Source organism: Bidens hawaiensis, unplaced genomic scaffold (genome assembly GCF_021521415.1).
Source record: "Bidens hawaiensis isolate Kalapana, Puna unplaced genomic scaffold, B.hawaiensis_p1.1 tig00031748_1, whole genome shotgun sequence".
NCBI classification, from domain to species: Eukaryota; Viridiplantae; Streptophyta; class Magnoliopsida; order Asterales; family Asteraceae; genus Bidens; species Bidens hawaiensis.
The window spans coordinates 47,424-119,512 of NW_027495357.1; the positions used below are offsets into that span (position 1 = coordinate 47,424).

Sequence of the window (72,089 nt, forward strand, 5' to 3'; positions counted from 1 at the left end):
AATCCGATACACGATCGGGACGTAATCTGAATATACTCAAATTTAACCAAACGCGTATACACATATCAAAACGGACCAGAAATATAGCGAAACAAAATATAATTACTAAAATACACGACGATGATGTTAAAATAAATAGTCGTGTAATACGGAAGCACCCAGAGCCTAAACAGAGGGGTACACAGCTAGCTAGTCCATGCACCAAGGAGACGGTGTGGGTGGCGTGCACACATTGTTCCATCTCAAACAGAAGTCAGGAGTCAGGAGTCGGAGCTAAGATCGATCTATTCGCCTCTAAGTGGCCAAGGTACTACATGAGTACTTTCAGAGACGCCGTGAACTTTGATTACGCACTGTCACGATAAGTGCCATGTCGTTGACGCCCCAACGACAAGTCAGAAATGCTCGGGTAACAGAGTACTGAACTAAAGTCGTATAACTAAAAGATATTTAAACAGGAACATGCAATAATGAATTCAAAATATATATAACCTATTGCATGCTATAAAATTAATATAACCATATCATACGAATAAACCGAACTAGATAACAAAAATCCGCACTACGAAGTGACGGACATCGAATATAAAATGGACTAGAACCAATACTATGAGTGAAGAAAAACAGAATCCGTACTACGAAGTAACAAGAAACAGAATCCGTACTACGAAGTAACAAGAAACAGAATCCGTACCTTAACTGATGAACAAAAATAGAACAATAAAAGTTGTCCTTAACGAGTCCGAGAACCTACACTTTAATTATATTAAGAGTTACGAATTAGGTTCATGGGACTTAAATTACATAACTGGATTTTTGGTTTTGTTAACTTTTCCGGCGACATAGATCTTAAAAATAATTAACTAATTTGTTAAACACATCAAACCATTTACTTGTTATTTCCTCAATCCTATTACTGATAGTAAATAATTGACATATTAACAAGTACTCATATTATGATTAGCTATATTTAAGATTTCTACTAATGCATGACACATTCAAAATTCTCTTTTTGACTATTATATGATAACCTCTTAATTCTTTCTTTTTTTTTAACATATAAAAACAAACATAATCCACCCAACAACCATTAACTGGTTATTTAGCATGGAGCACAAACAAACAAATAAAAGAGTTTTAGAACTTTTATTAATATTATTCAATTAAAATAATTTCTCATGTTGGAATGATACAGTCGTCGGAAACCAAATAGAACCCATGCACCAAATTAAACCATATTGGTTAAACAACAAACGATTAACAAAAACGACCATTACCTTTGTAACCGAACAGCACCGAATGTATCGAGGAGTGAGGGTGGGCGCCGCGCGTGTCGATAGCCGTCTCCACTAGGACAGAAAGGTCGATGGCGGTGCCGGTAACTTATGTGACGGTGAAGGCTAGCTCCGAAAACAAGCGATAGCGGCGGCGGTGTATTCCCGGAAGTTTGCAGAACGATGGTGGTCTCCCGACAAGGCGCAACAGATCCGGTGAAGGGTCGAGAGCAGCGTAGGTGGATGATTTGGCAAAACGGAACCGAAGAAGAAAAGCTATTGATGAAGCTGAATTGGTTGCAGATTTTTCAAGAATAATCTGAGGTTTATAGAGTATATATGGACGAAAGGAAATCGTGATTGACAACCTACGAATACGGTTTGTAGATGTACTTGAAGGTGGTGATAAGGTAAGTTCAAATTTTAAAGAATTATATCTTGAAATTATAGGATTAGGTGTGCTTATTATCTATCTATTTATTTAAATTGTTTATTTATATGAGTTTGCAACGATATACTACAATAATAATATTCAAATTATACTTAATGGTATATTTACTCAAATCATAAGTGATAATATATATATATGTATATATATATATATATATATATATATATATCGTTAACAAGTTAACCCACGTATATATATTATCTTGTCTCTAATACCATTTGATTACATATCAAATTTGAGTTCCCAACGAAATTCTAAATTCAATACAATTTCCATTAAACCATAATCATTTAAATAATCATCTTATTTTATTATCATAAAATTTAGCTATTATAATTATTATCTGAAAAATTCGGATATTACATTATGAATATTGGATATTAATTAAACTCTCATATGAAAATCATATTAAGTTATTTACCCAAACATTACATTCCTTTTTCTTCAAAACCAATTCCAAACTAAAAAATAATAATAACTTAACAAGATCATGTAGATGGTGACCAAGGAGTCATATCCATGGGATAACTACCCAACACCCTCAAGAAAGAAGTAAACTCTTGCACCTCGGCCAATGCATTTTGCGCCCTAACATCACCCATTGAAGCTTCAAAATCAACATAAAACAAATACTCAAAATGCTTAGCCGTCCCCAAATTCTCATCCCCAACGACTCGAATCGGCCTGTTTCGATGCGGCCGGCTCTCAATTTTCGTCAAACTAATGTTCCGAAACGCAAACGCGGACAACACTTTAAACAAAACCGAAGTCCCTTTATCATGCGCGAACACAATACTCGTCTTAAACGGAATATCAGTCCTTGGTATAATCGGTTCACGCGCAAGCATTACAAACCGCGTCACATTATTCGAATCATCCTGAATCCCATCCGCCAAAATATTAAGTCCGTACAACTCAGCAGCACGTGCAGACGCTATTGCTGCAGTGTCGCGGAGATTATTCGCTGCAACAAACTCCGCAGCGCCCGCGGTATCGTCAACTGCTTCACGTGTGACATTTAAACCTAATTTCGTAAGCGTTAGCTCGCACTGAGCTAACGCTTGCGGATGACTAATCACTCGATTAATGTATTCTTTACGAACACCTGGTAGCGATAATAAGCAGTGATGAACTGGAAGTTGTACTTCACCGACTATATGAAGCCGGTGACGTAATAACAAATCGTAGTTACGGTGAATGCTTCCACCTAACGAGTTTTCCACCGGTAGAACCGCACGGTCAGCAATCCAAAGCTCAACGGCTTGAAACGCGACTTCGAATTGGTCACACGGAATAGCATCACAGTTCGGATAAGCTTTCCCGGCGGCGGCTTCACTGTACGCGCCGGGAACGCCTTGGTACGCGACTCGTAAAGTCGAGCCGTGAGCCGGTGCTGGTGACAGGTCAGCAATCGTTAACGGTTTTGGCAATTTGTCAATTGGAACTAGATCTAGAGTGCTGTGTCCGTTAACGCCGTTAACGACGGTTAACTTATCGGCTTCGCTTGGCTTATCTGTGTTCTGTTGTTGTGACTCGACTTTGCTGGCTAATATAGCGCATGAGCTTTGCCAGTCGGCTCGGCTCTTACCTATCCCGTTAACGAAGTTGTTGGATGAGAGGTTGGTGGCGTTAGCGGCGTCGAATGGGCTTGCGACACATTTAATGTGATTGAGCCGGTGGGAGTTAACGGTGTGTGACGGCATTAACGGTATGGATTTGAAGGTGAGGTTTGATGAAGGAGTGATACAGTGCATTTTGGAAATGGGAGGGAAGATGGAGGACTAAAAGTTAAAAAAGGAAAGAAAAAGAAAGATAATAGTAATAATAAGGTATGAAGGCTTGTTGTTTGCAAGCTGAGAAGAAGTGGTGAAACATGTGGGGTTTTATATATGTGGGTGTGGGTGTGGGTGTGGGTGTGGGTGTGGGTGTGGGTCAAATCTCACACGTAACCCCTCTTTCCACCTTATTTCTTAATTTTCTTTTTATATTATATTTCTTAATTTTCTTTTTTTATTATATTTCTAAATCATATATAAAATTATTATTTGTGAAATTATTATTGTAATAATTTAGTTCATGAACACGAGTTTGTGGTTTATGTATGGGTTGGATAGTGATTCGTTATATTTACTAACTTATTGTTTATCTATAACTCTTTTTGTGAGTGGAAATAAAAAAAAATAACTGTAAAAACTAATTAAAAGTGTATTATTTAATTAATGAAGATAAATATAAGAATGAGATGTTAGAGGTTTTTTAAGAGATAAATAACGTTAAAAGGTTAAAGCTATTTTCGATTAAAACATATGGATAGAGATAAGATATGGATAAAGATAAAGAATAAATTGTTTTTTAACGAAACTAGGTGGATAAAGATAAAGAATACAATGCATATTTAACATTTAATGCTACCTAGGAATTAGGGACATGTTAATGTAATTTTAGAAATAATAATATGTTAAAAAGCTATGACAATTGGATAATGATTTTATTTTATATATCATGGATAAAAGAGAATCAAAATATAAAAACATAAAGCCGTTAGACTAAATCTTTCTTCAAAGTTATTTAACAATCCTGAAAATGCTACTTGGATGCGAAATATATATAAATACAATTGTCTGGCAAGAAATAGTCAAGCCAATTTGTTACGAGCAGTGTAGAGAGAGAGAGAGAGAGAGTGAGAGAGAGAAACAAACAGAATTAGGTATCAATTTCATAGATGATCCCCAATTACAACAGAGTTAGGTATATAACGAACGTAACAGACTCGTCAACTATTTACAACACAGACCCTCACTGTTACTACATTGACACAACGACCCTTCCTACTTTCAACAATTACAAAAGAACCCTCTTATATTTTCTATTTCGTATCATTACACCCCGCCCAATTAAAGTCTTGACCTCAAGACTTAAATTCGGAAAAACGTAACTTGAATTCTGCAACATCTTCCCAAGTAGCCTCTGAAACTGGAAGCGAATGCCAATGAACCAAAACTTGCATTGAAGCCCGATGACCTTTTTTGTACACTAGTTGTTCTAGAATTGCAGCAGATTGAAACTTAAATCTTGGTTCAACAGGAATGGGAATAACCTGTTGAGGTGGCCCGTTTGCTCTTTTTAACAGTGAGACATGAAATGTGTGATGAACTTGAACATCATTTGGAAGATCCAATTTGTAAGCCACTGGACCCATTCTTTCAAGCACCAAAAATGGGCCATAGTACTTAGGAGACAATTTTGAAAATTTATTATATCTCATAGTAGATTGACAATAGGGATGGATCTTAACAAATACCCAATCACCAATGTAAAACACTCGTTCAGAACGATGTCGATCTGCCAATTGTTTCATTCTATTCTTAGCCCGAAGTAAAGACTGTTTAAGAATAGAAATCATTTCTTCCCTATCACAGCATAACTCATCGACTGCTGCCACTCTAGCATCTTTAGGAATATAAGGTATGAATAAGGGTGGTGCATACCCATATAAAGCCTGAAAAGGTGTCATATTGATGCTTGAATGATGGCTAGTGTTGTACCACCATTCCGCAAGGGATAACCATTTACACCAATCCTTCTCTTTACCCATAACCATACACCTCAAGTACGATTCTAAACATCTGTTTACAATTTCAGTTTGTCTGTCTGTCTGTGGATGGTAGGCAGTGGATAAAGCTAAGGTGACTCCATGTAACAGTGTGAATTCCTTCCAGAAGTTGCTCAGAAAAATTGGATCTCTATCCGAGACTATAGTGTCGGGCCACCCATGCAACTTAAACACATAGTCTAAAAAAACTTGAGCTACAATTGTGGTTGAATATGGATGGCTTAATGGAATGAAGTGAGCATACTTGGTAAGTCTATCCACCACTACAAAAATAGTGTCTTTACCTTGAGATTTTGGCAATCCACCAATGAAATCCATTGATATGTCTGAAAAGATGAATTTTGGAGTGTCAAGAGGTTGCAACAAACCGGGACTAGCCACATGTTCAGATTTAGATCTTTGGCAGACTTCACATTCTTTGATAAATTGTCTGACATGTTTAGAGACCCCTTTCCATGTAACAAAGTCTTTAATTCTCTGCAAGGTTGAATGGACACCTGAGTGACCAGCCATTGGAGTTGAATGACAAAGGGTAATTATGTCATTTTGCAGCTGATCATCTTTGCCCACCATTAAACTGTTACCTTTGATTAAGGTATGACCGGTCCATTTAAAATTTCTAACTAACTGCCCTTCTTTTAACCTTGCAATAATATTCTTGAGCTTCTCATCATTGGACCATGTAGCTTTAATTCTATCAAATAGGGATTCATCCAATGTAGACAAGGAGATAGCTAGAAGAGTGGACCCCTGTACTCTTGACAAGGCATCAGCAGCCAAATTTTCACAACCTTTTTTGTATGAAATTTCGTAATCATACCCCAACATTTTAGACAGCCAAACATGTTGCAGAGGTGTAGTGACCCTCTGATTAAGTAAAAACTTCAAACTTTTTTGATCAATTTTTATGATAAAATGACCCATGGATAAGTAATGATGCCACTGCTTGACTGCAAATAGGATGGCCATCAATTCTTTTTCGTAAACTGACCAAGTTAGTTGTTTTGGTGAGAGCGCTTTACTGATAAAGGCTATAGGATGCTGATGCTGCATAAGAACTGCACCTATACCTTTCGCTGAGGCATCTGTTTCTAACACAAAGGGTAGGGTGAAATCTGGTAAAGGCAACACAGGTGGAGATATGAGAGCTTGTTTAAGTTGGTTAAACGACATAGTGGTTTCATTCGACCATTTAAAAGAATCTTTCTTAAGCAGATCAGTTAAGGGTTTTGCCAATATGCCAAAAGATTTGATAAATCTTCTGTAATACCCTGTAATTCCCAAAAAAAACCCCTCAATTGTTTAATGGATGAAGGTATAGGCTGTAACACCCCGACCAAAGGCGGATTATACATCGGGGCGCCACATATTGTTTCATTACTCGTGACACTATTGGGTGTCAATATTTAATAAATATATTCATTCACGCATGCTGACGTATACATAAGATATAAATAAACCAACATAAATCAATATATTATAAATCATAATATTCGAACAGCAAAAACTTGTCTTGATACATTTTAATCTAGGTCCAAAATAAAGAACTTCCTACGTGTCCTTAAGCTCCCAAAACAGCTACTGCAAACCTGAACATGTGTTAAAATAAACGTCAAACACTTGCGTGTTGGTGAGAAATCAAGTTTAATAGATAATCATAGATAATCACAGTAAATCTGCGCGCAACACGTGTATGTCTAGAGTTTAACAAGGGTGTAATCAGATTGTGATCAAGCCTAAGATAGTTCATAGATCATAGTTCAATCCATGCTCCCAATTGAGCATAAAAACGAGAAAACATCTGTGCAAGTGTAAAACAAGAAAACCGTAAACGATAGGTCTCCCGTGTTCAACTAATGGTACCAACGGAACTGCGGAATAGGCCGAACAAAGCGGTTAATGATACACACATACAAATAAACAGCCAAGTAAACGTCCTCAACACATGGGATACTGCGCGACTAAAGTTCATAAACAAGTTTTAAGACTCTAAGTTTGTATGAACACATGAACATCCCAAAACATTAAAAAATAAAAAGGGATTTGGTACGAGATTACTCACTTGATAAACGATGCGGTGTAAGATAAAGCAAGAACCAACTTTAAACAAGCACAAGTTAACCTATAATTAAAGATTATTGTTTTAACGATCTGTTTTAAGTCTTGATTATAAGTTAGCATAAGTAAATTATTATATATAATATATTACCGGAAAAGCAGGAAGAACAAGGAGGAAGACGGAGGCAAGAGAGGAGGCGGCAGGAGGACAACGGCAGAGAGCAAGAGGAAAACAGGAGAGATTAAGTGTTTGTGTGTGTAGTGTTAAGAAAATAATACTATTATTTATAGGAAAACCCTAGGAGACATAAATCCAGAAAAGGTTCCAAGACAAACAGAACAAGACAAAACAAAAGATATCAAAAGATATGGCAGCTGCAGGGGGCAAGATAAAGCTGTCAGCGAACAGTAAAAAGGCATGGGCAGGTCAGATAAAGGTACTGGTCAAGCATGGCAAAAGCAGATCTCAAAAGATAATGTCAGTCACTTTTTCTACCAACCAATGGGGTTGGTACGCATGCTGCGCCGAAAGTAACTTTTCAGACATTAGATAGGTTAGGTCAACAGCTCCAAAAGATAAGACAACACAAAAGCAAACGGCTAGATTTAAACAGAAGAAAACTCAAAGGGTACAGCGCGAGAAGGCTAAGGCGCGAAGGCAGACACAGAAGGTCAAGAGAGCGCGAGCGCGAAGGTAGACAAAAACAACCTTAACGCGTCGCGGAAAGAACTTCATTTCCATGCGCACTGCGGGAAGAACCACATTTCTTAGCGCGCCGCGGGAGGAACTAAGATTCCTAGCGCGCCGCGGGAAGAACTATAATTCTTCGCGCGTCGAGGGAACTACAAATCCTTAACGCGTCGCGGGAAGCATTCGTCTCGCGTATCGCAGGAACAGATGGTCTTCACGCAGGATTTCTTGTAAGGGGTCTGCGCAGACAACCTTAGGCGGGAAGGAACAAGAGGGAAACAAGGCTTAAGGGCGGGATGGCGACAAGAGGGAAAAGAAGGCGGAAAGAGAGGAGAAGAGGAACGGGACGGCGGAAAGAAAGAGAGAGAAAGAGGCGGGAAGGAAAATACATTAAAAGTAAAATATAAGTATAAATAAATACTAGATCATAAAAGAAAGAGATCGGGTCAAAGAAACGGGTACCTGGGTCGGGTCGGATCGGGCAGATGTCACAGTCTCCCCTACTTTAAGAAATTTCGTCCCGAAATTTACCTCGAAGTAGGTTGCGCAGAGAACAGGTGCGGGTACTTGATCTTCATTTGATCTTCCCTTTCCCATGTAAACTCGGCTCCGCGCTTGGACTCCCAACGAACTTTAACAATAGGGATACGACTGCGCTTGGTTTGCTTAACCTCGCGATCCATAACCTCAACAGGCTTCTCAACAAAATGCATAGTTTCATCAACTTGAACTTCATCAAGTGGAATGTGAAGGTTCTCGTCAGCTAAACACTTCTTGAGATTGGATACATGGAACGTTGGATGCACATTACTGAGCGCGGGCGGCAGGTCAAGTCTGTAGGCAACTTTTCCCACACGCGCGAGGATCTTGAATGGACCAACATAACGAGGAGCAAGCTTACCCTTCTTCCCAAAGCGGACAACACCTTTCCAAGGCGACACTTTGAGGAGAACAAGATCACCAACTTGAAATTCGAGAGGCTTTCGCCTGCGATCAGCGTAACTCTTCTGTCGGCTTCGGGCAGTCAGCAGATGATCACGGATCTTGGCGATTTTATCGGTTGTCTCTTGAACAAGTTCGGGTCCTGTGATTTGAGTTTCACCCACTTCGCTCCAACAAATCGGGGAGCGGCACTTACGACCGTAAAGTGCTTCAAATGGGGCCATACCGATACTGGAATGATAGCTGTTATTATAAGAGAACTCGATCAAAGGCAGGTGTGAATCCCAATTACCTCCAAAATCAAGAACACAAGATCGGAGCATATCCTCAAGAGTTTGAATAGTTCGCTCAGACTGTCCGTCAGTCTGGGGATGATATGCCGTACTCATGTCCAAGCGAGTTCCTAGTGCAGATTGGAGAGATTTCCAAAAGCGAGATATAAAACGGCCATCACGATCGGATATGATGCTCAAAGGAGTACCATGGCGGCAGACAATTTCCTTGACATACAGCTGCGCGAGATGCTCAACACGGTAGTTTTCACGAATGGGCAGAAAGTGAGCAGACTTAGTCAAACGATCCACTATTACCCAAATGCTATCATGTTTGCTTGCTGTCAAAGGTAACTTGGTAATAAAGTCCATTGCTATACATTCCCATTTCCACGTAGGAATTTCTGGTTGTTCGAGCAAACCAGACGGGCGTTGGTGTTCAGCTTTCACTTTAGAACAAGTCAGGCATCTAGCTACGAACACAGCAATATCCTTCTTCATACCGGGCCACCAATAAGTAATGCGCAAATCCTTGTACATCTTATCAGCGCCAGGATGAATAGAATACCGAGATTTGTGCGCTTCACAAAGGATATCAGCGCGAAGATTCTCATCAAAAGGAATCCAGATGCGATTGAGGTAACAGAGAATTCCACTCAGATTAGGCACAAAGAGTGCTTCCGCGCCACACGCTAACTCGGCGCGAAGGTTACCATTACTGATGGATGCGCGCTGCGCGTCACGAATACGCGATTCAAGGTTGCTTTGAATCGGCGCGAAGTGAAGCTGGGTGCGCGGCAAGATACAGTTAAGCTGGCAGGGTTTTCGGCTGAGCGCATCGGCTACCACATTAGCCTTACCAGGATGATACCGGATCTCACAATCGTAATCGCTGATGAGTTCGTTCCATCGGCGTTGCCTCATGTTGAGTTCCTTTTGATCAAATATATGCTGAAGGCTTTTATGGTCAGTGTAGAGGATACACTTAGTACCATAAAGGTAGTGTCTCCAGATCTTCAAGGCAAAAACAACTGCACCAAGTTCGAGATCGTGAGTTGTATAATTCTTTTCGTGAACCTTAAGTTGCCTTGATGCGTAAGCGATAACCTTGCCTCGTTGCATAAGAACACAACCGAGACCTTGGTTGGATGCATCGCAATACACGACAAAATCATCATTACCCTCAGGTAGCGCAAGAACAGGAGCTTCACACAACAATCGCTTGAGCGATAGGAAGGCTTCTTCTTGCTTCGAGCCCCAAATATAAGGTTTACCTTTGTGCGTAAGAGCTGTTAAAGGTAAAGCGATCTTCGAGAAGTTCGAAATGAAGCGCCGGTAATAACCAGCTAAGCCCAGAAAGGAACGGATCTCAGAAGGAGAGGATGGCGTAATCCAGTTCTTGATTGCTTCAATCTTGGATGGGTCGACATGAATACCCATCTTGTTTACAACATGACCAAGAAACTGTACTTCATCAGACCAAAATTCACACTTGGAAAGCTTAGCATAGAGTTGCTCAGCTTTAAGCTTTTGCAACACCAACCGAAGATGTTGCTCATGCTCGGCCTTGGTCTTAGAATACACCAGAACATCATCAATAAACACAATCACAAAACGGTCCAAGAAAGGCCTACACACCCGATTCATTAGATCCATGAAAACGGCGGGTGCGTTGGTTAAACCGAAGGACATGACCAAGAATTCAAAATGGCCATAACGAGTACGAAAAGCAGTCTTCGGAACATCTTCATCGCGGATGCGCAACTGGTGATAGCCAGAGCGGAGATCGATCTTCGAGAAACAAGAGGCACCTTGGAGTTGATCAAAGAGGTCGTCAATACGTGGTAAGGGATACCGGTTTTTAATGGTGAGTTTGTTCAACTCGCGGTAATCAATACACATGCGAAACGATCCATCTTTCTTTTTAACGAACAACACCGGAGCACCCCAGGGCGAAGAGCTAGGGCGAATGAATCCTTTAGCAGTCAACTCTTGAAGTTGGCTGGCCAATTCTTGCATCTCAGCGGGTGCAAGACGATAAGGAGATTTAGCTACGGGGGAAGCACCAGGGACAAGATCAATACGGAACTCGACTTCACGAGCGGGAGGGATACCGGGAAGATCATCAGGAAAAACTTCAGGGAAATCACGCACAACAGGGATATCGCGAAGCTTCTTCTCTTCAGCAGGTTTAACCACGTGGGCTAAGAATGCAATACACTTCTTCCGCATGAGTCTTTGGGCTTCGGCGCAAGACATAAGTTTAAGACCACTGGAGAGTTTCTCGCCGTAAATATGAAGATCACCATTTTCTCGAGGAATGCGAATCAACTTCTTGGCGCAAATAACTTCGGCGCGATTCTTCGAGAGCCAGTCCATACCAATGATAACATCAAAGCTTCCAAGAGGCATAGGGATGAGGTCGATTAGAAAATCGTTTTCGTTAAGGTTAAGCGTGCAATCTTTAATCACCGAGTTAATTAAAACAGTTTCACCGTTAGCCAATTCAACTGAAAAATCTTCTTTTAAGTCGCTGCGCGGTCGCGCAAGCTTCTGCTCGAAGGCGCGAGAGATAAAACTTCTATCGGCGCCAGTATCAAAAAGCATAGATGCATAAAATCCGTTAAGCAAAAATGTACCATTAACTACGTCATTATTCGCTTGCGCTTGGTGCGCGGTTATGTTAAAAGCTCGTCCACGCGTCACTTGGTTCGAAATCTGGTTCACCGGATTCGCTTGTGTAATCTGAACTTGTAGCCTTGGGCACGCGTTCCGGAAATGACTTGGATCACCGCAGTTAAAGCACGATCTGGGTCGTGGGTTTTGGTAAGTTGGCTGTGGGTTCTGCGGGTAGGCTGGTGGTGTTGGCGCAATCGGATTGGAGGGAGGGGTTCTACAGTACTCAACGGAGTGACCTACGCGGCCACATCGGTTACATTGTCGACACGGGACTTGAGGTGGGTGATGAAGTCTACAGGTTGGGCAAAAGGGTTGGTTTCCTGTGTAAGGTTTCTTAGTTGGCGGGGCAGGAAGTGCTGGATTGGTTAAGGCATAGTTGTGGACTACAGGAGGTGCTGGGTAGGTTGACAGAGGGTTAGGCGCGTAAACTGGAGGTTGGTATGCGGGTTGCTGGACAATGGGCGGGTTGGTAAGCGCATAGGCCTTGCGCCTGCGCTTGAGGTTGTTACGGGTTGAGGGTTCTGGTTTGGTTTCTGTTGGTTCAGGGACAGTCTTGGTGGGTTTGGTCTTCTCAGTTCCCCGCAGGAACAGGGTTCCTGCTCTGACATGGTTGTCGCTGAGCACAGCGGCCAACTCGATGGCGTCAGAGAGGGTTACTGGGTTTCTGGCCCATACAGAATCTTGAATTTCCATGGGGAGACCCCCAAGGAATTTCTCGATTGCTCGGCGTGAAGGGGTAACAAGGTGAGGAACCAGTAAGCTTAGCTCGTGGAAGCGCGTCGCGTACTCGCGCGCTTCACCGCTGTATTGCTTAAGATTCCAAAATTCTTCCTCCAGGCGCTTAACTTCGTTGGGAGGGCAGAATTCTCGCGTCAGAATTTCCTTGAATTCCTCCCATGTCATGCTAGAAGCAGCCTCTGCGCCACGCGCATGAGCTACTCCATTCCACCATGTAAGCGCTCTGGATTCCAGGACACTGGAAGCATACAGGGTTCGTCTGTCTGAGGGGCATTGGGTATGGAGGAAAGTGTTTTCAATCTTTTCGAGCCATTGGAGCATCACGGTGGCTCCTTCAAGACCTGTGAACTTTGGAGGGTTACCCGCGTTAAAGGACTTGATGTTATAACTCGAGGTATTGTTTTGGCTCAAGGCTTGGGCTATCGCGGCGGCCATTTCCTGGGAACGTTGCTGTCTACGCATGCGCGAGGCTTCTCTTCTCTGAAATCGGCGAGATAGCGGAGGCATTCTATAAAAATTTTAATTTTAGTTAATATCTTGGTTTTAACGCAAAGTATAACCTCAAAAAGCTTGGTTTCACGGAGTCAGTTACTGTCAAAAGTTAAAGTAAAATAAATGACCCTAAATGCAGACTTAATAAAGGTAACAAATTCGAATCAAGAATCGACAATTCATGTATCACCATGACTTTCCGAATTCCCAATTTAAAATATACGAGCAAACGAGTATTGGAGATTGACGATTCATGTATCACCATGACTTTTTAATCTTCAATATAAAACATACAAGAAAATGAGTATTGGAGGTTGACAATTCATGTATCACCATGACTTTTCAAGTCTCCAACCTCAGAACATAATCGTAAATGGAAATTGAAAATCAACTATTCATGTATCACCATGACTTTTCGGATTTTCAAATCCAACAAACGAACATGTAAGTAAAATCAATAAAAAATCGAAATTCAACAAAAATCGAAATATCGCGAAATAAAACATAAAATCATATACTGCGCAAGCGCGAGCATATTCATAAATAACGAGTAATTAACAATAAGCGCGCAAACATGAGATTTCTCTCATGCGTGAGAGGGGACTCTTAGGTTTTCTAGGTCGTTACGTCTAACCACCTATCCTAAAGTCAACGAGCTCTGATACCAATCTGTAACACCCCGACCAAAGGCGGATTATACATCGGGGCGCCACATATTGTTTCATTACTCGTGACACTATTGGGTGTCAATATTTAATAAATATATTCATTCACGCATGCTGACGTATACATAAGATATAAATAAACCAACATAAATCAATATATTATAAATCATAATATTCGAACAGCAAAAACTTGTCTTGATACATTTTAATCTAGGTCCAAAATAAAGAACTTCCTACGTGTCCTTAAGCTCCCAAAACAGCTACTGCAAACCTGAACATGTGTTAAAATAAACGTCAAACACTTGCGTGTTGGTGAGAAATCAAGTTTAATAGATAATCATAGATAATCAAAGTAAATCTGCGCGCAACACGTGTATGTCTAGAGTTTAACAAGGGTGTAATCAGATTGTGATCAAGCCTAAGATAGTTCATAGATCATAGTTCAATCCATGCTCCCAATTGAGCATAAAAACGAGAAAACATCTGTGCAAGTGTAAAACAAGAAAACCGTAAACGATAGGTCTCCCGTGTTCAACTAATGGTACCAACGGAACTGCGGAATAGGCCGAACAAAGCGGTTAATGATACACACATACAAATAAACAGCCAAGTAAACGTCCTCAACACATGGGATACTGCGCGACTAAAGTTCATAAACAAGTTTTAAGACTCTAAGTTTGTATGAACACATGAACATCCCAAAACATTAAAAAATAAAAAGGGATTAGGTACGAGATTACTCACTTGATAAACGATGCGGTGTAAGATAAAGCAAGAACCAACTTTAAACAAGCACAAGTTAACCTATAATTAAAGATTATTGTTTTAACGATCTGTTTTAAGTCTTGATTATAAGTTAGCATAAGTAAATTATTATATATAATATATTACCGGAAAAGCAGGAAGAACAAGGAGGAAGACGGAGGCAAGAGAGGAGGCGGCAGGAGGACAACGGCAGAGAGCAAGAGGAAAACAGGAGAGATTAAGTGTTTGTGTGTGTAGTGTTAAGAAAATAATACTATTATTTATAGGAAAACCCTAGGAGACATAAATCCAGAAAAGGTTCCAAGACAAACAGAACAAGACAAAACAAAAGATATCAAAAGATATGGCAGCTGCAGGGGGCAAGATAAAGCTGTCAGCGAACAGTAAAAAGGCATGGGCAGGTCAGATAAAGGTACTGGTCAAGCATGGCAAAAGCAGATCTCAAAAGATAATGTCAGTCACTTTTTCTACCAACCAATGGGGTTGGTACGCATGCTGCGCCGAAAGTAACTTTTCAGACATTAGATAGGTTAGGTCAACAGCTCCAAAAGATAAGACAACACAAAAGCAAACGGCTAGATTTAAACAGAAGAAAACTCAAAGGGTACAGCGCGAGAAGGCTAAGGCGCGAAGGCAGACACAGAAGGTCAAGAGAGCGCGAGCGCGAAGGTAGACAAAAACAACCTTAACGCGTCGCGGAAAGAACTTCATTTCCATGCGCACTGCGGGAAGAACCACATTTCTTAGCGCGCCGCGGGAGGAACTAAGATTCCTAGCGCGCCGCGGGAAGAACTATAATTCTTCGCGCGTCGAGGGAACTACAAATCCTTAACGCGTCGCGGGAAGCATTCGTCTCGCGTATCGCAGGAACAGATGGTCTTCACGCAGGATTTCTTGTAAGGGGTCTGCGCAGACAACCTTAGGCGGGAAGGAACAAGAGGGAAACAAGGCTTAAGGGCGGGATGGCGACAAGAGGGAAAAGAAGGCGGAAAGAGAGGAGAAGAGGAACGGGACGGCGGAAAGAAAGAGAGAGAAAGAGGCGGGAAGGAAAATACATTAAAAGTAAAATATAAGTATAAATAAATACTAGATCATAAAAGAAAGAGATCGGGTCAAAGAAACGGGTACCTGGGTCGGGTCGGATCGGGCAGATGTCACATAGGCCAAGCTTGAATTGCTTCTATCTTTTTAGGATCAGTTGAAACACCACAATTGGAAATTATGTGGCCTAAATACTCAACATTAGTGCCACCAAAACTGCACTTAGATTGTTTAGCATACAACTTATGCAACCGAAACAGTTGGAACACCTCCTCTAAATGTACCAAATGCTGATCCAAAGAGCTGCTATAGACCAAAATATCATCAAAAAACACTAGTACACTCTTCCTCAATAATTGATGAAATGTTGTGTTCATCAATCACTGAAATGTAGCAGGAGCGTTTGTGAGGCCAAATGGCATCACCAGAAACTCATAGTGTCCCTGACGAGTTCTGAAAGCGGTTTTATGGATATCAGCCTCATTCATTCTTATTTGATGGTACCCGGATCTAAGATCCAACTTAGAAAACACTTTCGCTCCCCCTAATTCATCAAATAGTTCCTCTATCAAAGGAACAGGGAATCTATTTTTTATAGTTGCATTGTTAAGCTTTCGATAATCAATGCATAGTCTCCAAGTATTGTCTTTTTTCTTAACCAAGACCACTGGAGCAGCAAAAGGACTAGAGCTATTTCTGATCACCCCTGTATCAAGCATTTCTTGAACAGATTGTTCAATGATATCTTTTTGCATTGCCTGATACCTATGACCTTTTTGATTAATAACCGTACCTTCATCTTGCAATGGTATTTTATGGTCACAATCCATATGGGGTGGTAAACCAGATGGAGTTTTGAAGATATCTTCATATTCTTGTAAGAGTGAATCCAACTTAGGTTCTACTATAGCATTTGTTATAGCAGCAGAGTGCTGGAACTGACTGTTTTGCCCTTCAGAAGTGTGCAGTTTAATACTCAGTAATTGAGCCTTAGAAACATCTCCTTTATGTAGCAATTCATGCATCTTTATGTTGGAACATAAAGAGACATTATTATCACAACCCTTAAGCTGATGATCTATACCATCAATCTTGAATTGCATGGTGAGATTTTTGAAATTCCACACAATATTGTCAAGATTGAGTAACCATTGCACACCCAAAACCATGTCATAGTTTTCAAGTGGAATAACAAATACATCAGCTCTGAACCACATACCTTGCATAGCCCATTGAAAATCCGGACAAATCTTAACACAGTCTAACTGATTTCCATTGGCTACCCCTACCGTCATACTCTTAATCTCTTTTAGAGGACAGTTCAGTTTTTTGGCTAAATTTTCATTGATAAAATTGTGTGTTGATCCAGAGTCGATTAATACATGGATTTGTCGTGTTCCTACAATAGCCATTGTAACATCTGCCCGAATCCGACCCGACCCAGATACCCGTTTTCTGATCCGATTCTTTTTATGATTTAAAAATTAATTATAATCTTTATAAATCTAACCTTTAATAAATCTTTATGTATATATATATTTTTAAAATGTTTCTTCCGCCTCTCCTTCCTCTTCTTCTCTTTTCTTTCCGCCGTCCCGCCTTCTTTTCTCTTGTCGCCATCCCCCCCCCCCCCTTTGTTTAAACCTTGAGCCTTGAACCCCTTTTTCTCTTAACTCCTTGCTTGTCCTTTGGCTCTTCCCGCCTAAGGATGTCTGCGCAGCTCCACGCGCTAAACTCCTTACAAGGAAGCCTGCGTGAAGATTGACTGTTCCTGCGCTACGCGCTAGGAACTATAGTTCTTCCCGCGGCGCGCTAAGAATGATACTTCTCCGCGCGACGCGCTAAGAATTGTAGATCCTCCCGCGACACGCTGTAAATTTGTAGTTCTTCTCGCAGCGCGCTAAGAATTGTAATTCTTCCCGCGACGCGCTAAGGATTTATGTTCTTCCCGCGACGCGCTAAGGATTTCAGTTCGTTCCGCGACGCGCTAAGGATTTGTGGTTCTTCCCGCAGCGCGCTAAGGTTTGTCTGTGTCAGCCTTCTGTGTGTGCCTTCGCGCTCGCGCACTCAGCTTTCTCGCGCTAAGTCTTGTGTCTTTTATCTTGATTTATCCAGCCGTTTACCTTTGGTGATATCTTATCTTTTGGGCTGTTGACCTAACTTGCTTTGTGTCTGAAAAGTTACTTTCGGCGCAGCATGCGCGTCAATCCTATTGGTTGACAGAAAAAGGTGACTGACAATATCTTTTGAGATCTTCTTTTCCTTATCTTGAACAGTGTTTGCCTGACATATCCCATATGCTGTGAACAGTAACCTGACAGCTTTTTCCCCTTTTCCTGCTGCCATATCTTTTGCTTAGATTTGGTGAGATATTTTCCCCTTTTTCCGGGATTGTGTTCCCTAGGGTTTGCCTATTTATACCCAGCCATTTTCTTTAACATTTCACACACAGACACTTAATCTCTTCTCCTTCTCCCTGCTGAAGATCCTCGCAGCGCAGCCGTCAACATAACTCCAGCTCTCCTTGCCTCTGTTTTTCTTTCTCTTCTTTTCTGCCCAGATCTCGGTTAGTAAATGTTTATAATTTGTTTAAGTAAATCGATGCATATTACCTATGGTTAGTTATAATCAAGACACTAAAACCAATCGTTAAACCGATAATCTTATTTATAGGTTAACTTTGCTTGTTTGGTTCTTGCTTTATTTATCTTCATCGCACCGTTTATCATGTGAGTTATCTCGTACCTAATCCCTTTTTATTTTTAATGTTTTGGGATGTTCATGTGTTCATACAAACTTAGAGTCTTAAACTGTTTATGAACTTTAGTCGCGCAGTATCCCATGTGTTGAGGATGTTTACTTGGCTGTTATTTGTATGTGTGTATCATTAACCGCTTTGTTCGGCCTATTCCGAAGTTTTCATGGATCCATTAGATGAACACGGGAGACCTATCGTTTACGGTTTTTCTTTGTTTACACTTGCACTGATGTTTTCTCGTTTTTGTGCTCAATTGGGAGCACGGATTGAACTATGAGCTATGATCTATCTTAGGCTTGATCACAATCTGATTACACCCTTGCTAAACTCTAGACATACACGTGTTGCGCGCAGATTTACTGTATTGCATTAAACTTGATTTCTCACCAACACGCAAGTGTTTGACGTTTATTTTAACACATGTTCAGGTTTGCAGTAGCTGTTTTGGAGCTTGAGGACACGTAGGAAGTTTTCTTTTATTTTGGACCTAGATTAAAATGTATCAAGACAAGTATATGTTGATCGAATACTTTGCTTTATTATATAATGATTTTTGTTGATTTATGTTATCTTGTGTTGCGCTGCGCGCGCGATAAATGTGTATTAATAAATATTGACACCCAATAGTGTCACGGGTAATGAAACAATATGTGGCGCCCCGATGTATAATCCGCCTTTGGTCGGGGTGTGACAGATTGGTATCAGAGCTCGTTGACTTTAGGATAGGTGGTTAGACGTAACGACCTAGAAAACTTAAGTCCCCTCTCGCGCATGAGAGAAATCTCGTGTTTGCGCGCTTATTGTTAATTACTCGTTATTTATAAATATGCTCGCGCCTGCGCAGTATATGATTTTATGTTTTATTCCGCGATCTTTCGATTTTTATTTATGTTCGTTTGTTGGAATTGAAAATCCGAGAAGTCATGGTGATACATGAATAGTTGACTTTCAATTCCCATTTACTTTATATTTTTAAGTTGAAGATTGAAAAGTCATGGTGATACATGAATTGTCAATCTCCAATGCTTATTTACTTGTATATTTTATATTGAGGATTGAAAAGTCATGGTGATACATGAATCGTCAATCTCCAATACCCGTTTGCTCGTATATTTTTTTTAAATTGAGAATTCGGAAGGTCATGGTGATACATGAATTGTCGATTCTCGATTCGAATTTGTTACCTTTATTAAGTCTGCATATAAAGTCATTTACTTTACCTTAACTTTTGTTAGCAACTAACTTCGCGAAACAAGCTTTAACAAGGTTATACTTTGCGCTAAAACGGTTTCTCATAACATGATATTAACTAAAACTAGAACTTTTATAGAATGCCTCCACTATCAGCTCGTTATCAGAGGAGAGAAGCCGCGCGCAGACGTAGGCAGCAACGTTCCCAGGAAATGGCCGCCGCGATAGCCCAAGCCTTAAACCAAAACAATATCAACCACTCTGGTTACAATATTAAATCCTTTAATGCGGGTAACCCTCCGAAATTCAAAGGACTTGAAGGAGCCACCATAATGCTCCAGTGGCTCGAGAAAATTGAAACCACTTTTCTCCATACCCATTGCCCTCCAAACCAACGAACCTTATACGCCTCAAGTGTCCTGGAATCTAGAGCGCTTACTTGGTGGAACGGAGTAGCTCATGCGCGTGGCGCAGAGGTTGCTTCTAGCATGCTCTGGGAGGAATTCAAGGAACTTCTGACGCGAGAATTCTGCCCTCCCAACGAAGTCAAGCGCCTTGAGGAGGAATTCTGGAACTTGAAGCAGTACAGTGGCGAAGCGCGCGAGTACGCGACGCGCTTCCACGAACTAAGTTTGCTTGTCCCTCACCTTGTTACCCCTTCCCGCCGAGCCATCGAAAAATTTCTTGGGGGTCTTCCCATGGAAATTCAAGATTCTGTATGGGCGAGAAACCCAGTAACCCTCTCTGACGCCATCGAGTTGGCCGCTGTGCTCAACGACAACCATGTCAGAGCAGGAACCCTGTTCCTGCGGGGAACTGAAAGGACCAAACCCACCCAGACTGACCCAGAACCAACAGAAACCAAGCCAGAACCCTCAAACCATAAACGAAGGCGCAAAACCAATCATCAAGCTTACGCGCTTACTAACCCACTCGTTGTCCAGCAACCCCTTTACCAACCTCCAGTATACGCGCCTAACCCACTGTCTACCTACCCAACTCCCCCTGTAGTCCATAACTATGCCTTAACTAATCCTGCACTCCCTACCCCGCCAACTAAGAAACCCTACACAGGAAATCAGCCCTTCTGCCCAACCTGTAAATTTCATCACCCAACTCAAGCCTCGTGTAGGCAATGTAACCAATGTGGCCGCGCTGGTCACTCTGCTGAGTACTGTAGAGTCCCTCCCGCCAACCCAATTGTGCAAACACCACCAACCTACCCGCAGAACCCACAACCAACATACCAGAATCCCCAACCAAGATCGTGCTTTAACTGCGGTGATCCCAGTCATTTCCGGAACGCGTGCCCGAGGCTACAAGTACAGATTACGCAAGCGAATCCGGTGAACCAAATTTCGAACCAAGTGACGCGCTGACAAACTTTTAATATAACCGCGCACCAAGCGCAAGCGATTAATGACGTAGTTAATGGTACATTTTTTTTTAACGGGCATTATGCATCTATACTTTTTGTTACTGGTGCCGATAGAAGTTTTATTTCTCGCGCGTTTGAGCAGAAGCTCGCGCGACCGCGCATTAACTTAAGGAAAACTTCTGTTGAATTGGCTAATGGCGAAACTATTTTAATAAACTTTATAATCATGGATTGCACGCTTAACCTTAATGAAAACGATTTTTTTTTGATCGACCTTATCCCCGTACCTTTTCTTTGCGCATCCTACTTCGAGATAAATTTCGGGACGAAATTTCTTAAAGTAGGGGAGACTGTAACATCTGCCCGAATCCGACCCGACCCAGATACCCGTTTTCTGATCCGATTCTTTTTATGATTTAAAAATTAATTATAATCTTTATAAATCTAACCTTTAATAAATCTTTATGTATATATATATTTTTAAAATGTTTCTTCCGCCTCTCCTTCCTCTTCTTCTCTTTTCTTTCCGCCGTCCCGCCTTCTTTTCTCTTGTCGCCATCCCCCCCCCTTTGTTTAAACCTTGAGCCTTGAACCCCTTTTTCTCTTAACTCCTTGCTTGTCCTTTGGCTCTTCCCGCCTAAGGATGTCTGCGCAGCTCCACGCGCTAAACTCCTTACAAGGAAGCCTGCGTGAAGATTGACTGTTCCTGCGCTACGCGCTAGGAACTATAGTTCTTCCCGCGGCGCGCTAAGAATGATACTTCTCCGCGCGACGCGCTAAGAATTGTAGATCCTCCCGCGACACGCTGTAAATTTGTAGTTCTTCTCGCAGCGCGCTAAGAATTGTAATTCTTCCCGCGACGCGCTAAGGATTTATGTTCTTCCCGCGACGCGCTAAGGATTTCAGTTCGTTCCGCGACGCGCTAAGGATTTGTGGTTCTTCCCGCAGCGCGCTAAGGTTTGTCTGTGTCAGCCTTCTGTGTGTGCCTTCGCGCTCGCGCACTCAGCTTTCTCGCGCTAAGTCTTGTGTCTTTTATCTTGATTTATCCAGCCGTTTACCTTTGGTGATATCTTATCTTTTGGGCTGTTGACCTAACTTGCTTTGTGTCTGAAAAGTTACTTTCGGCGCAGCATGCGCGTCAATCCTATTGGTTGACAGAAAAAGGTGACTGACAATATCTTTTGAGATCTTCTTTTCCTTATCTTGAACAGTGTTTGCCTGACATATCCCATATGCTGTGAACAGTAACCTGACAGCTTTTTCCCCTTTTCCTGCTGCCATATCTTTTGCTTAGATTTGGTGAGATATTTTCCCCTTTTTCCGGGATTGTGTTCCCTAGGGTTTGCCTATTTATACCCAGCCATTTTCTTTAACATTTCACACACAGACACTTAATCTCTTCTCCTTCTCCCTGCTGAAGATCCTCGCAGCGCAGCCGTCAACATAACTCCAGCTCTCCTTGCCTCTGTTTTTCTTTCTCTTCTTTTCTGCCCAGATCTCGGTTAGTAAATGTTTATAATTTGTTTAAGTAAATCGATGCATATTACCTATGGTTAGTTATAATCAAGACACTAAAACCAATCGTTAAACCGATAATCTTATTTATAGGTTAACTTTGCTTGTTTGGTTCTTGCTTTATTTATCTTCATCGCACCGTTTATCATGTGAGTTATCTCGTACCTAATCCCTTTTTATTTTTAATGTTTTGGGATGTTCATGTGTTCATACAAACTTAGAGTCTTAAACTGTTTATGAACTTTAGTCGCGCAGTATCCCATGTGTTGAGGATGTTTACTTGGCTGTTATTTGTATGTGTGTATCATTAACCGCTTTGTTCGGCCTATTCCGAAGTTTTCATGGATCCATTAGATGAACACGGGAGACCTATCGTTTACGGTTTTTCTTTGTTTACACTTGCACTGATGTTTTCTCGTTTTTGTGCTCAATTGGGAGCACGGATTGAACTATGAGCTATGATCTATCTTAGGCTTGATCACAATCTGATTACACCCTTGCTAAACTCTAGACATACACGTGTTGCGCGCAGATTTACTGTATTGCATTAAACTTGATTTCTCACCAACACGCAAGTGTTTGACGTTTATTTTAACACATGTTCAGGTTTGCAGTAGCTGTTTTGGAGCTTGAGGACACGTAGGAAGTTTTCTTTTATTTTGGACCTAGATTAAAATGTATCAAGACAAGTATATGTTGATCGAATACTTTGCTTTATTATATAATGATTTTTGTTGATTTATGTTATCTTGTGTTGCGCTGCCGCAGCGCGATAAATGTGTATTAATAAATATTGACACCCAATAGTGTCACGGGTAATGAAACAATATGTGGCGCCCCGATGTATAATCCGCCTTTGGTCGGGGTGTGACAGCCATAACCCTCATGGTGGAATAGGAATGAATTCCTGATAGAGCATGAATAGAGATTTGAGGCTCTATATTGATGAGTTCACAAGGTGTAACAGGTTCATGTGTTTGAATGATCTCTTCGTCATTTCCTATTACTTCTAATACAAACAATTGTTTATTCCTACAATTGTGTGTTGGAGTGTATTTTTCATTACACCAAAAACACTCCCCTTTGGATCTCTTATTTTCCATTTCTTTACTAGATAATCTTCTGGTTGTTAATTTTTGGCTAGTAGGTGGAGTAGGAAGCAAGGGTAAATGGGAGGTGTGAATTGGTGGTTTGACAGTAGACAATGGTGTAGGGTTAAGGGTAGAACTGGAATTAATAAAAGGTTTGGCATAGGTTTTAGGCTGATATGAGACTTTTAAATTGGTTGCATTCTGCTTCTTGGCAAGCAAGTATGCTTCTTTCATGGTTTTTGGATCAAACATGCCTATAGGACCTCCTATTTCAGGTTTTAATCCTTCAAGAAAAATACTAACAGCATATTCTTCAGCTATTGTAACCCTAAGCAAGTTTTCATCAAATTGGTCACAAAAATCTTCTAATAATCCGGTTTGGACGGTGGAAATGAGAATACCCATAGCATCATTGAAAAGAGTAGATGAAAAATGATGAGTAATGGTTCTTAAGTACTCAGACCAAGACACGGTAGCAATTTGTCTGTTTTTGATGAAATTATTATGCCACTTCATTGCTTTACCCTCCAAATTGATAACAGCATAACGTACCTTGTAATTTTCAGGAGTCTCATCGACATCAAAGAAATGTTCGCATTTACAGATCCAGTCCTCCACTTCCTCTGTACCGTTGAATTTGGGGAATTCGATTTTGCCTAATCGAAACAGTCTTTCTGTTCTTGAGTTATTGAAATTTTGATTCGCCGTCTGATCTGCATCTGGATTGCTTGTTGAATTGTTGTTGTTATTTACCAATTTGTCAAGAATTTGACGAATGTCGATGAATGACTGCTCAGCCTTCTCAACGAACGCGTCAAACTTCAACAACGATGTGTGATGATCTCTAAGGGTTTTATCGACTTCTGCTTGACTTCTTGTTGTCGTCATCGTGAATTGAATGAATACTGGTACGAATTGGAATTCCGGTGGAAAGAATTGAACTCCGGTGATCAGAATTCAGAGATAGAATCGAAAATCGGAATCGCGAGCCGAGGAATCAACTGCTTTGATACCAATGTTACGAGCAGTGTAGAAAGAGAGAGAGTGAGAGAGAGAAACAAACAGAATTAGGTATCAATTTCATAGATGATCCCCAATTACAACAGAGTTAAGTATACAACGAACGTAACAGACTCGTCAACTATTTACAACACATACCCTCACTGTTACCACATTGACACAACGACCCTTCCTACTTTCAACAATTACAAAAGAACCCTCTTATATTTTCTATTTCGTATCACAATTTGGTGCATATTAAGAACATTAATGTAAGTCATGAACCATGGTGAAAGCTTGGTAACACATTTTGTTTATTTGTTGTACAAGTATAAAGAAATAATGTCATCATACATAATCACTTGGTCTACATATATAGTTTATTGGACTTTGTTTTAAATCTAAAAATTAGAAAGGTTAACGCGTTACAATATTTGATCTTTTCAATATCATATTAATATACTCTTGACCATTTGTTAAAGAACTAATAGTACTTATTTTATAATTTAGGGTTGCATAGTTTATCTTAAACAATGTACCCATTGGTTGAAATGGCCGCCATTAAACATCGCTTGAAGTGATCAATGAATCAAAGTTCTTTTGAAAAATATAACTCCACTAATTCCACTTTAGATGGAAATTTACTATTTGTATTTAACTATTTTATCTTTTACCCTCCCAAAAATATGTAAAAAGGTAAATTACAAAGGTTTATCATCTATATAGTATATGTTCATATTTCACTTCTGGTCTCTAGGTTTAGAATTCTAAACCACCACTCCAGACTTTTACTTGTGGGTAGCAAGTTTAGTCCAAGGTTGGATGACCGTCTATTTATTATACCTCCCATGCGAAGGTATATTCTCATTTCATTTCCTTCGTATTTGTTGTGTAGACCTATTGCACTTATAGGTTATAAACTTATAACCCCTATATGTCACTTTAGACGCTTGAGTTTTTTCCTTCACAATCCTTGTGTTCTTCATTAGAGCTCCATCGATTGTCGTTCTTTATGGTCATATGTGCAACTTGTTCTGCAATTGTTTGGCAAATATATGAATGTAGTATTGATTTTAATATATGGATGTATGTATATGAAATAGTATTAAACTAAACTTTATGCACCCATAAAAACTTGGGAAGGAATCAAATCAAATACGTATATTTATAATATTAGTTTAGTGATATCACGTTGTATATCCTCTGCCTCCCTTGTTCTTTATACATCAAAACAAAATAAAAAAGGCTTTCTGAAAGATCTATATGCTTGGTTTAATATTATAATATTTTCATTTCAAATATTTAAGTTTATTATTTTAACTAAAGATCCCTTAACGACATTATTAATATTCCGTTAAAATGGGCACATGTTAAATAACTTATTGTCATTGCTATTGCAGAGTTTGATACGGCTTATAATATACAAGTTGATTGTAAATGGGCTTTTTATAAGCTATCAAGAGTCAAGACAAGGAGCATGTTTTGGACAAAATTTTAAATCTTGGGCTACTGATTTGAACAACCCTACTTACTAGTTACCAACCCTCATTTGTATGTGTAAACTAATAGAGTTTGTTATTTGATTAAGATAACAAAATCATTATAACTTAAAAAAAAAATCCAAAGTAGACATTAAAAATATTGCAAATGCTAATAAAAGGTTTTCCATATTTGGATAAATATAATAAATAGTAGGTGTTTGGACGGACCATGTGGTGCGGTTCGATGTGGTTTTGGGCTAAAACCGAACCGAAATTCACATTTGCGTTTTTTTTTTAATTTTTAAAACCGGTCAGTTTCGATTTTTTTGATTTTTGAGTTTGATTCGGTTTTTGATATGGTCTTTTTCCGATTTGCTAATCAGACATAATCGATTGAACCAAGATATTTATATTGTGCCTAATATATTTTTTTCTTTAAAACAAATTAATGATTGATAGAATATTAAAAATTTAGGTCTAGAATATTAAGGTCCTGTTCGTTTCGCGGAATTGGCCGGAATTCGACGAAATGGGATTTTAAATCCCATGAAATGGTATGTTCGTTTCAATCAAGAAATGAATTGGAATGGAAACTAAATCCTATCTCTTCTGGGAGGATTGTTACAAAAGACACAGGATTGTTTCAAAACCCCTTACCTAGCATCTTTTCTTCACGTTTTTCTTTCACTATGACTCCTCGGCCGTCGACTCCATTGGCGTCATCTTCCGCCGCCGTGTTCCACAATCGTGCTCCTGCTCCACCATCGTGGTTCCGTCCACCTGCGTTCATCCACAGCTAGACAGAATTGAGGTTTGATTAACCTCCATGGCGACATTAATAATGTGTTTGTAAATAGGGTTATTGGTGATGTTGAGATGTTGGATTTGGGTGGGTGGGTGTGGGTGATTATTATTATTATTATTATTATTATTATTATTATTATCATTTACTTTTTATTTTTTTTTTATCAATGATTGATTAGTGTGTTTAGTTATTTTATATATTTATTTTTGATTATTTATTTATTTTTTTAATTTTTTTAGAAATTTTTTATTATTATATGTTTATAGATTGAAGGAAGATGAACAAATTTTAGAAATACCAATTCCATCAAGTTTATCAACCAAACACATGAAAGGGATTTTCAAACATTCCATTCCATTCCTATTTCAATTCCAATTCCAATTCCAATTCCATTTCCAATTCCAATTCCAATTCCTTTAAAAAAATTCCGCGAAACGAACGCACCCTAAGAGTTAATAAAAGATACTTACATTCAGATTAAATATAAAGGCCATCACTTCAATAACAATTAGGTTCGGTTTTAATGGTTAAGGCTAGGATATTATGGTTTTTTTGTTATTTTGGTTTGGTTCGGGTTTTTCGGTTCTTCACAAAACACAAAACCAAACCAAAATCAATACTTCGGATTTTACTAAAGTTTAAAACTGAATTATCGGTTTCTGGTTCAGTTTTTTTGATTTCGGTTCGTTTTTTTTTCTTTTTGGTGCACACCCCTAATAAATAGTTTGATAGAAAAATAAACACCACAAGATTCAACTGAACATTTCATTTTCAAACACATTACCTGCGTTCAAAACTATGGAAATAAACTGATTGTGTTGGATAGAAAACTTAAGAAAAAACACCCTTCTTTGTACTGCTTGATCGATGAAGGTTTCAATTAAGTTTATGCTTTATTGAAATTTTGATGGATTCAAAACTTACTTAAATTTGCATCATTATATGTTGGGGAATTTCTGCAATCGATTATCTTTGGATATGTGAGAGTCGTGTAAACACTATCAGATCAAAATTATTTGTGGTTCCCAAATATTTTGACCGGATGAAAATCAGAATTATGAGCAAGAATCAAGTATGGATTAATTGTGTATGTTATGATGAACTAGAGAAGTTACGTATGATCAAGATCAATAATATATTAGGGTAGGGTCAATTATAACTGCTTATAACATAATCATGTTTTAAATTCAAAAAACATCAGATGACGCTCCTGCTGTTTCATTAATATTAATAATAATAGTAGTTACGAAATTTAATATAATTAAATTTCTGATACGTTTTTAATGAAACAACAAATGTCCGAAATAAAAAATTTCCAAGCTGACCTGGCAGCTCGACTCCAGCCAGGGACTCTGCCCCTTGGAAGGGCTAGTGGCTGCCGCCCATCGCACCCCGCTACCAGGGGCGCTGCCCCCGGACCCCCGCCAAGGGGGCGTTGCCCCCCTTGGAACCCCCATGACTTAGGGGCTTCGCCCCTAAGTATCAACAGGATTATAAATTATAATAAGATCTAATAAGTGTGCACCCCGCACCCGACTTATTTAGATTCGTATTACAATTAACTTGATCAACAAGTTAATCCTTAATTACACTAACATCATATCATACATCAAGCAAGATTGGCCTCATGAGTTTTAACAAGCTTATTAGTCATTAGATATGTGAATATATTATACTTACATAAATGTAAACAAGCAACTCAAGGCTCAAACATCATGCTTGGTGAGACGAGTAGGATCCGTGACAACGTTTTCTTTCCTTTTTAACGGTTATTTACGCTCGAGTTAACATTAAATGGCATCGTGTATATCCATCTCCTTTAATATCATGATTTGGCCTAGTGAAAAGTTAACATATGTTTACATGTGTATGTCATGCACACAAGACCAAACCTTTGTTGTTGACTTTGCTTTATGTCAAAGTCTTAGGTGAGTACAAGTTTCATTTTGGTTCTTGTAATTGGAACTTCGATTCGACTCATTGCGTTAGTTTTGTCTTCAACTTCAGCTAATAAGTGGTCCTTAAGATGAAACAGATGCCAAAATAAAACAAATAAAAAACGCGAACCCAATAAAACCCAAGAAATTTCCAATTACAAACTACATACAAAAGCATCGAAACGGTTTAACATTACAACACCGATCTCTCTTCAATGTACAAACAAATCTTGAATCTCCCCACTTGCAAACAACCATTTCGTGGCAAAACTTTCTTGGCCCGTCTCTAGAGCCCGACCCATCTAACCCATCTGAACAACTTTCCAACTCTAAATGGTAATCCATAGTCCTTAACAACTGCAGGTTCCCTTCGCGCCGCATCTGGTTCAGACCACACATAAACCCCTCGTTCTTGCTTACTCCCAGGCACCGTGTTGTCCAAAACCACAGCCACTAGGAATGCTATCACCATGTGCAATGACAACAATGTGTTCATCACATAATTTAACTGCAATCATAAAACAAGGTTAAAGACACTATTTACTTCAGTAATTTATATGAAAATAGTAGCTAACATATTTACATACCCCTCCATATTGTGAGCGGAAAGGACCGTGAGAAGCAACAATGTAAGGCTGAAAGTAGGTAGGGACGGGTGAGTTAGAATTTGGCGAGACGCCGTATTGCTGGAAATAGGCGGGAACCGACAGTGAGAAAAAGAAAGAAAGCCCGATAATAATAATATTCCGTGAGCTTCCAGCCTCACTGTAACGCAGATTCGATAAGCCCAATGCTGTAAGCATGGCCCACATTATGCACAGCAAGCCCGCAACCATTACTTGAGGTATTGATGATATAAACCCGCCAACTTTACCTACAAAGGATAATACTATCAGAAAGCAAGCACCCAACTCAACTGTAGTGCGACTCCCCATTTTAGTGACAGCAATCGTGTGCACATTTTCAGTTAGAGAAGTTGAACCGGTCCCCGTGCCCCATAAGCCAGCCAAGATGCTACAAAAACCTTCAAGACCAATCCCACGGCTCACGACACCCGGCGTTGGAGGCCTAGACGCCACCAATAAGGATGACGCGTGGTATGACCCGACTTATAAAATTAAAAACCACACTTTCATAAGTTCAATCGCACCAACGATTGCTTATTAGGTTTAAGTAAAACTTTAAAAGAATGAAGAATCTTTAACTCACTGAGTCAACCGAAGAGATGACAGATACCATGCACATTACAACAGCCATTTTCCAGTTGAAAACGGGTATGCCCCATTGTAATGGGTACGGGATTCTAAACCATGGTGAGGATTTTAACGCGTGAGACGTATCGGCTCTGCAACTTTTCATCCTGGCCACGTGTTTTCTGCAGTGATCGGATAGCATATTTGAAGTCGGTATATTTACATCACAGCCATCATACTTGTAGGCCCCTGCTTCGGTCAGAAGGAAAGACACAGCCCATGTAATTGCCAGACCCAACGGTACCTGAAAACAGACATTAGAGATATATAATTATGTTATATATATTACTATGCCACTTGAACGAATAAAAAGAGTATTATGTTTACTTACAGCATAGATTAGAAATACGCGATGGCCCAAGACAGATACTTTGCGGAGATACTGAAAGATGATTGTAAGGTTTTTTTTAATTTCAACTAGTCACAAAATAAAGTAGAAATAAAAAGATGAACCGAGGTTAAAAATGGAAATGAAGCAAGAGAACTTACTAGAGAAAATGTAATAACCAACAGAATCTGCACAATGCCAATTTCAAGGCATGCACCCATTTGTGGGAAACCGTAACTGTAGAATGAAAGCCCGACAGCAGCAACAGTTGGGGATACAACCACCGGGTTAATTAATCTGAAAGAGGAACACACACATTGACGTTAGCTTGGTAACACAAGTTTTGGATTTTTAGATATGAATCATAATGAGTATATGTTGACTTAATAGAAAATTAACCGTTTGTACAGTGTTTTAAACTTTGTAGCGTAAAACAAACACACACCTCAAGAGTAGTGTCATTATTCCACTGTATCCGAGTAATGCTTGAAAAGCTGATGCAATGATTATAGCCCCCTGTAGCTCTTTCATTATATGCTTGAAATTCTGTAGTATCAAGCACACATTCAAAATTTTATTATTTATTTCATAAAAGCATGAAAATTTCCTGGCGAGATATTTCTACACATAGCTGAGACACTGACAGCAGGGGTGATATGAATAGAAGTTCAGTAAGTTCGCTTTAAGCAGAAGCCTTTCTAAAGTATAGAAACTTAAAGTGCAATATATGGTTCCCACTACATCATAGAATGGTCCACTATCTTTTGGCAATGTTAATCAATAAGAGGCACACCATAATAATAGTAATCATTATACAACAATGCCGGTAAGACATTTCTATGTATGAGATACAAATATATCAGTCATTATATGGATGCATCTTCAAAGTAACACTTGAATTTAGTAGTAAAAAAATGACATATGGACCACTTGCTACCTTTCTTTTACTTTTGAGCTTCTGTTGGTTACGTTTTCCTTCTTTTTGTGTTTTTACTTAATAATCTTGAGGTGAACTGTCAACTTTGAGGTGTGTGTGGACAAATCAATGCCTTAGCCTCACCGGCTCACCCCTAAGGACTATGAGATAAAAAGCCAATTAATTGGTACCAACCGTTGAAATATGTTAATAGGTATAGCGTTAGATCTATAGTTGGTGTTTCGCTTTCGTATGCTACCTAGAGCCTCACCTCTAGAGGACTTTCGTGGCCTAATGTGTGCCTTATAAGACTAAAGTCCTATTTAGAGTCATCATCTTCAAACCATTTACATGAATATAAGCATAAGTCATAAAAATTTCTATGTACACATGAATGAGTAATATACGGGTATGTTTATTTTGGCATTTTGCAATGAGTTTCGTCTACCATAAACTAATCCTATCAGATTATATGGTCAGATCTTCACTGATAATAAAAGAACGAAATTTTATGATATTTACACACAAAGCAAGCCACGTGTATCATCATACACTCATGCTGTTAGATAACATAACAAACGTACATAAAAACATCAACTTGAAACAGACTGAATGAAGATGGAGGAGGTAAAGCTTACATTTCCATTCAATCCAAGAAACTCGGGGGACTTTATTATCGCAAGTGCAGGAGCAAGAAAGACAAAAGATGGACCTTGTATGAGCGGCAACCTCGATCCAAAATTCGCTTGAAGAAGCGTAGTCATTCCAGAAACAAAAAGCACAGTGGACACCACCTTCGACATATCCTCCTACACCCACTAATTCTCATCAAACTAATTCAATACAGAGTCTCAAACATAACTTAAAACTTATAAAATCCAAACGCTTACATGGTCGCCCCCCATCGCCGGAACAATCACAAGCGGAATTAATATCAATGATCCCATCATTGACAGATAATGCTGAAATCCATAGAAACCAATCGGAACTAAAGACAAAAGTCACAAAACACATAAATCAGAACGGCATAAATGTATTATTACACATATGAGTCAAATTATCAGTCAAAATATCAGTACCGATAATATCGGCTATACTGACCGATATATCACCGATTTTCCCGATATCAGATTTTTAAGCCTCAATTGTCAGTTTTTAGTATTTAATATTAATGTTTTAACTTTTAAGTCTTAATAAGTTCCTACTTACTAATGGTTAGTGTTAAATTGCTATATACATAAATTCTGCATGATATTATATTTACCAATATCCCACCGATACCTCAAATATCAGTCCTTGACCGATATATTTCCGCATTAACTACATAGTGTATGATTAAAATTAAATACATCATAACATTTATCAACAAATGATCATGTTAAACCCGTGAAATTAAATAAAGGCCTAATTTTTATCACAACAAATAATAACATTTAAAATTACATGATACATTAAAAGCATAAGAATAATAATAAATAATAATAATAATAATTACCAAGACCAGGAGTATCTCTAAGCTCATACTTCATACGCGCATGACGCGTCATATATTCATCATCAACAATCTGCGGCAACGGGTTTTTCACGTCAGCATTCCGAGCCACTCTCTGGCTCGGGTGAGCCGGCGCCGAAGCCGCCACATTATTCGGCTGCCTATTAACCCCAGGCTTCGGCGGCAGCCGCGCCGCACCCAACTCCACCTCCTTCTTCTTCACCGGCTGATCCTTACCCGGCCGTGGAGCCAGAGCCGGAGCTGAGCCGTTCACCGGAGCCGGCGTGGGACGGGGTTGTACGGCTTCAGTAGTGTCAACTGGGTTTCTGGTAATTTGACTGGAATCAGTAGCATTGGTCTCGCCGGAGAATCTTGGACGGAAGCCGGTGCGTTTGGCCCATGAAGACGGTGGTATTGCAGGTGGGTCGTTGGAATTAGGGTTTTCAGACATGGTTTTGATGTGGGTGTTTGTTATTATTATTCTTAATTATTAACACATGATATAAGTAAGCAGATCTGGAGTTAGGGTTTTGGGAGCTAAATTATTATTATTGTCATTGTTGGTGAGTGATGAAGATGAAGTTGAAGATCGGAGAAAGAAAGAAAGAGTTATAAGTTAGAGTTGAGTATGAGCGTGAGTGAGTGTGAATATAATAATGATATTATATGAAGTGATTAAAGCGCGTTTAATATAATGATAAATAGAAAATAAATAATAATAATAATAATAATAATAATAATAATAATAATCTGGTGTAGTGATAACAGACTCCTAAATATTCGAATGACTATTTTTAACACTTCGCTTTCCTTTGAATTTGGACATCCCAACTTGTTGAACGACTCCGCAACTCAAGGACGAATTCACATAATCCATGTCTAGTTTTTATATTATTACTTTCGTTACCAAAAGTTGGGTTCTTTTTATCGTTGTTGCAACTTTTTTTTATTATGAACATTAATTTTTTAGTCGTAACATCGTATTATACAGTTGTTTGTAATTATCTTTGAAATCTTTGTATGTGTTAAGTGACTTGGGCATTGGGGTGTCTGGGAACTCTAGTCGTGTGGACCTTCTAACGAGCTTTTGGTGTTTACAAGTTGGTCTCCGGGCTTTTGACTATGAAAGTTATAGATGAAAGATGCAATTTAAACAAACCATATGGACTATTTTTATAATTTACTCTTTAGAGTATGTATTTAATTTATAATATACCTTGTGTATATGTGATGTTTAATTTAATGTTTAAATATATTTGTTGAACAACTAAAACATTCATATATATATATATATATATATATACTTATTTCATTAAACCTTGATGCAAGTTTTAAAGAAATTGGTATAAATGTTGTAAATATTAAAATGAGAATGTTTGATACTAATGCTCACGGTAAGAAATATATAATATTATACAAAATTTTGAGGGGCACGTATATAAGTTATTCATGTATATAATGACATAACGTAATCCTTTAATAATTTTACATGCTTTAATATATGTGGGTTCAACGTTCAAGTTATTGTGGTTGTCGATAAATTTGTATTTTAAGAGTATATTAGAGAGTGTAGGTTGCTATGAACAAAATAGCATGCTTTAATAGACAAAAAACATGGTATAGTAAATTAGTAATATTGATCACCCATGAGCAAGCGTTTACGTAGATTACATTATATACATAAGTTCATCAATTCAACATGTGCTATAAGCTCCATGATGTTGATGTGTGCGATTCATTATTGTTCTCTTTTGCTTCATGCATTTATCAAATGTTAGCTATAAAACTCACATAGTTGGTGATCTAGACTTGAGCGGCCTCTAATAGTTCGGAGCCTCTTTGTTGGTTGTGTGGCATTGGTCTCGTCTTCCAGACTACACAAATGGTATCAACTGTCAACGAGAATGTCATATTTTGTAGTTAAGATTATTGCTAGTTGATCATTCAGCTAATTAAGTATAAAATGATAGCTCGTTGTTTAACAAGAAACAAGAAAATTTAAATTCCTCGTATAATAAACTTATTAACTGAATACTCTTGGCCTGATCTTTGTTTTCATACTTCTAACAGCCTAACCGCTTTATTTCACCCCGTTCTTTCAACAACCTCCTTTTTTCTTTGAACTAACCACCCCACACGCTTGTAAAATCGGCCTCACAACTTGGAACATATATGGGTTCCAGAGCAGATCTCATTTTTCAGTCAAACTGAAACCATTTATGTATTTATGAAAACAATGGACGAAATGTGAAATATCAACAAATCACATGGACCATCCAAGTAATTTTTTTAGTCTCTTCAACCTGATATACTGAGAACATCGAACTATAACCTTCAGATTACTTGATGCGAGAGATCATTTACATGCTTTATTATCTTGTCATGAATAAGAAGGCTAAGGTGTGAATGTTTCATGTCCAGTGGCATGGGGATCGTTTTCGAGCTTGACTTGTTTGAATTAATTAAGAATGATCGAGATTGAGATCAAGATCGAGCTTGATGTCAAGTTTTATTTCTTCTCTATCTAAAATTTAATTTGACCCATGAGTAAAATGACAAACAAAGCTAAACCATATGGGAAAACCTGAAAACTTTTGGTTGAGTAATGAGATAGGTATCAGAGTATGAAGCCACAATTGATAGTATTTTTCATTTTTTGAGGTTGCGGGGGTTCCAACATCCAATTTTTTTTATTTTTATTTTTCCAAAAGTTGGTCTTGAATTTATCATTATAAAATACAAATATTTATTGTATTGAAACGAAAGTTGATCGTATATTTATTTTAATCCACATCATATGGTTACAAATGATTAGTTTGGTAAGCACATACATTAACACCTTTAATACTACTAAAACAGGTTATCTAATGCATATATTGTTTAGTCCATTTACTACATACCAAGGATGTACGAATCTCAAGCCTCCTCTTTTCTTTTCTTTTTTTTTTCTTTTCTAAAAAACATCAATTAAGCATTAGCTAATACTTTCCATTCCTTTCTTTTATTATATGAAATCTAGAACACAGTTTAAGTGAGAACATACTTACATACGTATGATAAAGAAAATTCAAGTACCATTTTCAATCAAATTGCATTCCCATTCCCACACATCATGCATATTTTATAAACTATACAAGTAACAATAACATACTACAAAAATGGTATTTAGACTACTCATATCTCAATGCATATCCTATCAATCACAATCCATACATTCATGTTTTAGATTTATTCAAATTAATAAATGGGTCATTATAACATACTAAACACAAGCTTTAAATATGGTAATAACTTTACTAGTGCTTGTACATTTGTTCATAACTTGTTAAAAGTTTACACAATGTATACGTCACCTTTTATTAAAAATTAAAAATAAACTTGTTAGCCGACTACACACACATAGCGTAATCTGATTGGTCTAGAGAAGAATGTTTAAAAAGTTGTAGGCTAAAAGTCAAAATCTATTTTAAAAAAATCTTGGTCAAATATGTCTATATGGTAATTTTTCTTTTTATCTACATATAAATTTTTAATCACAAACTTATTAAATTCGGGATGTTACCAATATCCACTCTTTTATAGGGATTCGTCTTCGATTACATACCAAATAAATGCGGATAATTAAAACTTTTTCATCCTTCACTTGATCTAACATTTTGCTATAGAGCTTATTCGTTTTTCTGTTTAAGATTTCTACATGTTTTTCCACGTGCTTAACTTTGTCACGAGTTCCATATCATCCATTGGAACAAAGGTTGATTTGTCATTCGTCTACCAAACATTTTCGTAAACATGACACATGAAAAGTGTCATGAATTTGGTTCATTTCTTCGCTCATTTCTAAGGAATAAACATCTTCTCCAACTTGTGCAATGACCTTGAAAGACCCAATATACCGTGGACTCAATTTACCCGTTTTTCGAAAACGGATTTGAAGAAACACTATGTGACCCCGGCAGATTACGGATAATCTTAGGGTTAAGTAGATGTTTCCCACGAGGGTTCGGTCCGGCAAAGATGGTTATTCTTCTGATGACCTGCAAAACAGACACCGTGAGCTCGTCACTGAGAAGGGGGGGGGGTTCCTCCTTGTGATCACCCTCCGGAGTGAGAATCAGACTAGATTGCTCTGAAAATAAGTATATATTAAGAGAAATAGCTAGAGAAGGTAAGATAATATCAAATGATATAAGATAATGTAAGATGATGATACTGTTCCAAGGTGTTGGAGTATTTATAGCCGAAGGTAGGTTTCCAAGCAGGTACGGCCAACTGTATAATATTCCTTTTCCACCAACTACAGGCTACGCACGTGCCACGATGGGAGTTGGTGAGTAGGCAGCGGCTGATAGTGACATGGCCAGCTGTATAATATTCCTTTTTCACCAACCATGGGCTATGTACGTGCCACGATGGGAGTTGGTGGGTAGGCAGCGGCTGATAGTGACATTTTGTACTAGAGCGTGCTCCTCCTCGTACTGTTGTCGGTGAGCTGTCACCCTGTGATTGGTTCATGGGCTGCTTTGGTCAGATCTTGTCTATTTTGTCCATACCTTGGCAGGTATAGTACAAAAGATTTTCCAGAAGCGTACAGACTGGCTCATTTGGGCGGGAGTATTCCCGCCTTGCTCATTCCTTCTTCAGGTGACATTACTGAATTATTAAGAGTTAGTGCCTTGTGCGTGTAGCCTTACTATTAGTGCGGGTAGCCTTCCCTCATGGCTTGTATCCGCAGCTGCGGGAACAGACGGGGTACTTTACCATTGGGAGGTTTTTCCTGCGGGAACAGCTGGCGTACTATGCGTAAGGTCTTCATCTCTCTGAGCATGGTGGGTCCTGCGGATCCAGTTGATCTTTGCGCAGACGTCCCTCTTCAAGGTGAGTCTTGCGGGTCCAACTGGGTTCTGCTGGGACCTACCTCTTCAAGTCCCCCCAGTCCATTGTTCTTCTCATGAATTGTTAATGAGGTGAACTTTTGGACTTAAGCAAGGGGTTTTGAAAACGGTTTTTAGTTTTAAGGTTTTCCGTGGGGATTCTTCCCGCGGTTTTCCTAATGTCACTCGCAGAAATTCCCGACTTTTCTGCCTGATCATTGGTTATGATGCGGGTAGGTGTTTAACCCCTTCGCACGTCGGGAACGTTGAGTTTCACTTGCATAGATTCTTCACGAGATTTTGGTAGTTTTGGACATAGTGATCAGTTATGTTAAACTACCAATTCCATCTTGAAGCTTCAAACAATCTAATTCTCAACGTTCCTGTCATGCGGAGGTGTTATTTCTCTTTCCGCAAGCACGGTCCATAAGATCCTTCTTGGCTGTAATTCCCTGCAAGTGCTAAGTATGTGAAGGGTTTCGTCTTGACACTGTACCCGCACTTGTCTTACGGTTTCTTGTTTCCCAAGGTATCTTGTTAGCTTTGATTCCCTGCAAGTGCTAAGTATGTGAAGGGTTTCGCCTTGACACTGTACCCGCACTCGTCTTATGGTTTCTCGCTTTCCAAGGTAAGGGGGTATATTCCCTCTTATTTTTTAATCTTTGAATCTTTTTGAATCTTTTTGAAATTTGAAGAGTTGGTGAAAGGATAAGAACAGTCCAAACTGTTGAAGGGACGTTAGCATCGTCCGACTGTTTCTTCTGACAGTTTCAGGACGTGCAGGAAGTTATGGCGATGTGACAGTATATGGTCATTCCAGACGCTTTTCAAACGCGTGGGCGCGAGTTTTCGGGCACCTGGGCGCGAATTTTACGGCACGCGTCCTGTAGACAGCTGTTGCCAGCTTGCTTTTCACGGTTCGTGGAGGTGTACCCGCTGGGCCACGAGATTTTGAGCGCCACGCGGCCAGGTAAGGGATTCTTTAATCCTCGCCCACTGCATGCTCAGATTTCTGCTGGAGTTCTTCTAATTTTGTCTTCTGATGAGGAATCCGCAGATGGGCCTGTCTTCGTGAGGAAGAAAAAAGCTGCCGCTGTGAAGGGCAAGACGAAGGTTACCTCCGCCGTCGACCTAGGAGATCAGTCTGACTCCGAGACTGAAAGCGAGGGGGCGGCGGGGAACCCTGGTGGTGGTGAGACAACTGTCTCGGAGGTTGAGACAGCTGTCACCTCCGAGCAACCAAGTTCTACGACGGTGACTGGCGTGAAGAGGCCAGTTCCATCGGGTTCGTCCCCACCCGTCAGAACCTTCAAGATTAAGAAAACCCGTTAGTATACTTATTTATCTTAACCGCATTTCTTTCCGCCATTATATTTAATATCTTGTCTTTATGGAGGCGTGGATGCAACCGCATTCCAAAGTGGTGCGGGAAGGAGCAGTTCTGGACCCACGACGGTAGGTTTAGTCAACCTACCCGAGGCGATGACCCAGGCGGCTGCGCCTGTTTCAAGTGTTGGTTCGGTTGCTCACCCCGTTGAGGCAACTGTTCCAATTGTGACGTCATCTCCGCCGGCTGTCAGTGTCATCTTCACCGTATCCTTCACTGAGCCGGCGGTGATTTTTTCTGCGGGCTCTTCCGCAGCGGCGGCCACGGTTGTGAGTTCACCTCCGATGGTCTCTACCGCGGCGGCTTCAACCATGCCTCCTCCGGCACCGGCTACTACCTCATCCGTGGCCGGTTCATCAGGTATGTTCAGGGTTGGGGCTTCTAGCCAATCTCTGCCTCCTTCCCATCTCCCTGACCTCTTGGATGGATATCCCTTAGGTTCGGGTGATGGGTTTGGCGGCTACCGGCCTGTTGTCGACCCTACAGGTGCGTAGGGTTATTTTGGCCTATATATATATATATATATATATATATATATATATATATATATATATATATTTATATATCATTTTTTCCTAACTGTTTTTTGTTTTTGCAGTTTCGGATTCCAATGAGGTGTATGTTCCACGGTGGAACATCCGCCGGGGAACAACCCTTCGAACGGCTGTGGACTGCGTCGAATGGGCGCGCCATGCCGCCCCCAGCGGTGCATTGGGGGAGGCAATGGCTAGCTACCAGGAGGGTAGGCTAACCAACGAGCTCCGAATACTCCTTGCCCGGATGCAGCCGCGCGTCGAGTTGCTCTGTCGTGAAAACGACAAGTTAAAGACGGCGCGTAGCCTGGAAGTGGCTCAGGCGCGAGCGATCCGGGAGGAGAATAAGAGACTTGCCGCCACTGCCGCGGAGAAGGAGAAGGCCTTCAAGGACCTCGAGGTCGAGGTTCAGGCTCGGCACGAGGCTCGTTCCAAGGCTACCCAAGCTGTTAACGAACAGCTTCGGTTGGCCAAGGAAACCGCACGGAACGCGACCGAGAGGGCCACCAAGGCTGAAGCTGTTGCTGAGCCTCTACGCACTGAAAACGAAGAACTTAAAGCCAAATTAGAGAAGCTCCAGCAGGCTCATGATGCCTTGGCCTTAGAAGACGCCAAGAAGCTCCAAGAGCTCCTGGACCAGAAGGGTACGCTTGACCGCACTGAGCGTAAGCTGAAGGGCGTTGAAGAAGCTGCTGCTAAGGAAGTGTTGCTTGCCAACCTTAACAAAAATGAAGCCGAACGCGCCCGTGACCAAGCTCAAGCTGCCTTCCAGGTAGCTCTAATTACCAAGGAATGGCTTCTACGAGAAGCGTTGTCGCAGGTATGCGTAGCTTCATAATATCTTTACGCTTTTCTTTATACTTAGAAAAGTTTTTGATATATATATATATATATATATTTGTAGGTTGTGCATCGGATCTTCACGAACACATCATATGACGATGCTATGAGCGCAGCCCTCAACGCTTCTCATGAGGATGGGGAAAAGGCTGGTTTCCTGCTTGGTTCGGGTTTGTTGAGCAAGGCATCCCGCCTTCCAACTTCCCTCTTTATGACGTGGACACTGAAGCTGCTTACGACCAAGCAGTGAACCAGTATGCTGCCTTCCCGCATCCGGTGGTGGAGAAGGTGAACGAGATTGCTGTTGCTGATGATGGGCTAACTATTCTCAAAGCTTTCCTTCAACCGCCACAGCCAACTGATGGTGCGGGTTCAAGTGGGTTTGGAGGGAGTGGTCCTGAAGTTTGAACCTTGAGATCCCTTCCCACCATTAGGATAGATTTATATTTTGTAGGCGGGTAAATACCTGGCCATTATTGTAATGTTTGAATTTTTTATGAAATATAAATGTTTGTACGGGTAGGACCGTCACTTTCACTTAATGACTTGCCTTATAAACGTTATATGACTTGCTCATGCATATTATAGTTTAATTTGGCACTTGTTTTGCCTCATAAACAATATATGATTTGCTCATGCATACTTTAGTTTAACTTAGCAATTTTCCAAGTGTTTTGAATAAGTTAACCTTTCGACGCGTGGTTGTCAATAGGTTAGTGTTCAGTTTCCTCTATCATGATTGTGCGGGTAGGACCGTCACTTTCACTTAGGATGACCAAACTTCACCTACAACTGACCTGCGTGAAGGTTTTCCTCATCTTTTTAGAAATTTTCTAAGTGTTTTAAATAAGTTAACCTTTCGACGCGTGGTTGTCAATAGGTTAATGTTCAGTTTCCTCTATCATGATTGTGCGGGTAGGACCGTCACTTTCATTTAGTGGGATGACCAAACTTCACCTATAACTGACCTACGTGAAGGTTTTCCTCATCTTTTCCTTAGAAATTTTTACCGTTTTTTGTGTTTATGCGGGTTTTACCGCCTTACACACGCAACGACTTACTTCCCCACTTATTTATGCGGTGAATACCGGCATATCAGTGTGGTCAGATCATAAGTATAAATGTAAGACCATCAGCGTCAATGTGATAAGGAGAATCATTTCCATTAGAAGTGGCTCTAGGCCTTTTCTTTACAAGTTTGGAATTGATCTACATGCAGCCTGTGTAATTGAGCTCCCTTCCATGTTCTTGGGATGGGGGTGTCATCGAGCCTTTCGAGCCGATATGCACCTGGTTCGGAATCTCGTTGTTTACGCAGTATGTAGTCTCTAACATTGAAGCTGCAGTTTCATCCGTGTTTTCCCCAACTGGGGTTCTACACGCATTAGCCTGCTTAGCGTCCATTACGCCACGAGGTGAGTGAGTTTCCCATCTCTGACGAATGCTTCGACGACGTCCTTCAAGGATACGCATTCCTCCGTGGTGTGGCTTTTTGTCCTCTGGAAGTCACAGGATTTGCTTTGATCAGCGTTTAGACGCTATCGGATTATTGGAGCCTCTGGCCATGGGAGCCTCTCAGTGGCAAATATCTCGGTGACGCTTTTGGTGAGTGGCGTCCATCTGGAGTTCCGGTTCGACGACTGCATGTTATCCCTTCCGCCTAACCGAGGGTGCGAGCCGGATGAGGTGTCAAAGTTTACCCTTGACTGCCAAATACCAAGCTTCCTCTTTTTGTTTTGTCGGGCGGTAAGGACGTTGTTTTCTCTTGTTTTCTGAGTGTAGAGGTTTGTGCTCTGGGGAAGATCTCTACCCAGTTGCTTTTCCGTTTCCGCGAAGCGTTTAGCTGCTGTCATGATGGCATCCCACGTGGATGGCATGCCATCTTTACCAGTCAAGGTGCGGATGAGCTCTGGGTCTTCCGCGCCCTGGATGAAAGCAGCGCGAACAAGATCTTCGCTAATAGTGCCCAGACTTAGCTTCTTTGAATTGAAGCGCGTGATGAAGTCTAGTAAAGACTTATCTTCCTCTCGGATGCAGTTGAGGATCGTCCATTGCTCTTCGGTATACTTTCTTTGTTGACTGAAGTGTTGGTTGAACTTCTGCTGGAAGTCTGCCCAATCGTAGATGTGGTGGACCGGTAGACGGTCAAACCACGCTCTGGCTGCCCCAACAAGTGTCATTTGGAACATGTAACACCACGTGGGTTCCGTCCAATTGCTAACGGTTGCCCCCGCTATGAATCTGTTCAAATGATCGTCTGGGTCAGATATACCATCATATGTGCCTATGTTGGACATCTGTTTGGCACTTTTCGGGGCAATTGCTTCCGCAATGTCCCTTGCAAATTTGGACGTTCCCACATTTGCAACAGTTGGTCTGAAGGTTTTAGAGAAGTCACGTGGGTTTCCACCCGCGTTTTTTGGTTTAAAGGCTTCTTCAAAATTTCTTTGGTGGAAATCTGCTTGTTTACGCTTCCCTTTCGCCCTATGGCGCGGGTTTGCGTCACTGTCAGATTCTTCCCAATCTTCATCATACTCGCACTCATTACTCATGTTGAGCTGTTGAGTGTTTCCGAACTCGTCATTGGTCTGTTGGAGTGAACGTAAACGTTCATCCAACTCGGCTTGGAATTCTCTTTGACGTGCCTCCGCCCAAGCTTTAACTTGGTCTAATGTTTGGCGAGGGAGCCTCGTCTGTTTTTCCACCTGGGTATCGATGAATCTCAGGGGAAGATTGTTTACTGCACTTGCCCCCGCTTGGGTAACCGGGGTAGTGTTCGTAACATTCGTATACTCGCTGGTGTTCCTCCCAGTGGCTGGGGTTGTGGTTACCGGAGTTTCTTGGTTACCCGGTGGCTTTGGCATCGGAGTAACGTTAACCATCTTTCCAGAGGTTTTGAAAAAACTGAAAAAAGGAAGATTAAGTTCTAGCTTAATGCACGGATGGCGCCAATGAAGAAACACTATGTGACCCCGGCAGATTACGGATAATCTTAGGGTTAAGTAGATGTTTCCCACGAGGGTTAGGTCCGGCAAAGATGGTTATTCTTCTGATGGCCTGCAAAACAGACACCGTGAGCTCGTCACTGAGAGGGGGGGTTCCTCCTTGTGACCACCCTCCAACGTGAGAATCAGACTAGATTGCTCTGAATATAAGTATATATTAAGAGAAATAGCTAGAGAAGGTAAGATAATATCAAATGATATATGATAATGTAAGATGATGATACCGTTCCAAGGTGTTGGAGTATTTATAGCCGAAGGTAGGTTTCCAAGCAGGTACTGCCAACTGTATAATATTCCTTTTCCACCAACTACAGGCTACGCACGTGCCACGATGGGAGTTGGTGAGTAGGCAGCGGCTGATAGTGACATGGCCAGCTGTATAATATTCCTTTTTCACCAACCATGGGCTATGTACGTGCCACGATGGGAGTTGGTGGGTAGGCAGCGGCTGATAGTGACATTTTGTACTAGAGTGTGCTCCTCATAGTACTGTTGTCGGTGAGCTGTCACCCTGTGATTGGTTTATGGGCTGCTTTGGTCAGATCTTGTCTATTTTGTCCATACCTTGGCAGGTATAGTACAAAAGATCTTCCAGAAGCGTACGGACTGGCTCATTTGGGCGGGAGTATTCCCGCCTTGCTCATTCCTTCTTCAGGTGACATTACTGAATTATTAAGAGTTAGTGCCTTGTGCGTGTAGCCTTACTATTAGTGCGGGTAGCCTTCCCTCATGGCTTGTATCCGCAGATGCGGGAACAGACGGGGTACTTTACCATTGGGAGGCTTTTCCTGCGGGAACAGCTGGCGTACTATGCGTAAGGTCTTCATCTCTCTGAGCATGGTGGGTCCTGCTGATCCAGTTGGTCTTTACGCAGACGTCACTCTTCAAGGTGAGTCTTGCGGGTCCAACTGGGTTCTACTGGGACCTACCTCTTCAGGATTATACCCTGCCATGGCGAGACTTTCAACTAAACATAGCCTCCCACACGGAAGGCCTTCGTCTTTTATCACATATGATTTCTGACGGTCTTGGGCGGCTTTAATGATTGGTTCTCATTTGTAGCTCGAACCACGTCTTTTATCTTTCTCTTTCGTTGCACATTAAGTTTCCATCATTGTTGTTTCATTTGTAAAGTGATTATACATATTATAAGTACTCATGACAGCTAATGAGTTACAACCGAATCTCAACTAACTGTTTATGAGCTAACTAATCTGTTATGACAGTTATACTTACAACATTTTCAATTAGACCACCTACCTTTAATCATGACACCATTGGTCCCCCTTTATTCCATAACCAGTTAAAAGTTAGGTGAAATATTTGTTTTATCAAATTGTACTCGTTATTTACGCACATTACATGATGCACACCGTGTGTTTGTATATGCGCGCGTTACTCATCTGCCTAAAAGTTTCACTTCTGGTTTCAGGGGTATCCAGAATTTCAGATACGGTTATTCGATGGCAGTATTTGGACAAAATGTAAACTATCACTGAAATCTAAATACTGAACTGTGAAACCTTGATATCACCTTAAAGACAATCAGTGAAACTAGCTTCTTATTGAAACTGATGGGGATGTCTTTCACACTATTATTAAGTAATTACTGTAAAAATAACTGATCTTTTTATGTTGGAAAATTTAAAAACTTTGGTGTGTGACCTTAGAAGGGATGTTCGTTACGTAACCAATTTTAAGAAGAGAACTTCAAGAAACACATTTGTTGCTTTAAATGCGATACATTAAACGTATCTACTCAGAAAAAAATGGTTTTGTTTTGAATGTGCCCCTACATGTTAATTTGTCACAGTTGGAAGTTTTACCTTATAAACTATCAGTATCAACATTCAGCAACATTGTGCTCTAGTCGTGACGGGCTCTGTGAAGATGCTAAAGTCATTGATTTTGAAAGCTAGTTCTACTCAGAAAAAAATCAGTCTTGCTCAATTCAATCAACAGGTACTATAACATATACATTTGCCTAAAATATCCAGCATTTGAATTTACAGACAAGTTTAATGAAAATCTTTGACCATTGATATATTGTCTAAAACTGCCCTTACGAAGAAACTGGTAAATTGTAAATAGTGTCTTTCATCCATCGGTTTGATTTTACTGCAGTGAGGACTGCACAGTAGAAATAAAATGGAAATGGAGTATATTGCAAAAGGGTGGAATGCATTGAAGAAAGTTGATACGGTCATTAATTATTGTGAACCCAGAGATAAATACCTCATTCCTCTCAACTTAAGGCAAAAAATACGTAAACACATTAACGTGTGTTTATTATTCGGATGTTCTTACTTGAATTAATACTTATTTCCTTACGGGATTTTATCCGCCTTAGACTGCAAAGGATAAATTTGAAATGGCTCTAGAAGTTAATAATTCAAACACGGATGCCGGATATTGGTTGTCCAGATTGCACCTTAAATAATAAATACCATGTACCCGGGCAATGTAAAGCTATGCAAGAGTTTAATTATATCTCAAATGTTAAAACTGTGCTCTTTAAATATTTTGCATCAGAGGAGATGCTTTATTGTTGGCAGCTGCAGATATGGGTGATGCAGATGCTCAATATGAACTGGGTCGTAATTTGAGAATCGAGGTCTTTATATACGACCTCCAATTTGTGTGAAAACAGTTAATATATCCATGAACTAATGATATTATTATGCCCAGAATGAGGGTGTTTACACCGATCAACAAGCTTTTTATTACTTGGAGAAAGCAACCGACCAGGTATGCGAATACAAGACATAACTGTTAATTACTAGTGTGACGCTTTTCAGGTTTTTGCTCCAAATTTGTTAAATTTTTTATATTTGGGATTAACATTTTATATGTTTTAGTTGCAGCCTGATGCACTCTGCCTTCTGGGAGCAGTTTATAATTTGACTGGCGAACGTGTTAACAAAGATATTGCATCAGCGTTATGGAGTTTTCATCGATCTTCAGAGAAGGTATAAATATAATAACTCATAGTTATATTATTCGTATCAATAAGTATATGTCGGTTTTCCTACAATCTCGACACTTACTGTATGCTAAAATCTTTTTAGTATGGCTTCCATATTAATTTATCCATATTTGAAAAGTTGACATCATTAAAGATGTATGCTTTTCACCTCAAAAGTCAAAAAAGTTTCAATTTTTTAGCAACAAAGTTTTTAAAGTTATAAAAAGTTGCTGAAAATAGTGAAATACCATGTAGCTAAAGATCAAAGAACCATGAAACTTGTATTTTCTATGAGTAGGGTCATAGCATGTGAATCACTTCTTATTAGAGGTATGATATTTAATTTTCTATACAATTTAAGCTAAAAAGTAAAATACATGTTCATTACATTTTCATATAAAGCCAGTGATGATTACAAACTAAATACAAAATCTTTTATTCTCCCAGAAAATAATGGACTTTAATTCAATATATTTTATTTCTTCTGTTAAAATCTTTACTCTAGTCCAAAATCAATTTGATATTTTATTGTTGTCATCCAGGCTAAATTTGTTATGGTCATTTGACATTAACATGTTTAGAGTCCCACTTCATTTTTAAAATCCAGACATTAAGATATAATAGTGGGTCCCATTTCTTGGATTCTTTCTGTCTTTTGGCTAAATGGCATGGATTTTTCTACCAGGCTATGAACTTCCCACATCTATAACAAAATTCAATTTAGAAAACCGGCATTCGAGTAGGAAATTAAGGAAGAAATCAGGTGAACCGAAATCTAACCCGATCCGCTTGGCAAGAGAACAATTTGAGAATGCTGCAAAATTAGGAAATAATCTTGGATTTTTAGATTGTTAAAAGAACTAAAATTGAGTGTTTAAAAAAATGTGTATACTGTTTGTACCAACAGCTTTCTTGTAGCACATGAATTTTGTCCAAAATCCCAGTTTACTTTTTGGCTGATTATTTATTTATAAGATACTTCTCTAAAAAGATTAGAAAAGGCCAAAGATCTACATAATAATGGTTCCAGCCTGCAATACTAGAGATAGAGAATTTAAAAGTCCCTTTCTAAGCTTACTTTTATGTTTTATTTGGATATTTTTCATTTTTCTATTCACAAATTGTCTGCTAATGACTTCCTGGAAGCAACAAGATTCATGCATATCAGCATATGTTAGTTTATAATATGTGTGACTAAAAGAAAACTTCATTATCTTACCATTTAGTCTCTTTTATGTTTTCAACATTTCATTTTGGTTTAATTTAGACTGTATTAATGTAACTTCTTTTTTGAAGGGGTGTTTATGGTTGTATATCCATTATTGCCATCTGAATTAATTTATCTAAAACAACTTATTTCACTTTTAATCAACAATCTCAATCTACACATTCAAACAATTTTTGTTATAGCGAAACATATTATTCTGATAAACCGTTTTAATAACCAATCCTAAACACCCTCATAACATGCAAAGGTTAAAATGAGACAAAATAAAAAGTGAATAAAAACTGTTGTTTGACTTAAGTAAAATGTTTTTTCATGACTTTGTATCCATATTCATGAATACGAGGACGCGTTCATTATAAATATTATAACTCTTGTTAAATAGAGAATTGTGAGAGCCAGTAAATAACTGAGTGTAGTGTTTATAGGGTAAAAAAGGTTAGAAAGATAGCAGTAGAATAGAGTCATAGACAGTTAAATAATCATATTATGTATCTCAACAGTTAATGTGTAATAGTGGAGTGTTTATGCAATAGCACATGTATGATATAAGTGTATGATGCCTATCAATTCTCAAGACTACAAGTTACCTCGAGATACATCTTGATTTGGTTTTCATTGACCCAAGTATTAGTGATGTAACATTACCCGGTCAAAAAACCTATGGGGTCAGAAGTTGATTTGGCCATTTAGCACTTGCAATTTAAAACTGAGTATTAGAATTTAGAAAACGACAACCCATCTACAGTTGACTTTTATGTATATTCAATCTAGCTCAAATTATTAAGTAATAAAATTAAATGTTCCCATAGGGACATCTAAATGGTAATGGTGCATACTCCTCTAGGGTGATGGGTTCGAATCCTGCGGTGTAAATGTTTGATAGTGTTGATAGCCAGTAGACTACGTGCTGTTAAAAAATAAATTAAATTAAATTAAAAAACAAAAAACAAAACTTTAGAATGTTGAAGCCAGATCTAAGTTGAGATGGATTGATTAATGTTGAGAATAAAACAAAATGAGAGAAATTAAATGAAGGGGTTGCGTCAACTTCCAAAATGAATACATTTGGACTTTAGGGGTGAACTAAAATGGTCAAACCATGTTCCACCAAATGGAACCAGGCTAACCCCAATTGCCAACCGTGGGTTGGACCCCAAAGGAACCGGATCTGTCCAATTACAAATATATATTGATTATAATACGATCAAGTAGTTGGGCACATCATAATGGAGGAACATGCTCTAAGAACCAGACCATTCAAGGGTCCATGCCCTTTTATAACTACTTAGGTGTTGTTTGTTTTTTCAGAGGTAAAATGTCTGCAGTCTGCGGACCACATCTGCAGGCATCTGCAACAGAAGAGGTGGACCAAACCTCTGCAGTCTGCAAGAAGAAGACTGTTTGTTTTTTAATGTCTGTAGGCCGCTAACAATTGCAATAACAATTGAACTATTATACAAACTAATCAATTTCTACAAACATTCAAATCAGTTTCTACAAACAACTTAGTTTCATAATATAGTGTGCTAGATTTAAAATTCATGTCTACACAAAAACAATGTTGACAACTTCACTAAAAAATATATATTTGTGTATTATATTTAAGCGAGTTATAACCAAAATTTCATAGTTGTATTAAATTGATAACTATAAATTACAAGGTAAAATATCTAGTATAATGTAAAATATTAGATTAGCTAGGCGTACATAAGAAAAGAAAACAAAACAAACCCCTGAATAAAAGGAATAAAAAACAAAGTAATCAATATGAAGAACGTGGGTTGCTGATAACATAGAGAGATTGTTTTGTGTGCTGGCCAGATATTACTGAGTGAGTGGTGCAATAATAATCAGAGATGACGAAGTACGGTGGTGGTGGTTGTTGTCCTCCGATGGATCTGTTCCGGTCAGAGCCTATGTAGTTGGTTCAAGTCATCATTCCCATCGAATCCGCTCGGTTGACCGTTTCTTACCTTGGAGACATCGTGGAGGAGTGGAGCGACGGCAATGGAGGAGTGTAGGCCGCCGGCGGTTGCGGTGGTGGAGGGGTGCGGCGGTTGCGGCGGCAGTGGAGTGGAGGGTTGAAGAGGAGAAGATGGCTAGGGTTTGGAGGTGTGAAATGTCTGATGAAGAAGGAAATCAAGGAAAAAGAAGAGGAGGAGAAGAGGTGAGAAGGAATATGAACAACACTTCCGGTGAGAAGAAGGCGCGCGGACGTTTTTAAATGAAATGTATTTAAAAAACAAACGCACTGCAGAGCAAAACGTCTGTGTGTGGTCTGCGCGACGCAGACAAAAAAGGTCAGGAAGAGTTTCTGAGGAAAAACAAGCGGCCCATACAACATTCTTTTTCATTAAAGTAAAAAATTTCACATTTAGCGAGAGAGAGTTTCAACTATTTAGACCAAGCTATTTTATCTTTGTCAATGAACCACCCCATTAAGAATTATCATGTCATCCGGCTAATATGTATTTTTAGAATTTTTTTAACAAAATATATGGCATTTAAAGTTTTAAGCAAGTCTTTATGAATAAAAAGTAGTTTAAAATAAATTATTAAAATAAATAAAGAACGTAAAAAAAGTGTATGAAAGTCACATTATTCCTCTGCTTTTAATCATATGTGTGGAGTTGGTGGGTTAGAGTTCGGTTTTACTTTCATGGGGACCAACTCTCACTTTCATAGAACACCTCCCAAATTCTGTAAATCCAAAAAACTTATCTCACCATAAAAACGTTACATATTGGAACAAAATTTTTGATGGTATATTTTCATCATAATTTTTTTAAATAAATGATTCATGTACTGGAAAATAAAACACCGAATCTAAATAAGTGAAAATAAGTTAACAAAACATGATCTACCGAAAAACATAAAATATCAAGATAAAAAACAAATACCTGCCTATCTAGGGTTTTGATAATATTTTCATCATGTTTTTTTTTATATAAGTGATCCGTGTACCTAAAAATAGAACATCGAATCTAAGTAAGCGAATATAACAAAGCGCGTTCTACCCAAAAACATAAAATGTCAAACACAGAGATTCAATTAGCCTATCTAGGGTTTTAATGATATATTTTCATCATAATCTTTTTTATATGATCCGTGTATCGAAAAATAAAACACCGATAAGCGAAAATAACAAAGCGCATTCTACCCAAAATATAAAATTTCAAAACGTAGATGCAAATAACCTATCTAGGGTTTTGATGATATATTTTCATCATAATTTTTTAAAATAAATGATCCATGTACCGGAAAATAGAACACCGAATCTAAATAAGCGAAATAACAAAGCGTGTTATACCAAAAAACATAATATGTCAAACACAAAGAAACAAGTAGCCTATCTAGGGTTTTGATGATATATTTCATCATAATCTTTTTTAAATAAATGATCTATCGAAAAATTAAACACTGATAAGCGAAAACAAGAAAGCGCATTTTACCCAAAAATATAAAATGTCAAAACGGAGAAACAAATAGCCTATCTAGGGTTTTGATGATATATTTTCATCATAATTTTTTTAGATAGATGATCCATGTACCGGAATATAGAACGCCAGATCTAAATAAGGGAAAATAACAAAGTGTGTTCTACCCAAAAACATAAAATGTCAAACACAGGGAAACAAATAGCCTACTAGGGGTTTAATGAAATATTTTCATCATAATCTTTTCTAAATAATGACGGTGTACTGAAAAATAGAACACCGATAAGCGAAAATAAGAAAGCGCATTCTACCCAAAAATATAAAATTTCAAAACGGAGAAACAAATAGTCTATCTAGGGTTTTGAAGATATATTTTTCATCATATTTTTTTAAATAAATGATCCATGTACTGGAAAATAGAACACCGAATCTAAATATGGGAAAGTAACAAAACACATTCCACCCAAAAACATAAAATGTCAACTCGGAGAAATAAATAGCTAATCTAGGGTTTGGAGTGGAGTCGGGACACACGTGTGAAACAACCAGTTCGCCGAAAGCCAGGGAATAATCCTCAGTTTAATTTTTTGACCTATGACTGTATAACAGCCGCATTATTGGTTAAAAAAATTATTTTTACTCTAAAAACATAACAACTCGTTCGATCTAGATTTTCACACATTTCTACTCTCTCTAACTCTCCAGTCTCCATGTTCATATCTGTAACACCCCGACCAAAGGCGGATTATACATCGGGGCGCCACATATTGTTTCATTACTCGTGACACTATTGGGTGTCAATATTTAATAAATACATTCATTCGCGCACGCGCAGGGTAAACACAAGATAACATAAATCATCATAAATCAATATATTGTAAATCATAATATTCGAACAGCAATAACTTGTCTTGATACATTTTAATCTAGGTCCAAAATAAAGAAAACTTCCTACGTGTCCACAAGCTCCAAAACAGCTACTGCAAACCTGAACATGTGTTAAAATAAACGTCAAACACTTGCGTGTTGGTGAGAAATCAAGTTTAATACAATACATAGATAACCATAAATCTGCGCGCAACATGTGTATGTCTGGTTTTCAACAAGGGTGTAATCTGATCGGGACCAACTCTAAGATTCATAAGACTGCCAGTGCTCACAATTGAGCTCACAAACAAGACTAACTGTGCATGTGTAAATAAAAGAGAAAATCATAAACGATAGTTCTCCCGTGTTCATCTAATGGTACCATGAAAACTGCGGAATAGACCGACAAGACGGTTAATGATCCACACATACAAATAAACAGCCAAGTCTACGTCCTCAACACATGGGATACTGCGCGACTAAAGTTCATAAACAAGTTTAAGACTCTAAGTTTGTATGAACACATGATCATCCCAAAACATTAAAAGCAAAAAGGGATTAGGTACGAGATTACTCACTTGATAATCGGTGCGGTGTAAGGTAAAGCAAGAACCAACTTTAAACAAGCACAAGTTAACCTATAATTAAAGATTATTGTTTTAATGATTTGTTTTAAGTCTTGATTACAAGTTAGCATAATTAATAAGTAAATTATTATATATAATATATATTACCGGAAAAGCAGGGTAGAACAGGGAGGAAGACGGAGGCAGAGAGGGAGGCGGCAGAGAGAGCAAGGGGCAAGAGAACAGGAGAGATTAAGTGTTTGTGTGTGATGTGTTATGAAAATATTATTATTATTTATAGGAAAACCCTAGGAGACATAAATCCAGAAAAAGGGGAAAAGATCTCAAAAAGTAAAAGATTCCAAAAGCAAAAGATATGGAAAGATATGGCAGCTGCAGAGGCAAGATAAAGCTGTCAGGGAACAGTAAAAAGGCATGGGCGGTTCAGAAAAAGGTACTGGTCAAGCATGGAAAAAGCAGATCTCAAAAGATAATGTCAGTCACTTTTTCTGCCAACCAATGGGGTTGGTGCGCATGCTGCGCCGAAAGTAACTTTTCAGACATAAAGCAGATTAGGTCAACAGCACAAAAGATAAGACAACACAAAAGCAAATGGCTAGATTAAACAGAAGAAAACTCAAAGGGTTTAGCGCGAGAAGGCTAAGGCGCGAAGGCAGATACAGAAGGTCAAGAGAGCGCGAGCGCGAAGGCAGACAGAAACAACCTTAACGCGTCGCGGAAAGAACTACATTTCCAAGCGCGCCGCGGGAAGAATCACATTTCTTAGCGCGCCGCGGGAGGAACTAAAATTCCTAGCGTGCCGCGGGAAGAACTATAATTCTTCGCGCGTCGAGGGATGAACTACGATTCTTAGCGCGCTGCGAGAAGAACTACAAATCCTTAGCGCGTCGCGGGAAGAACTACCGTTCTTAGCGCGCTGCGAGAAGAATTACAATTCTTAGCGCGCTGCGAGAAGAGTTCGTCTCGCGTATCGCTGAAACAGGTGGTCTTCACGCAGGATTCCTTGTAAGGGGCCTGGCGCGTGGAGCTGCGCAGACAACCTTAGGCGGGAAGGAACAAAGGACAAGCAAAGAGTTAGAAGAAAAGAGGGAAACAAGGCGTAAGGGTGGGACGGCGACAAGAGGGAAAAGAAGGCGGAAAGAGAGAAGGAGAGGGACGGGACGGCGGAAAGAAAGAGAGAGAAAGAGGCGGGAAGGAAAATATATATATTATTATTAAAAGTAAAATATAAGTATAAATATATATTAAATCATAAAAGAAAGAGATCGGGTCAGAGAAACGGGTACCTGGGTCGGGTCGGATCAGGGCAGATGTCACAGTCTCCCCTACTTTAAGAAATTTCGTCCCGAAATTTATCTCGAAGTAGGTTGCGCAGAGAACAGGTGCGGGTACTTGATCTTCATTTGATCTTCCCTTTCCCATGTAAACTCGGCTCCGCGCTTGGACTCCCAGCGAACCTTAACAATAGGGATACGACTGCGCTTGGTTTGCTTAACCTCGCGATCCATAATCTCAACAGGCTTCTCAACGAAATGCATAGTTTCATCAACTTGAACTTCATCTAGTGGAATGTGAAGGTTCTCGTCAGCTAAACACTTCTTGAGATTGGATACATGGAACGTTGGATGCACATTACTGAGCGCGGGCGGCAGGTCGAGTCTGTAGGCAACTTTTCCCACACGCGCGAGAATCTTGAATGGACCAACATAACGAGGAGCAAGCTTACCTTTCTTCCCAAAGCGGACAACACCCTTCCAGGGCGACACTTTGAGGAGAACAAGATCACCAACTTGAAATTCGAGAGGCTTCCGTCTACGATCTGCGTAACTCTTCTGTCGGCTTCTAGCAGTCAGCAGATGATCACGGATCTTGGCGATTTTATCGGTTGTCTCTTGAACAAGTTCGGGTCCTGTGATTTGAGTTTCACCCACTTCGTTCCAACAAATCGGGGAGCGGCACTTACGACCGTAAAGTGCTTCAAATGGGGCCATACCAATACTGGAATGATAGCTGTTATTATAAGAGAACTCAATCAAAGGCAGGTGTGAATCCCAATTACCTCCAAAATCAAGAACACAAGATCGGAGCATATCCTCAAGAGTCTGAATAGTTCGCTCAGACTGACCGTCAGTCTGGGGATGATATGCCGTACTCATGTCCAAGTGAGTTCCTAGTGCAGATTGGAGAGATTTCCAAAAGCGAGATATAAAACGGCCATCGCGATCGGATATGATGCTCAAAGGAGTGCCATGGCGGCAGACAATTTCCTTGACATAAAGCTGCTCGAGTTGCTCAACACGGTAGTTTTCACGAATGGGCAGAAAGTGAGCAGACTTAGTCAAACGATCCACTATTACCCAAATGCTATCATGTTTGCTTGCTGTCAAAGGTAACTTGGTAATAAAGTCCATTGCTACACATTCCCATTTCCACGTAGGAATTTCTGGTTGTTCGAGCAAACCAGATGGGCGTTGGTGTTCAGCTTTCACTTTAGAACAAGTCAGACATTTAGCTACGAACACAGCAATATCCTTTTTCATACCGGGCCACCAATAAGTAATGCGCAAATCCTTGTACATCTTATCAGCGCCAGGATGAATAGAATACCGAGATTTGTGTGCTTCACTCAGGATATCAGCGCGAAGATTCTTATCAAAGGGAATCCAGATGCGATTGAGATAGCAGAGAATTCCACTCAGATTAGGCACAAAATGTGCTTCCGCGCCACACGCTAACTCGGCGCGAAGGTTACCATTACTGATGGATGCGCGCTGCGCGTCACGAATACGCGATTCAAGGTTGCTTTGAATCGGCGCGAAGTGAAGCTGCGTGCACGGCAAAATACAGTTAAGCTGGCAGGGTTTTCGGCTGAGCGCATCGGCTACCACATTAGCCTTACCAGGATGATACCGGATCTCACAATCGTAATCGCTGATGAGTTCGTTCCATCGGCGTTGTCTCATGTTAAGTTCCTTCTGATCAAAGATATGCTGAAGGCTTTTATGGTCAGTGTAGAGGATACACTTAGTACCATAAAGGTAGTGTCTCCAGATCTTCAAGGCAAATACAACTGCACCAAGTTCGAGGTCGTGAGTTGTATAATTCTTTTCATGAACCTTAAGTTGCCTTGATGCGTAAGCGATAACCTTGCCTCGTTGCATAAGAACACAACCGAGACCTTGGTTGGAGGCATCGCAGTACACGACAAAATCATCATTACCCTCAGGTAGCGCAAGGACAGGAGCTTCACACAACAATCGCTTGAGCGTCAGAAAGGCTTCTTCTTGCTTCGAGCCCCAAATATACGGTTTACCTTTGTGCGTTAGAGCTGTTAAAGGCAAAGCGATCTTCGAGAAGTTCGAAATGAATCGCCGGTAGTAACCAGCTAAGCCCAGAAAGGAACGGATCTCAGAAGGAGAGGATGGCGTAATCCAGTTCTTGATTGCTTCAATTTTGGATGGGTCGACATGAATACCCATCTTGTTGACAACATGGCCAAGAAACTGTACTTCATCAGACCAGAATTCACACTTGGAAAGCTTAGCATAGAGTTGCTCAACTCTAAGCTTTTGCAACACCAACCGAAGATGTTGCTCGTGCTCGGCCTTGGTCTTAGAATACACCAGAACATCATCGATAAACACAATCACGAATTTATCCAAGAAAGGCCTACACACCCGATTCATTAGATCCATGAAAACGGCGGGTGCGTTGGTCAAACCGAAGGACATGACCAAGAATTCAAAATGGCCATAACGAGTTCGAAAAGCAGTCTTCGGAACATCCTCATCGCGGATGCGCAACTGGTGATAACCAGAGCGGAGATCAATCTTCGAGAAACAAGAGGCACCTTGGAGTTGATCAAAGAGGTCGTCAATACGCGGTAAGGGATACCGGTTTTTAATGGTGAGTTTGTTCAACTCGCGGTAATCAATACACATGCGAAACGACCCATCTTTCTTTTTAACGAACAACACCGGAGCACCCCAGGGCGAAGAGCTAGGGCGAATGAATCCTTTAGCAGTCAACTCTTGAAGTTGGCTTGCCAATTCTTGCATCTCAGCGGGTGCAAGACGATAAGGAGATTTAGCTACGGGGGAAGCACCAGGGACAAGATCAACACGAAACTCGACTTCACGAGCGGGAGGGATACCAGGAAGATCATCAGGAAAAACTTCAGGGAAATCACGCACAACAGGGATATCGCGAAGCTTCTTCTCTTCAGCAGGTTTAACCACATGGGCTAAGAATGCAATACACCTTTTCCGCATGAGCCTTCGAGCTTCGGCGCAAGACATAAGCTTAAGACCGCGGGAGGGTTTTTCGCCGTAAATATGAAGATCACCATTTTCTCGAGGAATGCGAATCAACTTCTTGGCGCAAATAACTTCGGCGCGATTCTTCGAGAGCCAGTCCATACCAATGATAACATCAAAGCTTCCAAGAGGCATAGGGATGAGGTCAATCAGAAAATCGTTTTCGTTAAGGTTAAGCGTGCAATCTTTAATCACCGAGTTTATTAAAATAATTTCACCATTAGCCAATTCAACTGAAAAATCTTCTTTTAAATCGTTGCGCGGTCGCGCAAGCTTCTGCTCAAAGGCGCGAGAGATAAAACTTCGATCGGCGCCAGTATCAAAAAGTACAGAAGCATAAAATCCGTTAAGCAAAAATGTACCATTAACTACGTCATTATTCGCTTGCGCTTGGTGCGCGGTTATGTTAAAAGCTCGTCCACGCGTCACTTGGTTCGAAATCTGGTTCACCGGATTTGCTTGTGTGATTTGCACTTGTAGTCTCGGGCACGCGTTCCGGAAATGACTGGGATCACCGCAGTTAAAGCACGATCTGGGTCGTGGGTTTTGGTAGATTGATTGTGGGTTCTGCGGGTAGACTGGTGGTGTTGGCGCAATTGGGTTGGCGAGAAGGACTCTACAGTTTTCTGCAAGGTGACCAGTACGGCCACATCGGGTACAAAGTCGACACGGGGTTTGGGTTGGGTGGTGAAATCTACAGGTTGGGCAAAAGGGATGGTTTCCTGTGTAAGGTTTCTTAGTTGGCGGGGCAGGGAGTGCTGGATTGGTTAAGGCATAGTTGTGGACTACAGGAGGTGTTGGGTAGGTTGACAGAGGGTTAGGCGCATAAACTGGAGGTTGGTAAATGGGTTGCTGGACAATGGGCGGGTTGGTAAGCGCATAGGCCTTGCGCCTGCGCTTGAGGTTGTTACGGTTTGAGGGTTCAGGTTTGGTTTCTGTTGGTTCAGGGGCAGTCTTGGTGAGTTTGGTCTTTTCTGTTCCCCGCAGGAACAAGGTTCCTGCTCTGACATGGTTGTCGCTGAGCACAGCGGCCAACTCAATAGCGTCAGGGAGGGTTACTGGGTTTCTGGCCCATACAGAATCTTGAATTTCCATGGGGAGACCCCCAAGGAATTTCTCTATGGCTCGGCGGGAAGGGGTAACAAGGTGAGGGACAAGCAGGCTTAGTTCATGGAAGCGCGTCGCGTACTCGCGCGCTTCACCGCTGTATTGCTTAAGATTCCAAAATTCCTCCTCTAGGCGCTTAATTTCGTTGGGAGGGCAGAATTCTCGCGTCAGAATTTCCTTGAATTCCTCCCATGTCATGCTAGAAGCAGCCTCTGCGCCACGCGCATGAGCTACTCCATTCCACCATGTAAGCGCTCTGGATTCCAGGACACTGGAAGCATATAGGGTTCGTCTGTCTGAGGGGCATTGGGTATGGAGGAAAGTGTTTTCAATCTTTTCGAGCCATTGGAGCATCACGGTGGCTCCTTCAAGACCTGTGAACTTTGGAGGGTTACCCGCGTTAAAGGACTTAATGTTATAACTGGAGGTGTTGTTTTGGCTCAAGGCTTGGGCTATTGCGGCGGCCATTTCCTGGGAACGTTGCTGTCTACGCATGCGCGAGGCTTCTCTTCTCTGAAATCGGCGAGATAGCGGAGGCATTCTATAAAAGTTTTAATTTTAGTTAATATCTTGGTTTTATCGCAAAGTATAACTTTATAAAGCTTGGTTTCGCAGGGTTAGATACTATCAAAAGTTAAAGTAGATTAAATGACTTTAAATGCAGACTTAATAAAGGTAACAGATTCGAATCAAGAATCGACAATTCATGTATCACCATGACTTTCCGAATTCCCAATTTAAAATATACGAGCAAACGAGTATTGGAGATTGACGATTCATGTATCACCATGACTTTTCAATCTTCAATATAAAACATACAAGAAAATGAGTATTGGAGGTTGACAATTCATGTATCACCATGACTTTTCAAGTCTCCAACCTCAGAACATAATCGTAAAGGGAAATTGAAAATCAACTATTCATGTATCACCATGACTTTTCGGATTTTCAAATCCAACAAACGAACATGTAAGTAAAATCAATAAAAATCGAAATTCAACAAAAATCGAAATATCGCGAAATAAAACATAAAATGATATACTGCGCAAGCGCGAGCATATTTATAAACAACGAGTAATTAACAATAAGCGTGCAAACATGAGATTTCTCTCATGCGCGAGAAGGGACTCTTAGGTATTCTAGGCCGTTACGTCTAACCACCTATCCTAAAGTCAACGAGCTCTGATACCAATCTGTAACACCCCGACCAAAGGCGGATTATACATCGGGGCGCCACATATTGTTTCATTACTCGTGACACTATTGGGTGTCAATATTTAATAAATACATTCATTCGCGCACGCGCAGGGTAAACACAAGATAACATAAATCATCATAAATCAATATATTGTAAATCATAATATTCGAACAGCAATAACTTGTCTTGATACATTTTAATCTAGGTCCAAAATAAAGAAAACTTCCTACGTGTCCACAAGCTCCAAAACAGCTACTGCAAACCTGAACATGTGTTAAAATAAACGTCAAACACTTGCGTGTTGGTGAGAAATCAAGTTTAATACAATACATAGATAACCATAAATCTGCGCGCAACATGTGTATGTCTGGTTTTCAACAAGGGTGTAATCTGATCGGGACCAACTCTAAGATTCATAAGACTGCCAGTGCTCACAATTGAGCTCACAAACAAGACTAACTGTGCATGTGTAAATAAAAGAGAAAATCATAAACGATAGTTCTCCCGTGTTCATCTAATGGTACCATGAAAACTGCGGAATAGACCGACAAGACGGTTAATGATCCACACATACAAATAAACAGCCAAGTCTACGTCCTCAACACATGGGATACTGCGCGACTAAAGTTCATAAACAAGTTTAAGACTCTAAGTTTGTATGAACACATGATCATCCCAAAACATTAAAAGCAAAAAGGGATTAGGTACGAGATTACTCACTTGATAATCGGTGCGGTGTAAGGTAAAGCAAGAACCAACTTTAAACAAGCACAAGTTAACCTATAATTAAAGATTATTGTTTTAATGATTTGTTTTAAGTCTTGATTACAAGTTAGCATAATTAATAAGTAAATTATTATATATAATATATATTACCGGAAAAGCAGGGTAGAACAGGGAGGAAGACGGAGGCAGAGAGGGAGGCGGCAGAGAGAGCAAGGGGCAAGAGAACAGGAGAGATTAAGTGTTTGTGTGTGATGTGTTATGAAAATATTATTATTATTTATAGGAAAACCCTAGGAGACATAAATCCAGAAAAAGGGGAAAAGATCTCAAAAAGTAAAAGATTCCAAAAGCAAAAGATATGGAAAGATATGGCAGCTGCAGAGGCAAGATAAAGCTGTCAGGGAACAGTAAAAAGGCATGGGCGGTTCAGAAAAAGGTACTGGTCAAGCATGGAAAAAGCAGATCTCAAAAGATAATGTCAGTCACTTTTTCTGCCAACCAATGGGGTTGGTGCGCATGCTGCGCCGAAAGTAACTTTTCAGACATAAAGCAGATTAGGTCAACAGCACAAAAGATAAGACAACACAAAAGCAAACGGCTAGATTAAACAGAAGAAAACTCAAAGGGTTTAGCGCGAGAAGGCTAAGGCGCGAAGGCAGACACAGAAGGTCAAGAGAGCGCGAGCGCGAAGGCAGACAGAAACAACCTTAACGCGTCGCGGAAAGAACTACATTTCCAAGCGCGCCGCGGGAAGAATCACATTTCTTAGCGCGCCGCGGGAGGAACTAAAATTCCTAGCGTGCCGCGGGAAGAACTATAATTCTTCGCGCGTCGAGGGATGAACTACGATTCTTAGCGCGCTGCGAGAAGAACTACAAATCCTTAGCGCGTCGCGGGAAGAACTACCGTTCTTAGCGCGCTGCGAGAAGAATTACAATTCTTAGCGCGCTGCGAGAAGAGTTCGTCTCGCGTATCGCTGAAACAGGTGGTCTTCACGCAGGATTCCTTGTAAGGGGCCTGGCGCGTGGAGCTGCGCAGACAACCTTAGGCGGGAAGGAACAAAGGACAAGCAAAGAGTTAGAAGAAAAGAGGGAAACAAGGCGTAAGGGTGGGACGGCGACAAGAGGGAAAAGAAGGCGGAAAGAGAGAAGGAGAGGGACGGGACGGCGGAAAGAAAGAGAGAGAAAGAGGCGGGAAGGAAAATATATATATTATTATTAAAAGTAAAATATAAGTATAAATATATATTAAATCATAAAAGAAAGAGATCGGGTCAGAGAAACGGGTACCTGGGTCGGGTCGGATCAGGGCAGATGTCACAATATCTATTTTCCGCACTTTTATTTTCACAACACGGAATCATCATCTCGACCAGCCGAAAACATAACATAATTTTGAAAGCCTTGTCAAACAACCCAACAATCGTCACAACCAATGTCATAGCCAGATATCCTATTTGACCGTTCTTGATAAACTTTTTTAAAATTTTATTCTAATATACTACTATTTAATATATTAAAAATTTATTTTTAGTTTAATATATTGTTTTACAATCAACTTGATTTCCAATAATATAAACATAATTGAAAACTACGTAACATACGTCTATATTTTAAAACATAAATCAAAATAGAAAAACCGTGAAAATAAATAGACACTTTCATTTATGAGAAAGCCAGGAAAACAACAGAGATTGCGATATGAAATTCAAACTAAACTTGAAAAAAAAACGCGATGACTCCATCCAAACAAAACTCAAAACATTAGTAAAACAACGAAAACAATCAAACTATGCTTACTATCAAAGCAACAAGTGACATCACATTAATAGACGCCGTCACCTCAGAAAACGACTAGAAAAAATCGAGACCGACGACATGACATCCGGACTAAACTAGAAAAAAATACGACGACTCTCTTCAACCGAACTAAAAACATAAATAAAACAATAAAAACGATCAATCCAAGTTTGCTTATTATCAAAGCAACTAGTAGCATCATATTACATTACATTACATTAATAGAATCTCAGATATAACCATATAATTGAAAACTCATTATTAAAAAAACAACAGAAAAGGACATTTCTTGTGATTTATTACATAATTCACATTTAACATAGAGGAGTACGAGACCGTGTATGACAGCCAAGAATCATCATCTTCATCTTCATCTTCATCTTCATCTTCATATTACATATACATATTCATATTCATATTCATATTAATATTTATCCTTTCTAACTCACAATTTCATTTCACTATGATGGATTTGATCTCATGTTACAGTCAATACTCCGTCCAAGTCTCTGAATCATCATCATCCTCATGTTCGTCATTCACACCAACTTCTTCATGTATAGTTGCATCTCCAAATAATAATAATCTAACCCCGTCCACCCAAACCAGCGTTTCCAGTCTATACAAAACCACCCTCTCCTCCGGCGACCACCACTTCACCACCGTCACATGGCACCGTAACCCCACCACCGCCGACCACCACCTCCACATCACCTCCGGCCACCACGAACCCACCACCATTTTCAGATTAAACACACATTCCGGCATCTTCCGTAAGAAAAAAGGCACCAAAACCCTCGAAATTAACGGGTCAAGATTCGAGATTTCTTACGATCTTTCGTCGGCTCAGTACGGCTCCGGCGTCGGCGCCGGAGCCGAGCCGATTGAAGGGTACTATGTTGCAATTCTCGTCAATTCCGAACTGGGTTTGTTGGTCGGAGACATGTCGGATGAGAAGATCAAAAGTTTTAAACGGGTCGGAAAGTATTGTTTAATTTCCCGGAAAGAATATTATTCCGGCAACACTTTGTATTCTACAAAGGCTAAATTCTCCGATGCCGGAAACTGGCATGATATTGTGATCCGGTGTACCGGAGAAAACCCGGGTTTGAAATACCCGGTTTTGCAGGTGGGTATTGACAAACGGGTCGTGATTCGGGTCAAGAGGCTGCAATGGAATTTTAGGGGGAATCAGACCATTTTCTTAGATGGGTTGTTGGTGGATTTGATGTGGGATGTTCATGACTGGTTTTTCAATTCGGGTTCGGAGTCCGGGTCTGGATCCGGGTCGGGTTCCGGTTCGGGTCAGGCAGTGTTTATGTTCAGGACAAGAAGTGGGTTGGATAGCAGGTTATGGTTGGAAGAGAAGATGGTTAAGAGTGATGATGATGGTAATGATGATAAGAAGACAGGATTTGCGTTGTTAATTTATGCATCAAAAAGCTAAGTTTTTTATGTAACTTTTTTAATTTATTGTGAATTTTTGTTGAATATAAATCATTTTTTTAAAGATTATAATGCTTGTACATTGTTGATTGCTTGATCGTGCACATAAATTTCTGGGTTTGGTTTTGATGCATTTCATATTTTGTTATTTTCACTCCATGTTGAAGACCTTTTCACTTTTTTTAAAAACAATATTTTTTATTGATTAATTAAGTAATGAGAAAGTGTCTAGAAGGCAGGAAAATTTAATATTTTTAGTAACTTGAACATTAAGGTGATAATTTAAAATTTGATTTATTTAAGTCCATTTGTGTCATGGGCATATTAGGTTCATTTGGGTTCTAACTTCTAGCCAACCAAATATTTTTTATAGGGACAGAAATTTGTTAAAATATCTTTTTTCTTCATGTTTGATGTAACAGATAAACATATTTATATTGAAATGTTACAATTTAAATGGATATAAAACGCATCTTACAAGAATAATATTGAATTGAGAACGTAAACGGGGGAACATTTATAAATTTTTTTGCAAGATACCGAATCCTCCATTCGAAACTAGTTTGACGTGTTCACGATTTAGAACTTGAAACCGTCCTTTCAACATTTAATTATTATTACTTCATTTTAGCCTTCTAGGCATATGCATTTAGTTTTATTTTTTAATACTAAAAAAGTTACTACAAATTTTGTTTATGAGGACAAAATCCAATTAAAATCAAGTCAGTTCTTTTATCAAAACCAGGATATAAACATCATATGCTTCAATGTTGTACGAAATGTAAAATATGATAAATTGCATCAATGTACGAAAGATTTTGGTGATTTGTTTTCGAATATTAGAAAGTGGATTAATCTCTTTTACTTTTGAGGACATCTATGCCATTTTTAGGAAAAGACTGCTATTCGGTAGCTAAAGTGAGTAGAGGAAAGTTGAGAGGGGATGTGAGAATCTCATTTCAACATGAACTGGCTTCAGTTACAAGCTAAGACAAGGACCGTCTTTTTTGCAACCTGTTTACTAGATAACACGTCTTTTTGTGTTTCTTCTTTTAAACAACCGAATAATATAAAACTAAAAGACGCGGAACTCGTAACCAGTAGCTAGGAGTCTAAAAAACTTACAAACAAAAAAAAGCAAGAAAAAATAAAAGTCCAACAAACATGGGCAAGAACACTTACGATGGAAAGTTTACAAAATCAAACCTACACCAATATTATCCTTCGCCGATGAATCCTACAAGGCTACAATGATCTCTTACCCCAATTTTCAACCCAAAAATGGAATTTGTTTTGATTTCTCAAATTACTTTTTGTCACCGTTCTTAGATTGCTGTTCAAGATTCTACCGTTTCTCCATTTCCAAATTGTTCACAACGTAGCTGCCATGATTGCTTGTAACGCCTCTGATTTCTCTTCTATGAGTTGTAGCTTTGTAGGGTTTAGTAGGTATGCTCAAAATAATTCTAAATTAGCATCCATCAACCATATCATCCGTGCAACTTTACAATTTATCAATAGGTGCTACAGTGTTGCATGTGCTAGACCACACAAACCGCAACAAGTATCTCCGGTGTTGATTCCCCTAGTTTACCGCTAGAGTCGATAATGTAGCATTAGATCTAATATAACTCTCCAAATGAAAAAAAATGATTTTGATAGTAAGCCATTTATGCCAAAAATCAAATGTTAACTCTTCGTATATTAAATTAAAAGGATCCAATTACAATAGAGATGTGAGTAAGCGGACAATAAGTTGCGCCGCCACCACCTTTTGAAAATGCAAATCCGATCCTAATGAAAACAAAATTATAGTTCTTTGACGTCGATAAGTTAATATGCATGACCCATTAAACTCTTTTAAAAAATATAATAATCCCACAACGTAATAATGCCAAAAATTACAACTGCCCACCTAATAATCCCCATTGTCTAGTTCCCATCTAAGATCTTTTACCATGAAAGGTATGACCTTATCACTCAAGTCTTTTCACATCCATTTATTAATGGAACATGTGTATGTTGTGACTTATGAGCCTCTTCACGTTTTGTATTGATGGAAATTTTAGGCTCATGGTTTTGAGTAATTGAAAGTTGAAACTTGAGTCGGTCCATTATATATATATATTAAAAAGCAAGTGTTAGTTAACTCACAAAAGTTACTATTCATAACTATTAACCATTAACTTTTATACATGTGTGTATGACGTTATCTTTTCACATGGATAGCTAAAACTTCTATTTATTTTGTATATACAAGTCCCTTCAATTTTTTTACATATATGACATTGTATGTGTGTTTTGTTTGTTCATATTGTGTGATAATGGTTAGCAGGTTTTATTATTTTCAATTTCTCTGGGAGACAACGGCGACTGACCGTTTCCTATCAACCAGCAAGGCAGCATCTGACGGTTCGCTGGCAACAACGAACAACACCAGTTTCGCAACTCCCTACCCAGTGTTTAATTCCTTTTCTTATCCCTTTCCACTGCCTTCAAACTTGCTTGTTTATATTAAAAATCAACCTCAAAAGTAATATTTTGGTTTTCCGATATTTAGTGACTGATAACATTTCGTTTTTTAGAATTCTCACCTATGTAAGGAAGATATAAAACAATATCCAGCTAAGATGAATATCATTTTCCATGATGTCTTTATATATAATGTTAAGACTAAACACGTGTTTTTCATACATAAAACACGAAACAAAAACTAACCAAATGTGCACGTCAAAATCTAAAAGTAGTTGGGTAACGAGACTATTGATTTCATTTTTGTTAAATGGTTGGATACATAGATCATTGGCACCCACTATCCCATACAAAGGTTAACACGTGTCCACAAGGACCCTATGTATTGTCACTTATATGTTTCTCTTTATGGTCAAGTAGTTCGTGCCCTTTTTTTCATGCCTACATCAATATATGCATGTAATTTGTGGATGTTGATACCTACAAAAGTGTCATTTCTCTCATTCACATCTTTATATCATCCACCAATAACTTCAAGCATCAAAATATGTTAACATGAACGACAAGTTTTCTATTGACAACGACAAATATCTTAGTTTTGTAATCATGAGTTCAAGAATCTTAGACCCAACAATGATATGGTACCCGGTACTTGTTTTATTTATGTAGAATATATAAATATTGAACCTCATTTAGCACCTATATTGGAAGAGTGACCTCAACAACAAAAAAGAGACGGTCCGCTATTTCGTTCGTGACCTTACTAAGATACTTGATCTTTCGTTAACAATGTTTTTTTCAAGCTTTAAAAGTGGTGAATATATGGCGAATTTTTTTACTGATGTGATTGTGTAGAAACATATGTAAAAAACAAAACGTGGACGGAAGTGACTGATGGCCAACGGCCGGAGGCAGTTGGCGATGCCGGGTGGATCAACAGTAAAGATTATAAGATATTCATTTATCATGAGTTTACTAATATAATTCTAAAAGCTATTCAAACTAACACATTTAATGTATGTTTACTTAGACCACACGCTATGGGCGCCTTTGGAGGCGGCCTTGGGGCGCGGAACACCACCAAGGGATGCCGAGGGGGGGGGGGCTTGGAACGATGGGCGCATATGGTGAAAAGAGGTGGGGCCCTCCTCCTTTTCACTCTATCTCTCTCTTATATACATATATATGTATATATATTGGGGGTATAAAGAGGCTTTAACGGAGCGTTATAAATTAGGCTTCGATATTCTCAGTGCTCACGTGACACTGTAATGGGGCTTCGATACTCCCACCATAGAGATCAACCTAATATGATATTAAATAATACTCAAATTGAAATCACTCTTAGGGAGACAAGATAAGCCACTCGTCAACATCATATTTACTTCTATGTTTTCTTTACCTTATCTCTTTTAGAAACCTCACACTTTATGTTGAATGTACACACTGCTACATCTGGTCGTTGGGTCATGCACTCATCCCGGGGGGGGGGGGGGGGGGTTGGACGGAATCAGGATTTTTGCGTTATGAAACATAAACAAAACTTGTTAAAGCGCTGAGGTTGTACGGTTGATATCTTGTCTCTAGGGTTGTCACATTTACCTGAAACCCAACCCTAAAAAACCTAATACCCAAACCCGAACTAAACCGAACCGAGAAACCCAAACCCGAAAAAAGGGTAACTGATCCTGAACCGAAGTAATTCGGGTTGGTTCTTGGGTTCGAATTCTAGGTTTCGGGTCAACCGAATAAACTTTTAGTTTTAAAATCATATATATTTTCAGGTATTATATACCAAGCCTTAGTCGCCGACGTTATCAGAATTTAGTCCAAATTGATTATTCTCATTCCACCTATTATGAATCGGTTGTTTATTGTTTATTAATGTTTCAATTTATGACTAAAAGCAACTATAATCCAACACCCAATTCACGATATACTGAAGACGGTTACGTCGGTCTTGTTTATTAAAGTTAAACTTTGTTAAATTTTACTCTTTTTAGGATGTTTTATCAGTTTATTTTTGATTTGTTATTGGTTTATCTACATTACGAGTAAAGAACAAAATGTTACATTTAAATTTAGCAATGTATTTTTTTTCCCAGGATACTCGAAACCCGATTAACCCAACCCCGAAAAAACCTGAACCCGAAGAAACTGTGAGAGATTTGGGTTGAGTTTTGGGTCTGAATTTAAAACTTTGAAACACGAAGAACCCAACATGAAAAACCCAAAACCTGAAAACTGACACGAAGAACACACCTACCCATCTCGGAAGACTCACTCAAGTATTGGAAGTAGTTCCAAACACTGTTTAAAAAAAGAGCCTCTCTGTCTCTCACTCTCACACACACAGACACATGGGTGTGCATGGTTAAGTTATTAGCCTCAACCGAATTAACTAATCGATTCAATTTATCTGGGTTTTATAGTTTTCAGTTCGGTTAATTTTGCTTAATAAACCAACACCAAACTTGGCTAATTAAAAGTTTTACTTAGAAATACATGAAGTGGATGTATATATACATGGGATGACAATATAAATACATGAAATTGAGATATAAATACATGAGATGACAATATAAAAGCTAGATTATATGAAAACATGAATGATTCTGTTTGGTTAATTTATTAGGTTAACTAAGGGTAAAAAAATAACCGATAATCATTTTTCGGATAATTTTGATTCGACTTCATCAGTTTTTAGTCTGGTTCGGTTAACGGTTTTGTTACAACTCACCAACACACATTGTGTTTGTAAAGATATAAGAATGTCTATTTCATAATCAATAATATGTTAATAATTATGACAACCACATTAAATCTTGTATTATTTTTCATATAAGTTGACTTGATACATATACATTTTAACATTATTCGATATATTTTATCAAACCACTATATTGATAGCTTTTAATTTATCCAAATTCATATGTGCACATTTATATGCATATTTAAACATTTTATATACTCAAAAGAAATTCAAAAAAAAAGTGACAACAAAAACGAGAATGGATGGATAAATAAAGATTTGATTTTTAATTTTACCTTTTAGTTGAACTGAAAATAAACTCTTACAATTCTCAATGTAAGATTAGTTATGAAAATGCTTATGTGGGAGGTTTTTCTATTTTTTTTACAACTATTTAACAATTCCTCAAAATTCTACTCATAAATCTACACTTATAATTTATAATAAAATATGTATAACATTCGATTAAATGGTTGTTGGTTTTAGTCTCACTTTTAATATACGAAGTAAAATAGGTGAAGAAAATTAGCTGTTTAAAAAAAAGTCTATAATGAAAGTAAAACTCTTAAACCAATTGAAAACAAGTACCAAATATGTACATAACTAAATAGCGTTAGGCTAGAAAGCCTTTGGAGAAAAATTTCATCTATTTAGTCCATTTGGGTTCTGCTTTAACTTGGAGAGAGGAAGGGGGTACCTGCCCTATAGTTGGCACATGAATGGTTTATTTGTGTCTTCTAAAAGGACACTATCCCGTGGCCAAATATATTTGGGTATTTGGATTTTTCATACATTATTTGATTAGACTAGTTATACCTACCTTGTCGACAACAAAGTAACAAGCTAATAATCTACCCCTCATGTTTGAAATGTGACATGAAAGTACCTCTTGTCAAAAGGTTTTGAAACCTAAGTCTACTAGATTATAAAGGATGTATGATGTATCCATAATTCCATATACATCAGCTCCATTCTTCTTAAATTAAATTTATCTTTTTTAGTTTGAAACACACACAAATATATAGGAGCAAGTTTAATCGAATTAACAAAATAATTTCAACCAAACTGTTGAGGCTATGCGTACCCATTCTTTTCACTTTAGACAAAGAAAGGCCACTATAGGTAGATTGAGTCTAACCCTGCTGCATAAATGCAAACGTTTCATACATCCGTTGGCAGTGGCACACAACACAAATGTCGACTATTCAATGAATACATACACATTGGTGAAGCTAGTGTCATATAATGTCTAAGAAGGTTTTGAAGACGTGTCATTGATGTTTATTTAGCAAAATATTTAAGAAAACCTAAAGAATGTGACATATATCGGTTAATAGAGTGCGGGGTGGCTTGGTAGTACGCGTTGGGTATGGAAAATGTATTTTAGAATATAAAGATTAAATATTTTATATAACTTTATATAATAACATTTATAAAAGTTTTGAAAAGATTTATAAAAATATAATGTAACAATGATATGATATGTTGAGAATATTTTTAAGTTCGTCTAATTATCGCCATGAAACCATGCTAAGGGTTTGATTTTTCCATTGTATATTTTGTTATTCGTTGACTAGTCAATTGTTTATGTTGTATCTAGTTTGTATGTTTTTATTTTAATATTTTCTTGTAACTAAATGCTTTAATAGTTATAAAATGACTCGCCTTCTTTGGCAAATTTGTCACAGACTTTAGTTCTTTATTGACCAATCCAACTTTATTTCTTAGAATTGACCTATCATTCCACCTTGGGTACTCTACAGATTTCAGATCTACGGTCTCATTTTTTTTCTTCTTATTTAATAACAACAATAAATAATAAAAAGAAAAAAAACTTTGGAGACATTAATTTAAATGAGTATCTAAATATCAACATATATATACGAATTAAAACGCAGCTTTCAACTATTGTTTTGTACGTTTTACAAAGAGTATAGGTATAATTAGCAACCAATCATGTCATGTGAATTCTTAAGGTGTTTGAAACAGATTACTCATGTAGTACCATGGTCTTATTATGAACAAATGGTGTAGATTTAGAATCAACTTTAGAGGCATTGGTAGACTGACGAACTTGAAGAGCAAAATAATTTCAACTCATTTTGTGAATGTATTTTCTTTTGAAAATAGATCCAAGTTTAACCAGAAGTAGATAAAATTTATAAGGCCTTGTTTAGTTTTCTCACAATAAGTGCCCCATATATTCTTTTCTTCAAGCCAACTTAAAGCTTTTTTTTTTTTGTTTGAAATGTTTTGGCTTGATTTGCATCATGCATTTCATATTTAAGTTACAAAATCATTATTAACTATTTATTGTCTTGTTTTTATTCATTAGACTAACATTTATTTGTATGGTGAGTGTTATGTAAATGTTCATTAAATGAAAAACACAATCTTTCCAAATATATCCCGCTTGTATTTTCCAAAAAAAGTTTAATAGTTGAAATAAACCGGATAAACATGTTGTGCATAAAAAAAAACACTTGAGAGAATTGTAATTGACTGTTTCTAAAATATAAAATCATGTGTAGGACTCTTGGAATATGTTTTTTTTTACATCTGATTATTAAAGTTTGTTGTTTACATATTTTAATGTGTATTTTTATCGACCTTTTTTTTCTCCATTGAGTAAAATTTCTAAATCCGTCATTGTTTAGAGGTGTGTAAACTTGTGTTAAAAAATATTCTTGTAACTAGAATTTATTAACAAACTTAATAAAAACAACGTACAACTTCTTCACTTTATTTGTAAATTTATAGTTCTGAATCTACTAGAAACAATTGCTTTTATGGATATATGTTTGAATTTTGATAACATTTTTAGAAAGTAGTGCAAATTTCACCCGCTTTGAGAATTATTTTAAAAATAAACATGTGTGTATTAAAGAAATGGAAAGTAAACATGTCTTTCATACATTATTGAAATGGTTTATCGAAGTATCGAACCCATGATGTTTACTTTAATATAAGGAATCCTAACACGCTACAACTATATGAGATTATTGTTTTACTGATTTCATCTTGGGTGCATTTTTTGCGTTCCTTCACGTGTTTAAATTTTAGTTTTTGTAAACACCGCGGGCTTTCCAATCAAATGCTTGTGATTTCTAAAATCAAGCCTTATATCTGATACGATATTGACGACATAATATGAGAGGTGCATCAAATAAAATATTTTTTGTACAAGTATAACATTAAACGATGTAATTTCAACTCATTTTCGTACACGGTCTAAATCGATATTGTATTTAAACGATGCTAGTTACACTTCGTCTTTTGTGTCTTGTAATAAAACTGTAAACACAACAAAAGGCTCGTATGAAAAGGGTCCAAAGGCTCAAGTCTTGGAGTCTACCCTTGCAAAAGTCTATTTTGATATCATGATCATAAAAGTCATGTGTATCTATATATATAACGTGTTCCAAATTTCCAATATATGTGCCACTGTGCCAGAGTGAGGAAGAGAGATAGAATTAGAAGGAAAACTCCTTACGAAAGGCCCACAATGCGAGGAGCTAAACCCCAGAGAAGATATTGGGCTGAAGTCTATGGGCCGATATGAGTAGAGTCGAAATCTAATATAGTATAACACTATAGCTATCATTTATACATCTTATAAATAAAAAAAAGAGGCATGGTTGGAGAGAGAGAGAATGGATAATTGACATGTTAAAGGACCAAAAAGCACTCACATGTTACTTACGTGCATAAACTTAATAGAGGAA

General features: G+C 39.0%; 1 protein-coding gene and 3 pseudogenes across 2 annotated transcripts; 2 read left to right on the top strand and 2 right to left on the bottom strand.

Annotated features, from left to right (window-relative positions):
- Positions 1-2,194: 2,194 nt before the first annotated feature.
- LOC143582442 (arogenate dehydratase 3 pseudogene) lies at positions 2,195-3,583 on the bottom strand (annotated as a pseudogene).
- Positions 3,584-28,962: 25,379 nt separating this feature from the next.
- LOC143582443 (nucleobase-ascorbate transporter 12-like) lies at positions 28,963-33,493 on the bottom strand (annotated as a pseudogene). The gene is made up of 9 exons (XR_013143971.1): positions 32,829-33,493; positions 32,224-32,321; positions 31,972-32,142; positions 30,863-30,963; positions 30,579-30,714; positions 30,421-30,471; positions 30,042-30,333; positions 29,424-29,944; positions 28,963-29,344 (listed from the first exon to the last, which is right to left on the bottom strand). The product of XR_013143971.1 is annotated as a nucleobase-ascorbate transporter 12-like (transcript).
- Positions 33,494-39,397: 5,904 nt separating this feature from the next.
- Positions 39,398-46,439, top strand: LOC143582452 (uncharacterized; annotated as a pseudogene).
- A 15,721-nt stretch (positions 46,440-62,160) lies between these two features.
- On the top strand, positions 62,161-63,141 carry LOC143582453 (uncharacterized). Its single transcript, XM_077065007.1, has one exon. The coding sequence runs from the start codon at positions 62,161-62,163 to the stop codon at positions 63,139-63,141; it is 981 nt and encodes a 326-aa protein (XP_076921122.1).
- The last annotated feature ends 8,948 nt before the right edge of the window (positions 63,142-72,089 follow it).

What these genes read in the sequence shown, in the direction of transcription:
- LOC143582453 (XM_077065007.1), top strand. Translation starts at nt 62,161, where the DNA reads ATGGATTTGATCTCATGTTACAGTCAATACTCCGTCCAAGTCTCTGAA.